At 50.5% G+C, this 71,534-nt stretch overlaps 1 protein-coding gene across 3 annotated transcripts; it reads right to left on the bottom strand.

Annotated features, from left to right (window-relative positions):
• Positions 1-14,832: 14,832 nt before the first annotated feature.
• On the bottom strand, positions 14,833-68,029 carry ELFN2 (extracellular leucine rich repeat and fibronectin type III domain containing 2). 3 transcript variants are annotated; one of them, XM_075742875.1, is made up of 3 exons: positions 67,538-68,029; positions 50,575-50,755; positions 14,833-18,015 (listed from the first exon to the last, which is right to left on the bottom strand). In XM_075742875.1, exon 3 carries the CDS (start codon positions 17,377-17,379, stop codon positions 14,953-14,955), a length of 2,427 nt encoding a protein of 808 aa, XP_075598990.1. In that variant the 5' UTR covers positions 17,380-18,015; positions 50,575-50,755; positions 67,538-68,029; the 3' UTR covers positions 14,833-14,952. The 3 variants fall into 3 exon arrangements, with proteins under 3 accessions (XP_075598990.1, XP_075598991.1, XP_075598992.1); XM_075742876.1 differs by lacking the exon at positions 67,538-68,029 and adding an exon at positions 67,298-67,385; XM_075742877.1 differs by lacking the exon at positions 67,538-68,029 and adding an exon at positions 51,953-52,033.
• Between the last annotated feature and the right edge of the window lie 3,505 nt (positions 68,030-71,534).

The following is a 71,534-nucleotide window of genomic DNA, read 5'->3' as shown; positions in this document are numbered from 1 at the left end:
AACCCTGACATCATGGCTTTCTGAGGGGAATGTTTCTGGCAAGAGCCTCCCGGATGTGCGCTGTCCAAGGAACTTTGGTGCAGATCTAAGGAATCTCTTCTGTCCAGATTGTTCCAGGTGGTGTCAGCAGAAACTAGGAGAAGGACCTGACCCATAAGGCAAATCCTTTCCTGCCCACCAACCCACTTCATTTATAACAACAGGTGGGGAGCACATGCTCCCCATCAGACACCAGAGCAACCCTGCTGCAGCTGCAGAGCCTGATCATGGTAGGATCTGACTCCAGAACATCACAAGTTGGCAGCACAGCCACAGCCTCTACATTACTTGGAGGTCTATGTCCCAGACCGTACCACTCAGCTCAGGCTGTGATATCCTGGTAAAGGAGCGAGATCTGGTGCCCTACAGAGCAGGACCACAGACTCACAAGGGCGCTGCTAGAAGGTATGCTCCATTGCTACGACTCTGCCATCATCCTTTCCCCAATCTCCTGTCTGTATGCAGCCTCAGTTTGCTCCAAGGCCCAACACAGCCCCATCACCACCACATGAAGCACTGCATCAAGCACTGACAAAGCAGCTGCCTGCCTCTCCACCCTCTCTTCAGCTTGATGGATCCCAACAGAGGCACACTGATTTATCTGAAGACCCAGCTGTAGAACAGCTCGTTCAGCCACATCCCAAGACATTTTTCTTTTACCTGGACACCTTGTGTCTCTCTCTGCTGCACTCAGAGACCTTGATTTTCACCTGAGATCTTTCTATTTACTAGGAATCTTTGGAGTCTGGCTTCAGGGCTCCTGCAAGTGAAGCAAGAAAAAGTCCCGGTTACCCTATCCATGAACAAGGTGCTAAAAATACTGGAATCATGTGGGATTAAGCCTGTGCTTGCTGTACACAGAGATATGGTTTGTTTAATAGATCACTGCAACACAAAGGACTGAGGGATTCATTGAGGTTTTCTTTCTCTGCCTACCAAAGCTACTCTCTGATTGAGCTATTATGTGGTGAGTTAAATTCTTATTTGTCTTGCTTAGAACCTATAGTGGTGCTGGGTCTGTCCCTTGCTTGTAAAAACAACATGTCACTTTCTCTGCTTCAATCATTTCTGAGGTGATGCCCTTGCCCAAATCTTCCTTTGTACTATGGTCTTTGTTAAGAAGTTCCGGCCTGTGGGTGATGCCCAGACACTGCAGTAGGTCATCTCTGGGATCAAGGTGTGGGAGAAGTTGGTTACAGTTAGAAGATTCAATAAGGAGAGACTTGGGGACCTGACAGAACTGTCTGCAGGGGAAAGTGCCTGATCCCTCAGGGAAGCACTTTTCAGGGATGCTTTGAATGTTCACCAGGTTCCTAATTCAGATGGTATGGCACTGGAATAACATTGGTCTACCCCTGCCCTCCCTACCCCATAATTAAGGCCATTTCTGGAAGAGTCACAACTAGACTAATTTGAGCAGAGGCATCACCTCAGAAGTGACTGAAGCAAAGAATGTCCAACTGCTTGGTGGGCTGCATTTCCCTTTTCCTTTTCTAATTTGGAAGGATTGCACCTTCACTTTATTTGAGACCCTGCTTAATATAAGTGCAACGTTCAGTGTCCGCTAGGCTCCATATTTTTTGCCTAAAAGTAAATTTACTTCCTGACTCAGCCTAGAAAGACAAAGCTGTAGGACTGGGGAGGAGGGGTGTGGGTGTGCGGGTGTGTCCGTGCATGTGTGTGTGTGTGTGAAAGAGACATCCTAAGTTTGTTTCACACACTAAGCGTATCTCAGCTGCAGCCCAGATTCCACCTTCTGTCAACCCCAGTGCAGTCTAGGTTGGCCTCAGTACAGTGCGTGACTGGCTGAGAATCTTATCGGGACTTTCAGTGACACACTGATGCAGAAACACTCAAAAGCCAGTACTGCACACTTGCTCAGACAAGTTTTGCCTTTCTTCATCCCTTTCTAAGCAATGAGGTGGCATTTTTTTTGCCTAGTTTGTTGGGTTTTTTCCACCCCATATGGCAAATATTTAATTTTTGGTGAACAAAGATATTTTTTACATTCTGTTTCCCTGCAGAAAACCACTTCCTTGCAGGTTTGGATGACTCAAGATGTGAGGATTTATATTAGATATTATATGAGAGAGGAAAATATGTGGACAGGGCAAGAGACAGAAGGGGTTTGAATGGAGGGAAAGAAATGGAGAAAGGGAAAAAGGTAACAGATGGAAGGTGGTGTGTGAAAGCATCAGTGCCCTGGTTTCAGCTGAGAGTTAATTTTTTTTTTCTAGTAGCTGGTATAATTCTGTGTTTTGGATTTAGGATGAGAATAATATTGATAACACACTGATGCTTTTAGTTGTTGCTAGGTAGTTGTAGTGTCTACATGAAGTCAAGGACTTTTCAGCTTCTCATGACCTGCCAGGTACACAAGAAGCTGGGAGAGCACAGCCAGGACAGCTGACCCAGTCTGGCCAAATGGATATTCCATACCATATAGCGTTATGTTCCGTATATAACTGCGGAAGCTAGCCAGGAGGCAGATTTGCTGCTCAGAAACAGAGTGGGCATTGGGGTGGGTTTTTTTTTTCCTTCTGCATGTGGTGAGAAATTGCATTTGTGCATCACTGGTTTGATGATGATGATGATGATGGTGGTGGTGGTTGTTGTTGTTATTGTTATTATTGTTATAATTATTATCATCATCATAATCATAATCATCATCTTCCTTTGTTATCCTATCAAACTGTCTTTATCTCAATCTATGAGGGCTTTTTCATTCTCCTCCCCGTCCCCTTGCAGAGGGGAGGCATAAGCGAGCAGCTGCATGGTGCTTAACTGCCAGCTGGGGCAAAACCACAACCATTAAAGTGAAGGAGCAGAATGATGGAGGAAGTCACAATTCCCTAAGGAACAGAGAGGTGAGGGACAGTGAAGGAGGGCAGAGAACAGAGAAAACAGAAACAGAAAAAAAAGTGACATGTGAAGGAAGTAGTGGGTGGGAATTGTGAGGAAAACACAGTATGCAGGAAAGGAGGAGAGGGGTGATGGCCTAGAAGATAAAGTGGAAGACAGAGAACCTGTGTCCTGTTCTGACAGGGCTTCAGATGACTGGCTGCTTCTCACAGGTAAGCAGCCAGGCAGAAGAGGACCAGAGGCCTGGTTGCCATCATGTGTTGCCTCCTTCCATCTGCCACACCAATTAGACTTGGGACCTCGTGATGTGGAAAGAAAGTGAGGGAGACAAATCTCACCCATTTCCCAAAGACACTTCATGAAATCTATCTGGGGATTAAGGGATGTGACTTTCCAAGAGACCCAGAAAAGTCCAGCCCTCTCCCCAGAGCCAGAAGGGAGGTCTTCAGTTTCTTCAGACCCAGAAGGTCTATAACAGTGTAAATTCAGAAATGTAGCAACCTTGAAGTTTATACTCTTTTGTGGAAAGACCCCATAATATGCTGGAGCGATCACTCCAAGGCCTTCTAGCAACAAGTTTTTTATTCCTCTGAGAGGATACGGGGGTATAAAGAGGCTGTGCTGCCAAAGGCTACCTCTTCAGAGCATCCCTACATAGAAAAAATTGCAAGTAGGAAGGAGAGCTGTCATCTAAACCTCCTTCATAGGCTGGCTAACCTGCCTCAGGCAGTTTCACCTTCAGGCACACTGACCGCACAACAGGGCTGGAAAAATTAGTTGCCCCTTCTCCATTATGGATCTGAGTGGGGTTTAAGGGAGCAGTGTCTCCTCATCATCCCCAGAGTCAAACATCCCAGCACTGACAGAGCAGAAACAGGTGCAGACAGTGCAGCTCTGGGATGATGAGGACAGCAAAACCTGGAGAATCAGCTCTGTCCCTCCCACCCTCCACCACTGAACTGGTGCCCTACTCCTCTGCACACTCAGTCACAGGCAGACTGATCTTCTCAGAGAAGCAGGAAGGGCCCATGATGCCTTCTTACCCAAGCAGGCTATGCATGTCAGAGCGGAGTTATCACCTGGTAGTTGTGGGTGGCTGAGTGCCTTTCAGAGCCTTGCAGAGATCACTCAAGCCTTGGTTTCTTTCGACATTGCCCTAACAAGTTCTGCCTTCCAGCTCCTCAGCTCCCTGCAGCAGTGGAGGGAGGAATGAGGACCAGTGAGCGACCTATCACCCAGCTCCCCTTCCAACATCATACCACAACTCCACAGGAGTTTAAAAACCCTCCACCACATCAGGAACTACACATCAGGACCAGCTTAGGCTGACCTGCCTCCTCAGGGTGTCTTTTTACCTGCTGGGTTTTAGATACTCACTGCTTTTGCTGCAGCAAAAGCCAAACTCCCATCAGCTGGTGCTGAGAACTGTCTCTCTCCCTTCAGTTGCACTTTCTCCACCATCATGTCCCCCCACTGCCCCACTCCAGTCTGTGTCCAACATTGCTTCTCGCTCTTCTGAGCTGTTTGCTCCACCCTAGCCCCTCCAATGCCACGTAGAAGCTGGAACACCCTTTTCCTGGCCACCACCCTCAATTCCACTGACACCTCCTCACTCCTCTCTTCTGCCCCAAAGGCACCATTCCCTACAATGGCCCTGAAAGGAAGGCACTGTCCTCATGGAGTATGGTAACATAGCCCTGGAAAGCCTCTAATTAACCCTAATTATCTAATTCACTGCTTCATCCTGGCAGCTCCTGCCACAAAGTGTTCAACAAACAGTGTCAAAAATACCAATTATCTCCCTGGCTGCCACTTGAGAAGCAGAGAGAAAGAGAAACGGGTGTCATGGGCAGGAAGCCAGGTGGATGATGGTGACACAAGACAGAGACAGAAAATGTATGGCAAGAAAACAGAGGCAACAGCCCTCTCCCCACCTTACCAGGAGGGATGAGAAGCTGGGATCTCATGTGTCTTCTGGCCCAATGCCCAATCTGAGCAAACTCCAGAATGAAACCCCTTTTCGTCCAGACAAGCAGGTATCATGACACTAAGCAGCCACTTTGCTTCAATTGAAGGCATTCATAAACAACAGGTACAGCCACTTCATCCTTTACAGCTTTAACCTGCTAGGCCTAGCACCTCCTTGCCCTGATGAATCTGCCCTGTGACACAGTTTTCCTTGGGTTTGCTGTTTTTGCCAGCTGCATTACTGTGCTGCAGCTCAGGACCTTGGTCCAACAGCGCACAGGCCATTTTTGGCTGTTAGGAATCCCCAGTCATCCCCACCCTTAAACTCACCCCTGGATAAACTCCAGATGTTCAAGCAGGGACAGAACAGAGCAGAAGGAAATCCCCAGGCCTGTGTGAGCAGGTAACAGCAGGCAGCTGGGGCAGGCTTGTGCCTATTTCCTCACAAATCTGTGGGCAAGCCTGGCTCTTCATCATGCTCCCTGCCTGGCCGTGCTTCTCCTTCCTTCAGCCACTTCATGCCAGAGGTCCTCAGCTCTCCCCCGCCCTTTCTTCAAGCTCCATCTTTTTATTCCAGTCCCGTTTGTCCCTTGATACTCATGGCAGAGCCTCCACTGTCTTTGGAGCTGGAGCAAGACAAGCGGGACAAGGCACTGGGCCGGAAAATTGGGTGCAGAAGTTGCAATGAATTCTTAATGATGCCCTTTCTGGCGACATATACAGAGAGATGGAGCTGAATGCTTTTCTTTTTTAAAGTGTTTCTTATTTAAAAAGTGATGAGGCTTTTGATTCATTTTTCACAGTAGCATTGGCTGGACCCCTGCTTACTTCTGCCTTGCTTAGCAGGAGTCACCAATTCAGCTCCTCAGACTCACTTTCGATGCCATTCCCTCCTCCTTCAAGGATGTGTGTTAACTATCAGTCCCTGAGTAGTCTGCAATCCCACTGCAAGAGGTATCATATGACCATGTTGTCCAGGGAGGCTGACGAGGGAAGGGAAGACACAGATCCCTGTTGGATACCTGGGACGCCAAGGAATGGAGCAGTTCTGCATCCTGCCATAGACCCACCAAGCCTGGGGCAGAACCTTGAGTTTAGCTGTATAATGCAGCACCAGTGATAGTAATCCATCCATCATCTTAACTATGCATGTGAACCTGTTCCTTGTGTATTTGAGTCCTCCTTCCATCACTCTCATCCTTTTATTCCTAAATCTTTCGCTCCCAGGCTGTTCAGGTTTGCCTTCTCTCACTTTGTGTTTCCTCCAAGGATGAGAAGGGAGATATATGGGTTGTTCAGTGACATCCTGCTAAGGATGGCCACACATGGCCAGTGCACTTACACTGCCAAATCCTCCTGGATTCTGTGTAGATCTCAGCCTGTCCTCCAGCTCTGCATGACACACACTTTTGTGTTTTAATTGAGAGTGCATCCAAGACCCGGGGAAAGATGTTGGCCTGACCATTCTCTAGCCTGGGACAGCCCTTGGGACAAATGTCAGCAGTATGATCCTCACACCCTCATCCACTTGTTCACTGCCCTTCAGAGCTGTTGGTTACTGGTTCCATTGGAGCCAACTTTATCTGGAGGGGAGAGATTCCTCACTCTGCTCTCTTAGGCTTGGCCTGTCCCTGAGGAGTCATGATTGCTCAGGGACCCCATGAACTGGAGCTCCAGAGATCAGTGGTATCCCCTAATCTGACCTGGATATTGTAAAAGTCACCAGGATTTGGATAGGGAACCAAGGCTCAGAAAGGATGTTACCTTTGCAGTGGAAACAGGATTCATCTGCCAGGCCGCAATTCCACCAGAGATGCTCTTCCAGTCCTGATAGTCAGTCCAGAAGAGGGCAATGTTGCCCACTTGCCTGTCCATTTCACAACAAATACGTACATGCACACGTGCACACATACACAAAGAGATCTCAACTGTCCCATACGACTTCCACCAAAAGGCTCTGTGGCAAAGTCAGTCCTTCCTGTGCTGTAGCAAATGATGGCTTGAATAAGTTACTGAACTTCATGGGGGCGAAAAAAAACCACGTCAGCATGAACCAACCACAAGACAACACAAAATGATCTTCCTAAGTCTGCAGCCAGCCTAAAACATGAGATTATATAAAGCTGCACTGTTCTTCTCAAAGATGGGTTTGCTTAGCAGGCCAGCTCATGCCAGCCACCCGGGTGACTCCCTCCCTCACACCGTCCACTGCAGCCACTGCACTGTTCGCAACACAGTGCTGGGCCTTTCTCCCACTCCGTAATGCAGCCGTCATGGTCCACCAAGCAGGTTCTGGAGGTAGAGGTCAGTGTGCTTTGCTGCAGGGACTGCATCAGTTGGACACAGTCATATTCAGAGGCACTTGAGAGAACAACACAGACTCTCAGGTGCAGCTCACACCTCAACCCTGCCCTGGACACAACTCACACAATCCTGTGCAGAGCAGAGGACTCTCAAGGTCTCTAACTGGATTCAGCCAAAGGCTGCTTAAATATAAGCACCGCTTAACTCTTTCATCACAGATCATTTTGGCCCAGAGGGCTGACCTCAGTGCCTCCACTTCCCCCCAGCCCAACAGTCCCCACCTGACTTCAGGACATTGATGATTACTTTAGCCCTGACAGTCTTCCCTTCCCAAGGCTTCCTGCTCCCCCTAGACAGCATTTGCAAATACATTGTGTCCTTTCTCATTGCTGTGGCAGAGCAACCAGATGAAATGCAGGGACTGTGGAGACAGAATTGAATTTAGCAACAAAATAAACAGCATGGGGGCACTCTACTGATTAGATTATGCCTCTTCATAATTTATGCATTAATTCATCCCAAGGTTTAAGATTCCCTGTCTCAGAAGGTCCATACCCCTGCACTGCAGAGATGCAGATGCCAGACACACCACCTTGACCCAAAGATCCAGCTTTCCGCCAGGCACATGAAGCTCTGATTAACCCCAGCAGAGCTCCTCTTTGTTATGCACCATTGTCCATCCCCCAGAGATGCACAGCCCAGCACCATTCCTTCCCACACTCCATCATTCTTCCCAAGTCCTAGGAAGAACACATCAGACTGTGAAGCATCTGCCTGTAGTAGCATTTGCCCCCAAGGCTGCTCTAAAATCAATTCAAGCATTAATAAGAGTCGTTAGCTACTGCAGCTTATATATGCAGGAGCTGAAAGTCACTGTTGTGTCCATATTCACAACCTCCTAGAACTGTTTATTCCTGCCCCTCCCTATACTAAGAGCAGAGGCTGTGAACTCAGCGCACCCAAGAAAGAAACTCAGAAGTCACGGTTAGACCTGCCTGATCAAAGCTGGATATGGAAGGGCAAAAGAAGAAACCCTCTGAGCCAAGCAGCAGTACCAGTCATGGAGAAACTAGAAATGAGACAAAACAGGAGGTGGAGAAGAGACAAGACATGCAAGGGAATGGCTGCTATGTCACCATGCACAAATTGGCCTAATTATGTGTATAAATGCACCAATAGCCACGGATTTGCTGGCTGTATTCTTGACTTTAAATATTGATGCTTAGGAAGAGCTGAGATCAGGATATCTGCTGGTGGATTAGGCTACAGATTGCTCAGTCATTACCCACGGCCAAATCAACTCAGCTTGGACTGCATCCCTCCAGAGAGCTCTGGAGCTTGGGCAGAGGATGCCTTTCACTGCCTGCTCAGGATTTGTTGTGTAGATGATGGGCGAGGAAGTGCTGCCCTGCACCCAGGCGGTGCTGCATGCATCCCCAGAATGGGGCATGAAGCGGGTGCTGATTGGTGCATGAGGGGACCGGTGTTATGGCAGAACTGAGGACTCAGTAAAAATGAGGATGTGCCCAAACAAGGCGATATCCAAGGGCAGAGAAACAGTGTGTTTCAGGGGAGCAGATGATCACCTGGGAGAATCCACAATCCTTCTCCCAAGGCCTGTCCCAGCTTTCTCAGTTTCTCCCTTTCCCGGTTCCCTCCCATCCCATCCCACTTCCTCTACAAGACAAGGCTGAGACAAATGGAGTCAGAAGCCGCTTTTCATATTTTTTGTTTGTTGGTTTTTTTGGGTTTTTTTGTTGTTTTTTTTTTAAATAAGAAATTTATTGCAAATATAGAAATTGATTTTCTCCATACAGGAATCTCCAAGTTGAGGAAAAATGATTTCGTGCCATTCAGTTTTAAAACAGGAAAAGAAAAGAAGGAAGAAAAAAAAAGAAAGAAAAGAGAAAAATAAAAATCTAAAAGAAGAAGAAGAAAGGGGGAAAAAAAAAAAAAAGAAGAACGTAACTCCAACTCAAATTTGTCCATACACAACCAGGGGGTCACAGGGTTGTTACAGAAGGAGGAACACCAAAGAGGCCACAAGGAGCCAGTCCCAGCAGCTGCCTCCCAGGCCCTTCCTTACATTCAAGGGCTGATACCCCCAGCTCTGTGCCCGGCAGCTGCCCGCCCCTTCCCACCCCCTCGCCCCAGGTGCTGTGCTTGTGGATGGACCAGCCAAACCAGCCCCGGAGGGTCTGGCCTGACCCAGCCAGCCTCTTCCTCTTCCCCCCAGGGAAGGTAGAGGGCAGGCGGTGGGGGCAGGCCACCCAAGAGCAAGGCCTCACAGTGGCGGTGGTAGTTACGGGGGATGGCAAAGGCCAAGCCGAAAGCACGAGGATGGGGCAGATGGAGGGGGGACTGTAAGGGGGAGAAGGGGTGATTTATCTCCCGGCAGGGCAAGGAGGAGAGGAGGTGCCCACCCAGTGGGAGAAGGAGAAGCCGGGCAAAGATTGCCCTCTCTTCACCCGGGGACAGGGGGGTGGATTGGGGCAGCCCTGTGGAGAGCTGCCCCGGTGGGACTGCACACGGAGAGGCATAGAGAGATCTCCCTAAGGCGCGCAGCAGGGGAAGTCGAGGGGAGGCAGACCAAGAACGCCCCTCACAGTACAAGGCCAAAGCGGCTGGAGGGACGGGGTGCGGGAGTGCGTGCGTGTGTAGGAGGGAGGCAACAGAGGCTCCCCTCTGCCCCTTCTTCAGGGAAAGACCCAAAAACACCTGCCTCAGCCAGGGTGGGCAGGGGGCAGCTGAGGTGCAGCAGGCTCTACCAGCTCTACAAAAGACCCCCGTAGCCCAGTGGAGGGTGGCACTCAGTGTCCGTCCCACACAGAGCCACCCTGAAGATGCTCCCTCCTGCTCAGATGGTGAGACAGCAGCCAGCTGGCTCCAGCAAGAGGATGCGGCTCCATGAGGCTCTTCTTGCATGCGGCTTGTGCTGAAGGAGGTGGTGGCGGTGGAAGGGGCGTTCTCCAGGCTCCCGGAGGCTTGTGTCCTTCCAGATGCAGCTGAGCTTTCCAGTCAGCAAGAAGCATGGCAAATGTGCTTTCGGGGCCCTGGGTCCGGCTTCTGCCCATGTGGCAGCTGCCCGCCCTGTAGCACTGAGCTCTGCCCTACAGAGAGGGGCCACAGCTCATCATGATGTCTGCCCAGCTGTTTTCTTCAGGCACTGCTGGCTCACTCCCCACCTCCTCTCAGAAAGCCTCCACCCCTGCGCTCAATCCTCTCACTGGTCCCTTTCTCCCTTTACCATCCCATTCTTTCCAGTGCGGCCATCTCTTCCTCTGGTCTTTCCAGCCTGTCTCTCTTCTGCGTGCTCTCCATCTCCCTCTACCTGTCCCCTCCTTGCCTCCCCATTCCTTGGTTCCACCACACCTTCCTCACCCCTGCTGCATCTGCCCCTCCTCTCTTCCTCAGCTCCTTTTCCCCCTTCCCTCCTGCATCTCCCCCTCCTTCCCCCAAGCCTGCCTGGCAGAGCCTCCTCCAGGAAGGCAGGCTGATTAGCATTGCAAACACACAGAGGCCTCCTCAGCCCGACATAAATCTTCATTTGTCAGTCATGAATATTTCACACCTGCCTCGGGAGGGATTTATTCAGCATGGAAGAGTGGAGTGGGGGAGAGGGGAACATGGCTCCCCAGCATAAGCTGGGGCAGCACTGGCACAGATGGAGAAGAGCTCTGCCCCACAGGAACATCATGCCTAGGGTCTCTCACGTTCACTCTTCTGGGACCAGGAACCCAGCCCAGGCTTTCCCCTGAGCCTGTTCCTGGGGGAAGAGGGCAGGTCAGCACCCAACCTCATTCCTCACCCTCCATGCTTTACAGTGAAATGAACTAAACCCCTGTTTTCCTTGCCAAGAGTCACCAACCCAGAAAAAAAGTGTGAAAGGGACTGGTCCTGGCTCTGCCCCATGGATCCACATTACCCTGGGAAAAGGCAGGGGTGAGGGACTCTTGCCAAAGCCAAGCCATAGAGGGCTTAGAAACTTCAGGCAGTCTCTCCACACTTTTTTTCACCACAGAGGCCTTAAAGGTTTCATCATGCCCTGCCCTCTGCCAGGGCCACCCATGGGAGAGGAGGGGTAGGACAGACCTAGTCCAGAGCTCCCTGCAATCAGTGAGAGGAAGGTGGTGGAGGATCTTCTAAGTGATTGCAACCAGCTCCACATCAAGCTTTCATTGTATCAGAGGTTTCCCTGCAGCTGAAGCACTCCTTGTTCCCCCAAGAATAGCCTTGCTTGTAGATTTGGGGAAAGACCAATGAGGGCATGGGGATGGTAGTGACCATTTCTCCTACGAGATCTGTCTTGATGGCCTGACTCCTGTTTCTAATTAGGAGAAATGATGACCACTAGAAAGAGCAGGCTTTTGGTACATAACACATCCTCCTTCACGCACACAACCCTGAAAAGCAGCTGAGAGACCACATTTGGGGCAAGGGGAGGGGGACACTGAAAAGAAGAAGGAATGTTTTTTATGGGGCTGATTGGGTTGGGTTCTCTTTGGGGTGTGTTCCCTCCCAAACTCGTAGGAGTCTCTCATAAAATCACATCAGGGATGAATGAAAGGAGCAGGGAAAACAGGGACAAGGACAGGAGAGACTTTGGGGGAGGAGGTTAAATTCCAACAAACTGGCACATACACAACAGGTGTTTTCTCAGAAAAATACACTAAAATCGTCATGCAAATAGAACGTTAAATCTGCTTTCCTCCGACAGGGCTGGTGGCACTTTGCGAGCCCTCATCCCTGGGGAGGGAGCAGGACAAGGAAAAAGGGAGGAGGAAGGAAGGTGAGACACTTTGTTCCCCTTCCTTGCCCTCTTCCTCCCACAGAACAGTCCATCTTGTGCAAACTTCACCCACTGGTTTGGAGTGGGGGGCTACAGTTGGGAGAGAAATGGCTTGTCCCTCCTACCCAGCCTTATCCCCACCACAGGCAAAAGAAGGGCCTGATGATAGCTGTATCCCTGGCCTTTCTTTTCTGACTCATTAGGGTGATGGGGGGAGGGAGCAGAAATCATTACAGGTTAACACTCCCCCTAAAAATATAGACTGAGCGGAACTGACTACAAGACCATAGAGCAGAGAAGCACAGGGAGGGAAGAGGTGGGGAGAGGAAAAGAACTCCATCCCCCCGTGCCTGTCATCCCCCTTTTCCTGTCCAGTTCTGTGCCCCAGCCATTAGTCTTTCCTGCTTGGATGGTCGCCATGCTATAAGACCACTGGGCTTGCCCCATGTGGTAGCTGGAGAGGTCTCTGCTGTGCCTAAGCATGTCTCACAGCATTTACCTGTCTTGATTTGCTGCATTGTCCCAACATGGAGGGACACCTGGCAGCAGTGATGTGACTTCCCTTCATCCTCCTGCACATACACACATGCACACACACGTGTGCACACAGCCCTCTTCCTCTGGGTTGGACTGGCTCTTACAGTGTGGAGTTAGTCCCATGAATACCTCTGGACTTGAGGCAAAATGATGCTTAGACTGTGGGGAAGCAGGCAGATAGTGAAGGAGACTGAAGCAATGAGATCAGGACCTGGCTTAGGATTGTTACCATTAGCATTCTTACAAGGAAGGAACCCCATGGATCTTCACAGGTTTAGACCTTGGGGATCCTCCCTCTGGTTTTCGCACACCAGGCTCTGCCTACTGCTGCTCATCACTTACAGAAGATGAAGTCATGTCACATGTGGCATAGAAACCAGCTCCCACAGCTGGCAGTGCTACTACCTGACAGGTAACGGGAAGGTTCTCTGCAGGCAGCATGTAAATCCGTCCCAAAAGAGCTCCTACACCCTCATCCTTCTCCCAGGGCCCCCAAAAACACTAGGGCTTCTGAGGAGTGCCTCAGAAAGGAAATAGCCACTTAGGAAAGGCCAACACAACACAGGCCCTCACCCTCATCCTGATAGAGGTGAACGATTGTCAAGAATTGGGGTGTGCAGCTCATGGAGAGGAGGCCCACTGTGCTGCATAAAGATGCACTTAGCAGGCAGCACCCCTGCCTGACAAGAGAACTTTTGGGGAGATGGTGCCAAGATTGTGCTTTGTTGGGCTGCTTAGAAATGGGACAAAGTGGAGAGGGCGGTAGGCTCATTTCCAACTCTGTGGCAGATCTTCTATCCAAGGGACAGAGTTTGGGACAGAGCAAGTGAAATTGTGTTTTTGCCAAGACATGAAAGGATCCCTAAGAAAAGCTTACTAACTCACAGCTAACTGTGAGGAGATGGAGGATTTAGGAGGTGATATGTTGCTCTGCCTCTCATGAGGGCCTCTAAGTAAAAGGTACGCTGCCAACCAGAGGCTGGTATCCCCTTCTACCCCAGCACACACAAAGGGAGCTTCTTCCGGAGCCATCCCTCTTGGGCTACTCCCAGGTCCCACTCTCACATCCGTTTTGGTTCCTGTTCTCCTGCCTTCATTCTAGGCTGTCTCCTATCCATGCCAGAATGTCCATGGCCTATTCAAGAGGAAGTCACTTTGTTGCTTTTCTGTCAAGTCACTGAGGTGAGCAACTGAAATCCTATTCTTCACATCCATCTGCAAGCGAGGAGGTTGGGCGATGCTATTCTCACACACATCCACCTACCCCACACCCCATGGTGCAAGTCAGTTGAGAAGAGCTGCAGAAGCTTTGTGTAGAACTTGTTCTGCTGAGCTCCTCTTCAGGTCTCTTTCTCATAGTAAGGGAGACATGAACAGAGAGTATCCATCCTACTGCACAAGGGCAGCCTGAGCATAGGTGTGTATGGTGTGGAGGACCTCTGACCTGTGACACTCGTGGAGAGATGGGAATCCCTTACACCTCTGAGAGACGAGACCTTCCTGCCTTTTCCTCCAGCACTCTTTGAGGACCTGGCTTGCTATGCCAAAGAGCGCATTCATACCCCCCCATAAACTGGCAGAAAACTGGCTCTGAGCAGGCCTGGAGAATGCCCGTCACTTCAGAATTGCTGGTGTTCATCAGCAACAACATGGCGGGAGAAGGGAAGGAGGGAGGAAGAGCAGCAAGGGCACAGAGCCTGTTGCATGGCAGGTCCTACCTCCCTTGGTTCTTCACCCCTCCTCTCCTTCCTCTGAAGAGGATGGAGGTTCGTGAAGTATCTAGACAGAAAGTGTGAGTCTAGAGACCCCTAAGAGAAAAGAGTAGGGAAGGGCAAAGGAAAAGAAGCGAGAGAACTTCTTCCAGCAAATCCCACCTATCTTGGAAGGGGATAGGAGAGAGAGAAAAGCCTCCACTGCCAAAGGAAATGAGGAAAAAATTAGTGATGGAAGATTTGGAAAAGTAGGTATATCAGGTAGGCAGAGAAGCTTTCTAAACCAAAGTCCTCCCCTCCCACCCAAAAGAAAAATCAGCCCTCCACAGGAACAGAAAGAGCAATAGTTCACAGCTGAGTTTCATGCCCAGTGAGTGTCCATCCCCGCCCTTCCCCTGCCACCACTGCCACCCCCGCCCCGGGCCATTCCCACCCACTCACACTCCAGTGTTGTTAACACAGTGTCAGAGCAGCATGCTCCTCCCAACCATCTGCAGGCAGAACTATGGTCCCCATAACACAGTAGAGACAATTCAGCGTGTGTGTGTGTCTGTGTGTGTCTGTGTGTGAGAGTTTGCTGTTGTTGTTGTAAACTTTAAGAAACAATTTTGTCAGTTTTGTATTTGTCGGGAGTATTTTGTTGTTGGTTTATTTTTCACAGTCAAGTGGCATATTTTTTTTTCTGGTTGTTGGGAGGGGTGTCTTGTTTTGTATTGTTTCCTTGGTAAGAGCGAGGGGGAGTCACAGCTTCTGCTGAGCAGAGACTCCTTTCCAGTAATCCAGGATGTCATGCAGATCCTCGTCCTTGGCAAACTGAACTTTCTTCCGCAGGGCATGCCCAGCTGCCATGTAAACCTCCTCCCTGTGGTGCTTCTTGTAAGGCCGGAATCGCTCCCAGATCTTATGGGTGCTCTCTGATGAGTACTCAGGGCTGGAGGAGTAGCCCGAGAAGTAGTGTCTGGGAGAGAGCTGGGAGTACGTGGAGTCTCGCTTGGACCGGGAGAGTGGCTTGAGGAATGACACCCGCTGGCTCAAGGTGTCAGCACTTTCCTCATAGTACAGGGCCGGGAAGGAGTGACGGTGCTCACTGCAATGGTAAGAAGGCTTGACCTCCAAGTGGTGGATGGCGCCCGGGGACACCAAGGGAAGACGATCCAAAGGGCTGTTGAGTGGGCTGCCCTTCTCAATATATTTGGAGTCAGACTTGCTGAGTGGTGGGTGGTCAGGCACATCCAAGCTGAAGACCTTGGCGCTCTTGATGGAGCCACTAGAGGAGACACTGCAGGTCTTTCTGGCCACAGCAGCATCAGCACTGAGCTGGCGCTGCAACGGGTGGTGGGAGCTTTCCTTGTAGGGTGGGGAGAGAAAGCTGGGCCGCTCTAGCCCACCCGAGGAACTGGCTGGGATGGACTGGCACTCAAAGGCCATGTCTGAGTCAACACCAGTCCCACCACCCAAGAAGGAGGCTGTGTCCAGCTTGAGGGCATCAATGCAGTTGTTGATGATCTGGTTGACCTTGTCTACCTCCTTGGCTATAGTAGAGATCTCAGCAGCTGAGCCTTGCCCATTGTCAAGCTCCCTCAGGTCCTCATCCCGCTGGGTTCGCTCCAGCCCATCCCCCCCACCAGTCCGCACCTCAATGTAGTTACCTTTAGTGGTGACTTTAGGAGTCTCCATTCCAGCCTCCATTGACTTTGATGGGGGCAACTTCTCCCCGATCATGGAAGGTATGGAGGACATCCGTGAGACAGGGATGACTGGTGGCTCACCCAGCTTCTGTGAAGGATGGACCATGGTACTGGTATCAATATCTGATCCATAACGCATTTCCAGAATGGTCTTTTTGACATTGAGGGACTTCTGTTTCTCCTCCTGCATCCTCCGCTTCCGCAGGCAGTAGTACACCACCCCCAGGACAATGACCATCCCAAAAAGGCAACCTAGGGTGGTCATGATATAGTGTGTGGTGGTGGAAGTACTGGAAATAGGGTCCTCCCTGCCTTTGCTCCGGGTTGCAAAGGTCAGGCAAGTGTGATTGTAGCGCCTGTTGTTGCGGATGGAGGCCACACAAAAAGTATAATCAGTGTGGGCCTTCAACTTGTTGACAGTGACATATTCCTTTTTGCTCTTCAGTGTTGCTATGTCAGAAACGTAGCTGTTATTGTATTGGACCAGCACATACATCTTACTGTAGGGCATGGGGATGGTTACCATCAGGATGGCTGAGGTAATGGTGACATCATGGAGCTTGATGCTGGGGCTGAAGGAGGAGTCAGTGGTGGAGGAGGCTGGAGGCTTGACTGAGAGGAAGTCCCCAGGGCTGATGGCTGAGCCCTCATCCAGGTCTCGCTGGGAGTCAGGGGTATAAGGGGTGGGGTTGACCCTGGACAGGGAGGGGATGGTGCCACCTCTGCACATGGACTGGAAGATGGTGATAGCATTGCGGTTGTGGTGAGGCCGAGGTACCAGGAGCGGGTACCCAGCGAACTCCCGTGGAGTCTCACATTGGAGCCGGTCATAGTTCTTGGTGACATTGTTGAAGAGCGCCAGCCAGTTAAGAAAGCTGTAGAGGCTACAGTCACAGTTGAAAGGGTTGCCAGCCAGCTCGCACACCATCAGATTGCTCAGGCTGGTGAAAGTGTTGCCCTCCAGGCGGCTGAGACGGTTAGATGACAGGTCGATGCTAATCAAGCTGGGGCACTCCGAGAAGGCAGTAGGGGTGACCAGCTCAATTAGGTTGTGCTGCACAAAGAGGAACTGGAGACGGGCCATGCCCCGCAACATGCCCTCTGTCAGGTTGGTGAGTTTGTTGTAGCCCAGCTGTAAGACCTGGAGGTTTGACTGGCCCATGAAAGCTCCATCCTCGATATAGGAGATCTCATTCTTGGTCAGGTTCAAATCAGTCAGGTTGCCGAAGCGGTTGAGGGAGGAGTACAGCACCACTTTGAGCTTATTCTCATTCAGACGCAAGTCGTGCACCGTGCTGTTGATATGCTGGGGGATGGTCTCATACGGGGGCTGGTTCTGGCTGCAGATGGCCAGCCACACATAACCTTTGTCCCCCTCAATCAACCAGCAGTCACCTCGCACGGTGCCAGGGGAAAACAAGCAGAGCAGGGCAGCTGCCCACAACACCAGGCACATCATGGTCTGTAGTGGTGCCCTCATCAGGATGGGCAAAAAAACCAACAAAAACCCACCCCAAATCTCAGGATCTAAGCAAAAGGAAACTAAGGGGCAGAGGGAAGAGAAAGGGGCAGTAACTGGGGTTTAGCAATGGAAGAGCATGAGCACCCCAGTCCTATTGGGTGTCATCAGCATTATTTCTTCTTGCCCTCTGGGTCAAGCCAGGAGCATGGAGCAGGGGGAATACGTGCAATCTGCTTCCAGCACATCCAAAAGCTATAACCGTGGATGATTGGTCTGGAAGTACCTTGTGCTTCTTTTCTAAACAAAAATTCAGACCGAGGATAATGAATCTTCTTTGATGCTCATGAGCGACTTGCCCACTGTTTCCACTTTTCTCCCTCCCACCCACCCCCCACCCACACCAAACCCACCCCAAAACAAACCCAAGTCCTCCCCCGTCTAGTCTTCCCCCGCCCCTCCACGGTGTGATTTGGAAGAACAAGGCAGGGCTGCCTCTTCTGTCGCTCACGCTCCCTCGGTTCCTCCTCCTTCTCTTCCTTCTCTCCCAGGTTTCCTCTGAGAAGCTTCAGAGCTTCAGATCAAACATGTCGAAAACAAAAATACAGAGAAGCAAAGTGCAAGTGCGGATGAGAGAGATCCATCTGTCACTGGAATCTGGAAAAGAAAGCACACAGGAGACAAGAAGAGGCATCAATTGGAGGGGTCTTTGAGATAAGAGTATAGACAGCTAGGTTTCATGAGAAGAGGGAGATGGGGAAGAGACAGCATTATGGGGGGTGCAAGCAAGAGAGGAGCAGTACTGTCTGCCATACTGATAAGCCTTTTAGAAGGGAACCCTCACGACGTATAATCTTGTATCAGCAGTATGCAGAAGGGTACCTGTGCTCCCTTCAGTAACGTGATCAGCCAGGGACCTGGGGGAAGGTAGCAGCATGGGGGTAGAAGGGGAAGGGGAGGGAAGGTGGGAAACATAAGGCTGTTATTGCAGGCAGCTCAAAACCTCCTAGTGTAAACAAAGGCAAGCCCCAAGCATAGCCAAAGCCACAGATTTTCAGCTGCCTGAAAATGATGTACACAATGCATGAAGCAGGGAAAATGCAGACAAGTCTCTCCCTGAAAAAAAAAAAACCAACAACCCACACTTTTTTGTTTGTTTCCTTCTTTCCTTGATGCAAGAGGGATAAATAATTCAAGCCACGTGTAACTACTTGTGCTCTAAAAATTTTTCCTGCCTCTTGGTGCAGGGACAAGGCTGTTGAGGTGAGCCAGCCTGGCTTGAGCATGCTGGGGGGGGCAGGGTGTAGGCGGTGTGTTAAATAGCAGCCTCCAGTCTCTCACCCAGCAATGCCAGCAGTCCTGAGCACGTCACCCACCTACCCCCCACCAAACAGAGGTGCAGAGCTTCCACTTTCCTACTTTGCCACCTCTCCTTGGGGGCTACGAACACCCTCCCTTTGTGGGAAAGGATACCTTGCAGGAATCAGGGACAAAGTGACATTTGCTTCAATGTATTTCTGGGCTCTGGGCAAGCTCCTGGTCCTGGCTGAGAAGGGCAGCCTGGAGCACCCTTCCCTCCTGCTACAGCTTCAACCCTTCTCACTGAGACAGGAGTCTGGCATGGGTGTCCTCAGGCAGCGCAGAGGAAATAATTTTATACAGCTGAAAAAACCATGTGGGCACTGCACTTTTTTTTTTTTTTAAATTTTGAGGAGAAATAAAACAATAAAAAACAGAGAAAAAGATTCTTAGTTAATGAAAATAAGAATCTCCTCTTGCCCCTTTTATTTTTGGGAAAGGCTGCTCACTAAAGATACTGCCGAAGCTTTTGCTGCAAAAGCTGAACCAATTTCTAGTAGAGACAGAAAGGGCAGAAATAAAATGAAGGAAGATAAATGGAGGAGGAGTGAACTCTTGAGGAACAAGGCTTACGTCTGTGGAGAAATCTGAGCTGATTTGGGTCTGTGGAATTACCAGGCCAGCTGGATTAAGGGATAAGAGATAGTGTCACAGAGAAACACTTAAGTATTCAATAATCCAAAAAGTAAAGCCAAGATGGAGAAGGGGAGGGGGAGAAGAGCTAGACCAATGGAAAAGACAGAGAGAAAGCCTCTGTTCCCCACAGCTCATCATCTGAGGCCATCAAATTCATGTCATTTATGGTTGTCATATGATGGCCTCCAGCTGCTGCCTCATCTTTACATCAGTCAGCACTGAAGCAGAAGGCAGAGGTTTTTACAGTCTGTTTCTTTGTTTCTCAGCCTTATAATCCAATGAGAAATAATTTCCTGACACTGCCTACCCAGATGCATCAGATAGGAGGCACATCTGGCTCTCCAGTCCCCTGCCTTGTCCCACCTCTTCCAGAGGTGGCTCCATGCAGCAATACAGCCAATCCCCCACATCATCTCTGTCCCTTTACCTTCCTCTCTAATGCTCCTTCACTTTGCCCAGTCTCTTCCACTGAACAAGAGTGGCAGATATTATGCTTTTCGCACATTGATGCCCAAAGTATGTCCACTCTAGGAGAGGCTGGGGCAGCCCCTAAGCCAGCAGTGAAAAGTTTAGCCCTTATTTCCCTAGCCAGCATCTTTCTAACCAGCATCTTCTCGTTATGCTTTGGCCTTTCTCCTCTCACCAAATACTCTGCACAATATCCAATTCCATACAGGAACATCCCGGCCCCCTTTCTTTGACCCCTTCTGGTAGTACAGGCTGTCCAAATGCTGTACTGAAGTCATCATTGCCTGCTGTAGCTTATTGATGGTGCACAGAGAGAAACTCTGAGGCCACAACCACATTCCTCTGCAGCATCACAGCAATTGCTGAGAGCCACCTCCATCCCAACTCAGGGTGCTCTTCTCAGGCAGCACAGAGAAAGCTTGGAAGGGGAGATGTCCTAGCAGCCTGGAAAGGAAAGAGGTGGCTGGGTTAGGGGGAGGATGGAAATGAAGGTGGTGTTTATCGTTGCTATGTGTCAAAAAAGAAGGGGATCATGCAGGGAAGACCTACTTTCTGTCCATCTCCCACCTTGGCTGTGCAACCTTGCCTCAGCCACAGGCCAAAGGAAGGCACAAACCATTCTTCGAGCCAGACTCATTGGTCCCCAAAGTGACTGTGTACAAAAAATACACAGACCCTGTCATTCTTCTCCTAACAGCTCCTGTCTTCTCACTATCACGCTGGTTTTAAGGGCCCCAAGGGCAGTCTTAATTAGCCCTACCCAGCCCAATGCGGGGCCTCTCCACCCCTGCCCATGGCCCAAGACCCCATTTCATCTCAGCCCAGTGCCATCAATCCATGATGCAGCAACTTGGTAGGAGTGCTGGTCTCCATCCCCACTGCAGCCCTGACCTGCCCTTTAGGGAGCAGCTGGCCTTCACTGCTCCCTGACACTGGCAGTCACATGTAAGGGGAGGCCAGGAATGGGAGTCAGCACCATGCCCTCTCTCAAATGTCCAGAGGCAAATGAACATAAATCAGACAGCACTGGAGTCCAACAACACAAGGAAGCAAAACTCTTGTCCTTTCTGCTGCCCCAAAAGGTGCTGACAGTGCAGTTGGCTGTTTCCCTCCCTTGCTTCTCAGACGACAGAGCAAGAAGGCACAGAGATGGAGCAGGGACAAGCAACTCCACCCCAGAGGAGAGCCGAGGGGGAAGCATGAGTTACGGAGAACCTGTTTTGGAGGGAGGCTGTGGTTACAGGTGAGGGGAAGACATGGGACATGGGATCTATTTTATAGGTCAGCTGCAAGGTCACCATCCCCATGTGCTGAGCCCACACAGCTGTAGGGTTCCAACACTCTTCAGTGTAATCCAAGACGGCTCTGACAACGTGCCCTTGGCTCTTGGCCATCCTCACGTATGCGAGAGCATCAAGGAACAGTAGTGGCATTGTGCCCATGAATGGCTGTACCCTCCTTGGCTGGCACAAAGTCAACCCATCAGCTCTGAGCTCCCAAGGATTTCCCTCTGGTTTATTCCCTGCTAATGGATGTCTCAATGTTATTGGCATTTCCTTGCACCAGAGTGTTTAGAGAAAGCAGAAGGCCACAGAGATGGTTCCCCTGTTCAGAGGAGAGAGCAGGGAGGGCAAAATGGAGGGAGGAGAGTCCCAAATCTGAGTCAGAAGCTGGATGTCCTGGTAGTCACAGACAACCCTTTGGCTCAGGGATCAAGGTGGCGCAGGAGGTGACACAGGTGTACGGTCACTAGTTAGATGGCCGGGTATGAGGGCAGGTTAAAATACAACTGCTGAAAGTGTGGACAGGCATGATATGAGGGACAGAGACAAGCCAGGGGCTAAGGCAGTGGAAGGACCACAACAGTGGGAGGATACAAGGTCTAGGGGGCATGGTGTGGAAAGGCAACCAGAAAAGCCTCATACAGCAGTAATTTGGGCCTGAAATCCTGACCTTGTCAACGTTGTCCTCCTGGGGCCCAGTGCACTGGAAAAGCCAGCACTTAATTCTACCATTGCTTAAACGGTGCTAAGAGCCTCCCATTAGAAATGCATGCATTAAAAAACTGCCAAGCACTCTTGGCTCCTCTGGGGACACCCCGAAACCAGGCCAAAGCTCCTGCTGCTTTCTTACGCTTTGTGCTGCAGCTGGGCATCAGCCCTCTTCCCAGCTCAGCACGCTGCCTGCTCCTGGCAGGCCTCAGGGCACAAACAGCCCCTCCAAGGGGCTCTGCCTCCCCCTCTTGGCTTCAACATCCTTGCAAGATTTCTCTAACCACTTTCCAAAGAAAGGGGTGCTGCCTTTCTCAGGGCCGCTTGGTACTGGGAGCTGGTGCCTTACTTGAAGGGACTCTTCACACCTGCTGGACAGTTTCTGTAACACACACCGGTCTGTTGGTCTCACTGCAGCTCCTTCAAATCAGCACCCAGAGATGGTCCTTGCTTTTGCCCCTGGCCATAGCGAAAGGACAGTGCCGTGGGAGGAGCTTGCAGCACCACTGTGGCACTTACACAACAGCAGCCCCTTCCCTCTCAGCCTCGCTGCTTCCAGGGATGCTTCCATTTATTGCAGGACTTACCATCAAGTCATGCAACAAAGAACCTGTGGCTGTGCCCAGAGGTGCTCCAAAAGCCCTAAGAAGTTTTGGACCAAGAGAAGAGGGAACAGGAAGCCTGATGACCTGTGGATTTGTGACATGGAAAACATTTGTGTGCATGTGCATGTGTGAGAGAGAGAGATAATGTCTTCTACTGCAGCTTCTCTGATGTCCACCAAGGGCTGAGCTTAAGTAGCACTTTTTCCTTTAATGGGGCTCTGTGAAGGTTTCTCTCTTGCTTTCTCTCTTCTCTAATTTATCCCCCTATTTTCATAACACATATAAGACCTCAGCATCTCTGAGATCCATCCCAACGTTACATTTGTTTGAAATTGGCCCTGTAGCTTCAAAAATCTACAGGACCGAGGAGCTGGCTTAAGCAGAAAATTAAAAAGAAAAAGAAAAAAAAAAAAAAGCTGTAGAGCCACCCTAGAAAATCATGCAACAAAAGGTGTTTTCATGTCACGTCACTGACTAGACAAAGCCTTCATCCCTTACAGGGGTTGAACTGGTATCAACAGGTCCTGCTGAAGGGTGGCCACTCAATATCAGAGGCTCTGTGAGTTTTGGCAGAGTGCTACCACAAGAGAAATCTCCTGGTTCAACTCTGGCAGGTTCATTTCACCATATACAAATCCACAGTGCCTGCTGGGAGAAGAATCATCCCTCTGAAAGCTGGACTGACCCTACCATGAGTGAGGAGGAAGCTCGCAGCTCCCGAACTCCAGCTGTCCGTGACATGAGGAAGCCCAAAGCACTAGGATCCCAGCAGGTCGCTGCCGTGAAGAAGCCCACAAAACCACACAGGACCTGAGCTACTTCTCAAAGGACACCGCTGCAAGGATGCTGACAACATTCAACTTCCAGCCAGTAACGATGGGGCCCTACACAGAGGAAGGGCAGAGGGCTGAGACACAGGCTGCCCCAAGGACATGCTGCTCTGCAGTTCTGCCCTTTGGCCAGTTCGGGGCATGGTAAGAGTTCAGGTGTTTTAACCTGAAGTTACCGTCTGCCATACATGTGCACCCAGGCATGAGCAAGTGCACAGCCATTGACCCCAAACCTTCGCTGAGCCAAACAGCTTAAAGACTAACCATGAAAAAAACCCAACACGATGCTGTATATAAAACCACTGCTCTCCCATCGCGCCTCCCCAACAGCGATTAGATGCCTAATTTGTTAGGCAGCAAGAAAGAGAGAATAGGAAAGCTCAGGGGAGAAAAATGAAGCAGCTCAGAAGCATGAAAGAAAAGAGAAAGCTTTAGAAGCGTAAATCTTATTTTAGAGTGATAAATACTGGCAGAAAGGTCTTTCATATGCCAGTGGTTCCGTGGCAGGCCAGAGATCCACCTTTGTTTTCCAAAGTGAAATGGTTACCTTTTATATTAATATGATTATTGAAGATTAAGGGGGATTTGCATCAAGCCAGCTCCACCCAGACAGCCTGTGGCGGCAGCCCACAGGAGTGTGTGCATGGGGGTAGACTTGGGGAACAGCCTTCTCCAAGCAGAAGAGGATGTCAAGAGATTACAGGTTCCATAAAAAATATTAGCAGCAATAAAGCCGCCTTCATCGCCCTCCCTCTGGGGGAGAGGGGGACTGAGAAACATCACTGCCCTTGGTGTCATCCCATGAGCCCAGACATGAAGCAGTGGAAAGGCTTAGAAATAATTCCTGTTGGCAATGGGGAGGGAGTGTGGGCTCCGTGTGACTGACTGTAGGGACCTGCCATAGGGATCGCAGCAGCAAGACTGGCTCTGCCTGGGCACGTGCATGGGTGTGCATGGACGTGAGTCACTGGAGAGAAAGGGGTGGCAGTGTCGGCTCCGGGGGTACGAGGCGGAGGGGGAGTATATGTGGAGCAGTTGCTATAGGTGATGGGGTGGATGTACGGGCTGGGTGTATATGTGAGTTAATCACTCTGTGAAGCAGAGAATGAGTGCTGATTCCTGGGGGGAGGAATTGCCATGGGGAACCAGGCAAAGCCTGGATGTGAGGGAGTGTGTGTGTGTGTGTGCGTGTATATGAGTGTGTGTGTGCATGTGTTTGCGTGTGTGCATGTGTGTTTGCATGAAGCAGTCACCGTGGAGAAAGGGGTGGGAGTGTTGGCTGTCTTTGAGGCGCTGTAGGAAACGGGGTGGGAGCGTGGGCTGCACGTGGGTGTGCATGGATCACGGGAGACGACTGTGGTTGTGCGAGTGTGTGTATGGGAGAAGGGCTGTAGGAAAAGGGGTGGCAGCACTGCTTCTGTGTGTCCCCTTACATGAATCACTGTGGGGAGCAGGGTGTGAGGGCTGGCTCTGTGCATGTGTGCATGCGAGGGACTTGCTCAAGGGGACAGGGAATGACCTCTGCTCTCTGCAAGCTGTTTGGGGGAAGAGGACAGGAGCAGCAGCTCTGCAGGAGAGTGCATGTGAGCTGCTGCAGGTAACAGGCCAGGAGTGGGGGCTCCAGGTGCATGGGAGGGAGACACTGTAGGGAGCAGGGTGGGAGCACTGGCTCTGCTTGTGGGGGGGGCATTGCTGCAGGGGAGGAGAGAATGGCCTGCATGAGGTCAGGAGAAACTCTTGGGCTGCATGTGATGTCACTGTGAAGACCCCCATCAGGGTCACTGTGATGCCTCTGCTGTCCTGTGCTAGCCTTGCTGCCCTATTTCATACAACAGCAGCTCCTGTCACCAAGCTGGCTGTGAATGGCAGGGCCACAAGCTATTTGAGAGATGCTCTTGCTCAAACCAAGCATACCTCCAGTATTTCCGGATGCTAAATACGTCCCTAGCAACACAGTGGTGCCAGTTTGGAGTGCCCCCAAACATGCTACCCTGCAGGTGGGACAGGGAAGGGGCATGGAGGGGGTTAGTCCTTGCATTACAGCTCACTATTGTCTCTTGCTGGGGAGGACTCAGAGACCAAGGAATCACATAGGTCCTGGACTAGCTGAGGACAACAATCACTTCACAGATATACTGGCAGCCAGTCATCCTCTGGAGGATACCTCCAGGCCTGCAGACTCCCGTGGGGCACAGCATCCTTCGACGTGCTCTCAGTTTCCAGCCAACCTTCCTCTGGACAGCCATCTGAGAGCTCCCTCCACCTAGGACAAGTAGCCACGCCGCTACAACTCCAGCAAGAAAACTCCAGAGATCACGCCACCATTCCAGTGAGAGGAAGGGGCTTCCCTTGCGTGGCCTTCTCAGCCAGGGTGTCTCTGACAGTCATGTGTCATTCCCCCAAGTCATTAGTCTGCAAGATGTCAAAAGACGGGGCAGCCCCTGTGCTCAGGTTTCCCGCAAATGGAGTCAACCAGAAGCAGAAGCATTTACAGGTAGTGGTTCAAATATGGCAGATGCAGTCCTTATCTAGTGTAGGGTAGAAGCAGAGGAAAGGTATGGGGTGGGTGTGGTGGGACATGGAGAAACTCTTTCAGATGATCCAAGAGTGAAATTCTGTGGCAGCACCAGCTAATGGGGACACTTCAGCCCCTCAAAGCTCTTCCTCTGGTCAATGCATGCCTGGATTCAGCAAGCCCCACACTGGACATGACATGTTTCCACATGGCTGCTTCCACCTTCCCTCCATCCTCCACCCCCAGGCAATGGCACAGCTCAGCCCCGCTGGGGAGGGACCCTCCTCCCGGCCAGCTCGCCCACCTATGTTTAAAGCTAACATCTGACATGCATTTTGACACAGCCGTGCCTCCCCTCTCTTTTCCCCACTACCTTGCCTTGTTTAGAGCCTGTTTTTTTCTTCCATTGCCAAAACACAATGACTGTTATAATTAACAGATTATCTCAGTGCGACAGCTGCAGTCCTTTGAAAATTAGGTTGAATAACAGGATCCTGCCGTATGGTAATTTCTTTTCATCTCTCAAATATTTTCTCTCACACACTCTCGTTTCTACCTCATTTCTTTTTTTCTTTTTTTCTTTTCTCTCTCCCCCCTCCTTCCTTTCACCAGCTCCCTGACTGCATGAGTGATATCTTTGGGGTGAGACAGGCTGAAGGGCTCTCTCTACCTTCATCAGCTGTTTTCATTCCTCTCCTTTTACTACCACCCCTCACAGAGAGGCAACGTTTGCAAGTAGGATCATAAACATGTCAGGAAAAAATGTGCTTTGCTTTGGCCCACCAGAGGCCACGGTGAGAGGCTCGGGGAATTGCACGGGCAGGGAAGATACAGGGGATGCAGTAGCCTGAACCACTGCCTGCAAGTTTCCCACGGGGAACCAAGTGCAACGGTGTGGCTGAGTGGTTTGTACTGAGCTAGCCAGGGTGCCCTACCCATCCACCTACCCATCCGCCTTCTTGCTGACTCAGTATCTGCCCCTGACTCACCACTTGCTCACTGAATGGGGACTGGCAGTACTTATACGGCATCCTTCCCTCTCGCTAAGGCAATAGCTCTGCCACTTACCACCCCCTCTCCCCATTAGCCACCTACATCTGTCTCTCTACCGACTCAATCAACCCAAGCCAGCCAAAAAAGCAGCTTTCTGGAAATTTGGGGGTTCAAAACCAAAATAAGAACTGGTGCTGCTTTCAGCTGGACCCAGACTGAAGGCTCTGGAAATCTCCTCCTCCAGGACTGGAGATTCCCTGGCCCCTGCTTCAAACTGAACTGGTCCATTCACTGAAGCGGCTGGACTCCTCGGCCTCTGCTTGGGCAGACATGCTAGTGCACAGCGTTTCAGATTGCGAGGATGAGCAGTCAGACATGTGGAATGGGTTTGTTGGGATGGTGTCCTGGGTTTGGCAAGGAAAAGGTTTCAAGTTAAACATGTTCTGGACTCAAGGAATCTGCAACTTTGTTGAATGTATCAAGCATTAGTCGATTATTCTCTATGCCTGGCTTGAACTCGTGCAAAATGCCTTCATCCTGCACTGCTCATTTCAACCATGTCCGTAATCTATACACCACCGTCTGTTACAATTAAACACTGCTTTTTCCTCTTGAAAGACAGGGCAGTATTTCTCCACACCACTCATTCATCGCAGCCTAACCCACCTCTGTAGAAGCTAGCTCCAGCTGAGTCCTGGGCCTCCTCCTGCCTCCTCAGCACAGCCATTTCCTCTCCTCCCGTGAAGTTCCACCTCATTTATTTCCTTAATCCCGACTCAGTAGAACAGAAACATTTTGTCACCATTATTCTGCCAAAAGCCAAGTAGAGTCTTTTAACAAACACTCATCCGTTCCATTGTATTTCAGCAGTCTCCAGTAATGCTCCTCCTCGTCGTCCATGATCTCTCTCTTTTCATCGTTGCCACCCTCACCCTGCGTTCTGCTTTTGCTTTCACTCCAGATCCTGTGTTGGCTCCTGGCACTTACAGCAAATCTCCTCATTCATTCACTGTCACTTATCTAAATGCTACCTTCGCTTATTAATTCTCCTTTTTTCTAGTAGCATCCCTCCTCTGAGTGCTTTGTACAGTCCTACTTACGTATCCAATAATAGTATTTTCCCAATGAGTGAGTCATATACCCCTTTGCTGACATTTAGAATTCTCCTTGTTCTTTGAAACACGTTTATTCATTCCCCCTCTCTACAATTATATATGTCTACTCATGGTGTTGCATTTCCTACAGCAGCCGTGCAACAAACAGATGATCCATGCAAATAACCCAACAAAATAATTGTCTCTGCTGGTACCTTGTCATCCTCCATTTTAATTATGTAGGCCAAAGCTAAATCAAGCTATGAAGCAATCAAAAATAGAGGACAACTCAATTTAAAAAACACCTCACCCTTTCCTTTGTTCTTGCTTGGTCCAGATTTCAATCTTTTTTTTTTTGCACCTATTCACTGCTTTGCCCCTTTCAATGCTGTTAGTAGCAAAGTACATGGAGACTGCAGTTGATATTGGGCCTCTGGTTTCCTAGGTGCTGTAAATATGATCAGTGAGAAACAAACTTTGCTCCAGACCGTTTCCAAGGTGAAAGGACAGAAAAAAAGGACTACCACACAGCTAATAGGGGCACGTCAATGTCTTACCGACTAACCCAGGTAATATACACTCCGTGACCAGGGATTGATGCCACATCCCCCTAAATCTCTCTCCACAGGCTTCATCAGGTAGTCCTAGCAAGTAATTCATCTGGCAGTCCCTCCATATTCCTCACCGTAGCCCTTATTCCTTCCCCAACACTGTTCTTTTCTTCTTTTCCAGTCCTTAGTCACCCTTGCATATGCCATATTTTATTTATTCCTTACTACTCCTCTTAATCTGCATAGGCCAAACCCTAAGCTCTGTAGTCACCCTGACTCATTTCCTACCCAGGAAAAGCAATGATTTAAATCAGTGGGAAAGCCTATGATGTCAATCTGGACAGAGACTGATACTGCACGGGGACTCCCGCACAACTATTTCTTGTTCTCTTCTCACTCATTCAGGTCTCCATTTAGCAACATACTTAAGCATGCACCCAACTGTAAACCTATGCAAGTCCCATTCAGCTTCTCAATTGCTTTCTTCTGCAACATCTGTGTTGATGGTTCCCACATCTTCCAAACACAACAGATTCTCCTTCTGTGCTTCCTCTTCCTAGCCTCTTTGTTACCCACCCACCAACATCCTTTCTCTCACTTTGAGAAATTTAGACTTTTCCTTTTTTTTCCATTTGCTTGTTTGGATTTTCTTATTTTCACTGCTGCCCAGGGACTGCAGCTTGTAATTTCACCTCCCTTTTCCCAAGATTGCTATGTTAAATAAAACACTGACTTCCCCCTCTGCTCTCCAGTATTCTGAAATACCGAATTGGGCCACTGAGGAGAAAAGCTATTGGCCAGGACTGCTGTCTCTAATACTGAAACAGAGCTGGCAGTAATATTTACAGGCTACTTTGAAAGCTCCAGGGATGGCTTGTGGCCAAAAATGATGATATCCACCCCCTCTTTTTTTTAATGATGTCTTCCTATGACTCAGTCTGGTCCATAAGTCAAAATGAGATTTTTTTAATTTTTTTTTTTTTTTTAACTGTGCTGTCTTTAAGCAATGAGAACAAGAGCCTAAGAACAGAATGCTGTAGCATCACGGACAGGACGAGTTACGTCATGAATAGTGCAACTTAGGGTGTCCTTGGTGGCTTTAAAAGAAGCAGAACAAAAGGCACATGTCCTCTTTCCGGAGAAATGAGTTTTGGCAGAGCTAAAGTGGCAATTGCTTGAGTTTTCTAAACTTAGTTTTATCCGTAAGCAAAGCAAGAAACACGCGGGAAGCAGAGACACCGTGACCTCAGGGGCTCATGACTTCCTGGGCTCAGCAAGGAGCTACGGTGCCCTTTATTATCCACCATTGTACAGAAGCAGAGTCTTGAATAAAGGGGACGGTGTAAGGGGAACTGTGACAGCTGTTTCAAAGTGGGACTGTGGCGTACCAACGCAGCCTGCCCACACACTCTTACCTCTGCCTCCAGCTATACAGTCTGCAGCAACAAACAGCCATTCAAATGGTTGATAAACGAGCAGTTCAGCCAGAGACCACTTAATTTGCTCCTTGCCTTCTTTGTCTGCCAGTGGCAAGGAAAAATGCATGTTTGGAAATTGGCAGTGTTGTGTATAGCATTACCAGGCTGGAGTTATACTGACTGCTACAGGAAAGAAAAAAAAAAAAAACAACAAAAACAGGAGAAGAGGGAAGAAGGCTGAGAGCTGGGAAGAAGAAGGGTGGGGGGGGGGAGTGGGGGGAGGGCCAGGCAAGGAAAAAGGGAGAGAAATGAGATGGTATTGTATCCAAGACTAGATACTATGATGATGGGGACATTAAGAACATGATAGATAGGCAGGAAAAGAAGGCAAACAGACAGAGGCAGGCACAGAGAAAGAGACAGAGACGAAGGAGGGAGGGAGAAGACAGAGAGCTAGAATTAATTTAGGAGGAATATACTGAAAACATAATCTTCTCAACGGAGAAAAAAAAGAGAGAGAGAGAGAATTAAACAAACAGCGACAGGAAACTGAGAAAGAATAACTTTTTTTTTTATGAGCTTGTTAACATTTGTGAAGTTAAGTAACCCTAAATTTATGCCATTAATTTGCATGTATTACGGGTTTTTTTCTCTGCTGCCAGTTTATAGTCTCTGTGAAACCTTTAAAAAGTGGCTTTTTTTCCTCCTTTTCCCTTTGCTTGTGTTAATTAAGGCTTGTGATATATGTATATTTTTACACTGCCACTGTGGTCTAGCATTTAATCATCAAATGGCTCTTTTTGCCTTGTCTTTGGGCCGCTCCTGCCTCTTCCCCTCCCCTCCACAGAAACACCCATCCGCACTGATCTGCAAGCGTGCCCAGAGCCAGGCTGGGCTTGTCAAACAAGGCGGCTCTCACAACAGGGCGACATGGGGAGGATCTTCAGCTGTGGAAGAGTTAACAGCTCCAATCCACTCGGGCAATCACATTGCCATGCTGAAGCACACTGTATTTACACATTAGCAATCACTGGGGAGCCTTAAAATCGGATTCCCAGGGGAAATCCAGCCAAAGAACACAGTGAGATTCCTAATGAAAGTACGCATGGCCAGAGCTGGGGGAGGCACAAGTGATGGATACACTATAATCGCCTGCTGGCAGCAAAGGGGATGCAGGTCATCCTCCAGGGCTTTAGTAGCACCTAGAAATCTCCAGGCTAGGACATGCATAGAAAGAGCTGCTGTAGACAATGCTAATCCAGCTTCTTCCCTCCATCCAGAGGACTGCCCCACACCCATTCCAGGGTCAGCAGTCCCTCCTCTCCTCCCAAGGACTCTTATTTCTGGGCAGACAAATCTCTCTCCTAAGCACATCACCGACTTTGGAAGTGCCCAGGGCCAACACAAAGCGTAGCTGGTAGAGCCCTTTTGGCAGCTGTCCCAGCGAGCATATTTCTGAGCTCAGCTGGACAGGAGTCTTGGTCCTAAATGTGCTTTGATTGCTTTGCTCCTCTCTAAAGGCTCTGTATCTCCCAGCTGTAAGCAGAGTTTGCTGAAGCAAGAAGCAGGTTGCTAAGCCTGGTTTGGATGCTGTTTGGTCTCTAGTGGAGCTGACGGGACTCATCTTGTTAAAAGCCAGCTGAGCTGAGACCATGAACACTGAACACTGATTCAGACCTAAACACCTGCCACGGGAGACACAGCAACCGGAGCAGGAAATAAGGGTGATTGCTGGTCACAGCGAAGATGGTGTTCCCTCATTCCCTATGGAGGAGGCTTGTGATCTCCTTGGGGCTCTGACAGGCATATGACAGGTCTCTGGAGGGTCTTTGCTGAACTGGAGTTGGGAAGGAAAGGTAAGGGAGACAGACCAGGCTTTCCACACTGTCACTATTATTTTGCCATATGGGGGTGTTGAGCACCAGAGAGGATATTCTGATTTACTCTCTGGCTTACTGTTGCTGTGGCAACAGGAGAAATACAGGCCAAACCAGGCTGCATCTGCAATGTTGTGGTAATAGGGAGTTTGGGTTCCCATGTGTTTGTTTGTTTGTTTGTTCGGCTGTTTGCAGGAGCCACATGGTAAAAAAGCACTGTCGCGATGAAAAGGGAACGGGGCCCAAATTGTACCCAAATACACCCTCCTCTCATGCAGCAGCAAAACAGTCGTGCATGCAGTCATATTCACAGCACACAGCCTGAGGAACACCAGCACATACACATGTCCTCTCTTCCCACCACACGTACATCTCTCAAGCTGGGGTTCCCCTGGCTACTCTCCCACTGCCCCAAGAAGCTGAACTTCTCCTTGTTTCATCGATACAAAGTCCCTGTGCTACGCATAATTTCTAGCAGCGCCCTGAAGCACAACTAAGAGTCTAGGGCGCATCAGCTTGTGTCAGCAAGAGGATCTCCTCTGCCACTGGGTCCACATATCCCAGTTAGCCATAATGCTAAGGGGTCACAACCCCTCCATTGGCTTCTGGGCAAATATTCCTCCCTGCAAATACTCCTTCAGCACGTCATAGAGACTAGTTCTTACCCCTCGAGGTGATCAACAAAACAAACTCAGCCCTGTCTCAACAGTCATGTCCGCAGTTGGGAGAGACAGCCTCCATTCCCAACACCATAGTGAGCCCTCAGGTCACATAAACTGGCCTACTGCAGATGCCACCCTCCAACTGTGACAACACACCTTGGTGTTCCTGGAAATCAGACTCCTAATCAGCTTTGGGAGTCCTGTGTTGCAACTTTTGCAATGGAGAGGCAAAGTCCATGGTGGAGATAGACTGAATTTCCTCAGTCTGGCAGGACAAGGCCCTGCGCGGTGGGATGCCTCTGTGGGGATGGTGCACATGGGGTCTGAGACACTGCCAAGAGAAGGGGTGGCACTGAAAGGGTGGTGATGCCCATAACCTGCTGGCTGCTGCTGGTAGTGGCTTGAAGACAGGTCAAAAAAAAAAAAGGGGTGAGCTGGGAGAGATGAGGTGATGGAGATGAGAGGCTCTGCAGACATGAAAAGCTTCTCCAGAACACTAGGCAGAGAGAAGGCCAGCTCAGTCCCAACAAGGACAAGACAGCTGTGGGGCATGTGTGGTGTCTGCATGTGTGCCACAGGAATGCTGTGAGTTTCCAGAGCGCCTGGCCACCCAGGGCCCTGTGCGTGCAGGAGAGGTGAGATGAGGTGTAGACTCCCCTCCTTTCACTCCTGGCTGCCTTCTCTCCCATCATTCCTCAGACTCCATCTGGCTCCACTATTTTTACACACATACACAAAAAAGAAGAGAAAATAAACACTTAATTTCTAACCTAATCAGCCCTTCTCTCACTAATTAGCACCCTCTGAGCACATCCACAGGCTGTGAGAGATACTCTGGGGCTGATAATGACCCCCAACCTGCAGTTACATATGCTGAAGGGTCAGCAGAGCCAAGAGCAAGCCAGGGGGAAGCAGGGAGCAGAGTCACTTTTGCCATTTGGTTTTTTTCCCTCAAATCGGGGATACTGGAAGGGGGATGTCTCTTTTTTTTGGCAGGATCGCTTGTGTGTATGTGTTTTTCTGTGAGAGAGAGTGTGTGTGTGTGTGCGCGCGCATGCATGTGTGCTGAGGAGGGGAGAAGCTGAAGAGGTTTGGAGGGAGGGGACTGGAACAAAATTCTGGCGCTCAGCCCAAACCTGAAACACATGCCAATTTGTGCCTCTTGCTGGTGGTAATGAAGGGCTCCGTTCAGGGCACGCGGGACATTAATTAAGGGGCTTCAAAGGCGGCTTTCTGCAGAGTGCTCTCTAAAGGGGGGCTGAGGGGAGGAAGAAGCACAAGAGGGGGGTGTTCTCCACTCAATGGAAGACTTCTGGCTCCAAGTGCTGCTGGGGAAGGCACTTCTTTCTCCCTGTCTCCCATAGCAACTCCTACCCATGAGAGCTAAGAAGGTGCAAGCATCTGGCAGCTCTGGGCAAGCCCTGAACAGATAGCATGCAAGGCAGGCTCCAGTACGGAGGGAGTGTGTGTTGCTGTGGGGAGGGGAAAGCTCGCAGTGGAAGTGGAGGGACACCAAGCTGCAAAAAAGCAAAGGTGGACACGCGGCACAGCAGAAAGAGAGAAAAGAAGAGAAAGAGCTGAAAGGGGAGAAGCAAGGACTCAGTGTGATTGGTTTGCAAAGGTAGCACCTATAGGAACTTAGTCTCCAGGGTCTTGCAGAAAATAAAGCTCTGGATCACCACAGATCAGAACTCCATGGCTGAGTCTTGTCAACTGCATCCCATGAGGTTATTTCTCATGAAAGGCTGGATGGGAAAAACTTTGTGACTAGGACACTGGGCAGGGCAGAGAATGTGCCTCCAATGTGTCAGTCTGGGCATGAGGTTCTGGGCTTAGTTGGGTACCAACGACAAACAAGCATTGCATGGGCACCCAAAGAGCTCTAGCCCATTTCCAGGAGCTTCACAGACCTTGGCCCTACAACCTCTAAGCATTGAGGATTCACCCATAGCAGCAGCATTCCCATGACAAAGGGAAGGAGCCAAGCCACTCAGCCATGGCCACCAAAGAGAATCTTCACTCAGCTCTCCTGTTTCCTACCTGGTACCTTAACCAGACACCTGCTCACCCTCCTGCCATGGGAGTAAGCATGAAACAGCAGCTCTGGTGGAGTACAGGCCTGTGCTAAGATTGATTAAACGGGGACAGAGTGTGGGAGGAAAGAGAAGAATAAATTGGCAGAGAGAGCAACAGAGCGTTAGTGAGAGACAGGAAGAAAGGATGAGTGAGAAAGATGGTGAGGAAGAGAAAAGAGAGAATAGAGGGTTGTCTATGGATTATATGCACTGGGCCATGCATCAAGCACAGAGAGAAAGTGGGGGAAAGAAAAGAGAGGTGATATGAGCACATGAGAGGGAGAAGTGAGAAGATACTCACAAAGAGCAACAGAAGCAGACAGCTTGAGAGAGAAGCAGTGCTTCACTGATCCTGCATGACAGCATGCTCCCTGCCATCACTCACCACCCCACAAGCTTCAGAGAGAGCTGCCTTCTCTATGCCGGGCTGTCTCAGCATCACACAGGGGGCACCTGGACACAGCTATTTGGGAGTCAGGACCAGTCCTGCCATGGTGAGCTGTGGGTACACAGTATTTAACCAAGATGAAGCAAAAGGCTAGCTGAACTCACCTTTCAGTAGTCCTCTAATGCTCCTCCACAGTTGTCCAGATCTGCAGTTTTACTGACCTTCCTGCCCTCTCCTGTTCACTGTCCTCCTATGCACCAACCCACACTTCACCATTTATTCCAGATGACCTGCTCCATGTCTCCCGTGTTCAGCATCACCCAGCCAAAAGCACGGCCACCTGCAGCCCAGAGCGGTTCAGCAGGGCTGTGACTATTGCTGGAGACAGAGAGGAGGCTCACCCTGGGAGAAGCACCTGGGATGAGACTGGCTGAGAGGTGACTCAGGCCAGTGACTGCTCAGGGCAAGGTAATTCTTAACAGCAGCTCTTGGGCAAAAGTCTTCACATGCATATTTGGCAATTCCCTGTCTACTTTCTTACTACTGCCTAACCGTGAATCTTACTGCCCAGTCCAAGCGGTTTCTGAGAAGGGGCAGTCAGATTCCTAGGCAGAGAGAGTCAAAAAAGGTTTTGAGGCAGAAACATGTTAAGGTGCTGGAATCGGCCTCAGAGCAGGTCCTGCAGCTGCCTGGGCTGTGGAACATCCTGTAGTCTGCTAGGATCTGCAGAGGAAAGAGATCAGCCTGGAGGAGGTGCAAACACAATCTCAGATGCAATTGTAAGACACAGCCTTGGAAGGACTTAGCTCTGTCACTGACTCTTGTCTCATGCAAGTGTAACGACCTCAGCACAGTCCAGACAAGTCCGGGGACTTCCATCCCACAGACCACCAAACACTTCCCATTGGCTGCTAACAGCTGCCGAACCTTTACTAAGAAAGCCACAAAAGGTCTAAATCAAATCGTAGAACAGAGCTGATCACCAGCCTTTTCTGACCATGGGGGAAATAGCAGCCAGGATTTTCAGGTTCACGGAAAGATACCAGCCTTTGTTTCCATGGAGAGAGGAAACAGGGAGGCTCTCCGGCCTCCCCTTTCCTCTCTCAGTTCTTCCTTCTCCCCTCCATCCTTCTGCCCTGTGCAATCCAAATTGGACACCATGCCAAAGATAGATAAACAGGCAACTAGTGAATCAGTCTTATTATTAATTTTGAACTGATTATTAAAAAAAAAAATCAAAAGAGAGGGAGAGAAAATCAAAGCTGGGATTACAGGCTTAGCAAGCATGAGTGCATATTCAGCCTACACTGTTCTCTTTGTGACTCTGTCACACCGGTAGACTGCTAAGAGAGTTATACCATTACTAACATGACAGCATTGTCCTACCCAGCCTGGATTAGAAATCCCAGTGGCTGTGTGGAGGGAAGAAGTCCCTTGGCAGTGGCAGGCACTTGGCCTCATGATGCCTTCCACTCACAGCATGCTGGCCAGGCAGGGAGAAGTATTCAATTATCAGACAGGCTCTGCCTTTTCCTAGGCCAGCTTTCTCTTATTGTCTGACTGCTTTCTCCCTGGCCAGTGATGCTTGAGAAGTCTGTCACGCAAGAGAAACTCAAGATGGTCCGGGCAATTCCTGAATCAGGCAGACTTCTCACAGCTGACCCCCTCCTCCTCCTTGTGAATACACGGTCTCCACCGAGTACAGATAGGCTGCTCAGTCCCCAGGCAGTGAGTATCTCCTTCACAAACAGTGGGCCTCCAACAACTGCCTGAAAACTGGATCTCCGTTCCCTGCTGGGCTGGAAGCATCAGCCGGTTGTGATTCCTTAGTGCTTCTCTGGTCTAAAATCATCCTACAGTTACAGAGCTGAGACTGATCGCTTTCATTACTTTCACTTCTTAAGGAGGACTCTACCAGGTTTTAAACACATTAAAATGTCTGTGTTGCCCTAATGCAATTCTCCTTTGTTTCAAATAACTCCTCCATAAATGCTACTCAAAACATCATGGCAATCAGATCATCAGCCACATTGATAGACTGCTCACTCCCCTGTGATGTCCCTGGGGACTGTGATCCCTCACTGGGACAGTGCTGTTATGGTGTGAGCTGGCACAGATTGGCAAAAAAAGGCAATAAACGCATCACCCCAGCCAGGATGCAGAAAGAGGAAGGGACATTGAGTAACATGCTCTCTTGTTGCCCTGGCAGCAGCCAGCATCTCTGCTGATGTGGCCACCAAGGATTTGGGGGACCGGCTTTGATACCACTGAGAGAAAATGAAATGGATGTTGTGTGAATTGGCTGTGTCTGTCCCTGCATCTTCAGAGAGGGAAGGAGTAGTTGGACTTGGAGTGAGAGAGGCAATGAGCTGAGAGGAGGAGAGAACTGGGTATGTAGTGCCTGGAGGGTGAGGGTCAGGACCAAGAGCAGCAGAAGGAGCTGCCTAGGACAGCTGCTCACCCAGATGGTCTCCAGTCTGCAGCCTTCAGATCCTGCCTTAGCTCCAGCCCCATGGCTGGTGCTTGTGGCTTCATCTCCCCACATCCCTGTTCTGCAGCCAGTAAAGCCACTGGTGGGGCATGCTCTGTACTACTGCAGGAATTGGGGCAGGGCCCATTCCTCATTCATTGTACCCCAGTACTACTTCATCTGTCTCAACCCAAAGAGATAGGGGAATAAACGCATTTTTTCTTTCCAGAGCTACCCCAGGGCTAGGCTGCAATATTTTATGGCCCAGTTCTTAGCCTATTTGCATTTTGTATTTTTACTTCAACTGCTGTTTGTTTCCAGGCATTTGGGATGCCTAATGATTTTCAAAGCACTGTTTATTTTAATCCCTCTAATTTATTAATACATTGGTTGGCCTCGAAGTGCTTGGGAAAGAAGAGTAAGGAAGTTGTAACCAGTGCTTTGAATAACGCATCAAACTGTCATATGATCACATCAAAGCAACAGCAAGCAGCTCACTTTGTTGGCTACATCATGATACAGTCTCATGGGTCCTCCAGCTTGGTGTCAGATTTCCTCATACATGTCACCCTGCAACGCTACCAGGCTCACCAGCTCCAAGGATGAAGTAAAAAATAGCAATGCCCAGAAGCATCTCCCCATGAAAAGTCTGCCCCTTCTCACCCGCCCATGTGTTGTGAGAATGTAACATGCCACCATGGTGCAGAATAATATAAACCACGCTGACATCCATGTGAATTTGCAGGCAATATTGTAATCTTCCAATAAATCAAAAGGTGAACTTGGCCTCCACTCTCCACTACACTCTCTTCAGCCCAGTGCTCTGCGGTGAGGATACAGTTTCACACACAGGGCAGCCCCTGAAAAAACAGTGAGCATAAACACTGCTAATCATGCAAATGAGAGGGCTTTGAATCTCTGCTAGTCAGTCCCAACAGGAAAATGTCAGATTTCCTCAGCACCAGAAAGCAAGTGCCAGGTCCTGAAAATCCTAGGGGCTACCCTCAAATAACTTTTCCCATCTCCAGGAAAGCAGTCAGTGCACACCATCGTGTGTTCATGAGCCTGTCCTCATCAAGGTCATGGCCAGAGGACCACAGTCTTTTGCAGTTGACAGCATCATGGCATCCTTACAGTTGAAAAGCCCGTATACTCTCAATGGTCCTACTGAGCCGAAGAACTCCCTTCTCCCATCTCAGGCCTGCTAAGAAAGCTCACAGCAGCACAAGTTGCCTTACCCATTGCTACTGCTACAGCTCTGATAGCTGCCCTGTCAGCAATGAACACGCTAGCCACGGACCAGCACTTGCCAGGGACGCACCACTTGCAGAAAGCAGAAGCCTTTTTCTGTAGCGGCAGGGCTTCCTGCAAGTGTACATCTTGTGCTAAAGGGCTGAGGTGATTCCACAAACAGCTCTGTGAAAGCAGCCTGAAGTTGTTGTTGGTTGTCATGACGAGTTAGTTGTGCTAGATGTCCTCCAGAAGCATGGTTCTGCCTGGGAATAGACAATGACTACTGTTTACAGAGGGTGAACACATCCTGCCTGAATGAGCTTATTACAACAGCCAGCATGGCTGTCTGGTAAGGGGGAGGCACCTGCTCCAATCTTCTCTTTGCACTGGTGGACAGACTGACAAAAACAGAGGTGCCTTGAGAAAGATGATGGTAGGATAGGATGCAGGAAGGACAAAAAAGTTTTTGCAGCGGCAGTTGCAAAGCCGTTTCTGGAGTGGCTCCCCTTGCTGAGATACACAGGTTCTGTCAGTGCCGATACAACCTGCGCAGAAGTGTGCCCCAAGCTGGCCGTGTACCCATCCAAAGGCAGGCGCCTGCATGCCCAGCAGCTCAGATGCAATACATTTGAAGGACAAGCATATCCTCAGCAGTGCCAGGTCAGACACCTTCCTGGGATAAGTGGTCACAACAATAGATTTACTCCCTTCCCCAATGCAGATTAGGCCTGCACCTCCAGGGGTAGCTCCAGTTCCTGCCCAGACATCACTGCTGATCACTCACCACGCTTTGCCATGTCCCTAATCACTACATTCATATTTTTGCTTCTAGATCCTGTGCTTTACCCAGCTGACGAATGGGAGCCCAGGGACAAGGGCTGTCTGCCACAGTGCCCGCTCGCTCCCTGCCACTCTGCAGGGTGCCAGCCTGCCAGTAGACCATCCTCCCTCCCCACCTTCCCTCTCCGACTCCCCACACTCCCACCACCTCCTGCCAGCACAAGAGGGGCCCCCTGGGGAGGCACTGAGACAGCGCACCCTCCTTCCTCTCTCCCATCTCCTCCTCCTCCTGTGTGGACCCCCGATGGCATCTACCCACTCACTGGGAGGGACATCAGAGACATAGTGCCTGCCCTGCTTCTGGTATTCAATACCAGTTACCTTGTTTTGAGGGCACTGTCAACCACACCGGCAGCCTTCCCCTCCCACCCAGCCCGCCCAGAGCCAACAGGAAGAAAAGGGATGTCATGAATCCCAGCTCTCTGCTGTATGCTGTGGACAGGACATTATCTTCACCCTACAAAGCAATGGTAACTGTTGGTGTGCTGGGAGAGGTGGTGCTTGTGAGCACTTACGTGGTAAAGTCAGGCTATTATCTCCCTGCCCCAGCAAAGCACCTTGCTCTCCCTCCTGCCCATCTCCCCTGGGGCAGGGAGCTCCCTGCTTTAGCAAAGCCTGATCTCTCAGCCAGCTCTCCTAGGCTGCAGAGGAGATAAAGATCTTTGAAGCAGGATTTGAACTGAGTCCTCAGCTTGATGATGTCCCACTTAAGGAGAAAGACAGGGTGAATTAACCCTGATCTCTGCTCTCAACAAGATGCACCAACAAGTGATGAGGACTTTGGAGAGAAATAACAAGAGGGACAGCAGACAAATCGGCTCTCAGCCTTCCTGAGAGGAGCATAACCAGCTCATGCACTTAAGGCCAAAGCCCTTCTCACTCTCCCTGTAGGTTTCTTGGTGTCTTTTCTTCTTCTGCCTCTATGATCCCTCAGCAAAGATCACAGCCTCAGCCACCCAGCCCCAGCAGGGAAGTCCAAGAAAGGCCAAACCCTCCAGGATCATGCCTTTCTTACCTAAGAGCACAGGCAATGGCCATTTGGCCCCAGGATGCTTTCTCCAGCACTGAGGCCTTGGAAAAAGGAGCAGAACCTGGCCAACATATAGCGATGGCTCCCCAGGTTACTCTCCAGACAAGTTGAAGCCAGTGGATTTCATGAATTGGACGTCATCTCTACGAATTTACTAAATCTCAAAAAATTCCTCCATAAGGATCTTGCCCAACCTCCCCTTTAACTGCACTTTATAGTTACACTTCATAGCTATGTATCAGGTGTGTTTCTGGTGGGAAGAAAGGGGACAGTAAAAGGTCCATCCATGAAGGAAGTGACTGTTTTGCAGCACTTCCACTGTGGGATCGCGGGTCTTCCTTCTCCACACTTCTCTGTAGGAGTGAATGGTAACGAACACGCCAGGAAAGGCCAGTAGCACTTGGGTGAGGCATGTGGGTCTTTGAGTGACAGCATGCCGGCTGAAATGGAGAGACCATCACTGCATTTGCTCACATTCAATGTGCCTGTAAAACTGGCTAGTGCAAACATCCCATTGTGGCAGTTCATGTGTGACGCAACTCACAGTGGGCCCTAGGATGTGTCCCCAGACCGTGAGCATGCGAGCCGACCTCGCAGGGTGTGCACGTGTGTTCTGCCTGGCTGACAGGGTGCCTGCCCACTGGGGAACTTTCCATCTAAACCGGCTGACAGCTGCTCTCCTGAGTTTCCTGGACACCAATAATGTTTTCCCTTTTCTAATCTCCCTGATGTAAATCCATTCACAACGAGTGCCTAGAGACTTTTAATTCCATCGGCATTAAACTCACTAAAACCTCTATTACCAAAAGCTTTTAGGATTTTCCCCAGAATCTACAAGTCAAGTTCGTAACATGACAGAACTCCACCTCTCTAGGGTGTCTGAGAAATTAATTTGTGCTTTCTAAATGCCAAGATCACTGACCAGACATTCAAAGTATCCCCCTTCCTGTCTGTAAGTTCCAGTTGCTGATACGACACGGCCATTCCCAGGTACTGAGTTGTCTTCTGAAACATCCATAACGGTGTAAGAAGAGCCCCCACGCTGTAACAGGCAAGAGCAGATCACCTGCCACAGCAGAGCAGTACCAGAGGTTCGCAGATGCTGTATTAAGAGTGGAAACGGTCTATTGCAGTGGTCCTTACCGCACTCGTAGAGCAAAGGGCTAGCAAATGCATCACACCACTGATATTCCTTAAGAAGTGAAAAAGTAGCGTGGTCTCATCTCAGCGCTGCACACAGCCAGATGATGTAAAAGCACAGGGATTATCCAGCTACACCTCAGCAGAGAAGGTGGCTGGATGCTGAGACAAGTTGATGGTGGTGGTGGAGGGGGGAAAACAGCTGTGAGTCAGTGAGCGAGGTTTCTAAACGCTATAATACTCCAGAGATGGTGCATTTATCCTTTGGCCCCGGAGGTTCATTGGTTGCTGTAATAGAGCAGAGAGATGCAATCATCTTCTGATCCCAGAGGTCTTTTTAGGTGCTATAATAGTGGTGATCAAGCCGTCTCCTAAGCCTTGGGGTTGCTGGCATGCAGCAGGGGTGACGTCAGCGTCTCTCAGCCCCCGCAGTCCCCAGCTCCTGGATTCCAGGAGAGGTGCTGGAGATGTTTCCACCCCAGAGGTTCACAGGGGCTGTGATGATGTCAGCTTTGAAACACTGCCAAAGTTCCCTCTGGCCGTACAGAAGCTTTTAACCCCGTGAAAAGGTGTGATGCTGACCGCGGGTCTCTCGGCACTGGGATGTGAGCCTGGCTGTTCCCACTCTATCCACATCAGCTGCAGTGGGTGTAGCTCCGAGCTACCCACCAAAACACATCACAGCTCTAAGAACACAAGAGAGCTCAGAGATCCAGCAAAGAGCGGCATGCGGAGACAATTCTCAGTGTTTGTTTTCCTGGCTTAAAAACATTTCCCTGCGCAAGGAGTCACTCCACTCACACCTCGTGGGCTGCCCAGGAAGGAGACATACTTACAAAGAGTCTGAGATTTGTGTGTGCTACACACCAATAGCTAGAAATCAGATCCTGTGAACAGGCTCAGTTAGCCAAGCTGTTAATGACTTCAGCACCCTGTATCATGTATTCAGTAAAAAAACCCAAAGAACTGGGTCTGTGCTCCTGGGTAGGGAACGCTGGAGGACAGAGAGGGGTGTTTATAGACTCAGCTCCTTAGACTGAAGAGAGGAGGAAATAATCAGATAAGGTTTCAGAGTTTCTATAGGCTCGAGGATTTCTCTTCTCCCTTCAGCCCCAGCAAATTTTTAATTCTGGGCTCCTGCTTGGCCTGGCAAACGGAAAGGCTGCAATACCCTGTAATCCTGGCGCTGATTCCCACATCCATAGCTCAGGCGGGAGGTGGAAGCATGGGCAGTCTCCCAGGAATGTCTGGGAACTTTCCAGGTTAGGTTTCTATCTCAGGCAATTTCAAGAGTTTAGGTGGTTTTGCATTTTTTGTATGTGTGTGTGTGTGTTGTTTGGTTTTCACCAGAACTGAGTTCAAACTCAGAGGCTGAAAACTGTGCTTCTTACTATTGACTTCAAGATGATTATGGCAGTTTTTGTTAGGAGACAATCTGACCCCATTCTTCCCTGAGCTTGAGGATGCTCCTGCACACATGTGATGCTAGGAAGAGTTGGGACATGAACAGAATTCCACTGCTCGTGTCCCAGCAGGTGTTATTAAGGTAAGGTTCATGCTGGGGAACAACCATTCCAGATCAGAGAGATATCCACACTGACTCTGATGAAAGACATCACCAGATTTTTTGGGGGGAAAAGGGGGGAAAACCTCAGAGCAGACAGATGAGGAAAAATGTGCTCCTATCTTCATTTTCTTATTGGCCACTATGAGTTGCAGTTTAATATAGGCTCTGAAGACTGAACCTGAAGGTTCAGGTTCCAAAATTGGGTTCATCCTTAGTTAAAGCTCATTTGTGTATTCTCGCTCTCCAGAAAAATACACAAGCCCACTATGAACCTTTCTAAATTCTTGGTCCTGACAAAAATCACATCACTTAAGAGCTCCACAGTCCAACCTTGTGAATCTGAAGCCCATGCATTTTAATTTCACTGTGCATTCCCTCACTCCTGTGTGATGAGGAAAGGAAGGACAGATGTCCTCATAAGTCTCATAATTTTATTTCCCTCCAACATCCACTCCCAGTCCACTGTGTAACACCAGCAACTCCTGTCTCCTCCATCTCTTCACTTGGGAGTGTTCTGGCTTTTTGTCTCACCTCAGAGCCCCTTCAATTCTCCAGCACCCCTTCCAAAACAGACTCATCCTGGTTTGGCATGCAAGGGCAGCACCGCAGGAGTACCGAGAGCCTCACAGCTCTTCCAGAGCACTCTCTACCCACTGCCTCTGCAGCCAAACAGCTACTTTGCCTGCTTGAGGGCAGCATAACACGGGACAGAGCTCTGCAAAGAGCTCCCTGACATCCACCCACACTTTCATTTGGCTGATACCCTTCATTCAGGACCTTTGGGGGTATCTGAAGAGCTGTGAGTCTGCCCTGCAACATACATTACTTTGAACGTATCAATGCTGAGTTTCATGCCAGAGCGCAGAGCATTCATTTAACTTAGCTCTCTTTCTCCAGCATTTCTCACAGCCCTTTCTGGCCACAGCCAACTTAATAACTTTGTCTCATCTGCAAATTTTCATAAGGCATATCTCTCCTCCCACCTTTCCAAGTCATTAAACAATGCAGTAAATCACACGGGATTTAGAGGAGAACCTGGAGGCCACATTAACCTTTTGCCATGGTAAAACTTGGCTGTTTAATCCCCTCATTCTTTCAGTCTCCTACTCAGTTTTTGATCTATGTCAATATTTTGTCTCTCGCTGACTACTTAGCTTCTTTAGTAGCTCTTGTGTAGGATCTTTCAAAAGCCTTTTGGAAGTCTAAATACATTATATCAATTGGTTCTCCTTTATCCACTGCTTTATTGACACATTCAAAGGGTTGTAGGAGATTAGCAAAATGCAGTTTTCCTCTGCCAAACTTGTGCTGGTTAGGCCCTATCAGACCACAATCTTCCAGATGTCTTCAAGCATCACTTTTTAATTATCATTCCCACCAGTTTCCCAGATACAGATGCAAAGCTTACTGATCTTTAATTCCCCAGATCATCACTGGAGCCTTTTTTTAAATATAGGTACAACATTTGGTCTTCTCCAATTCCCCAAATCAGTAGCTTTTTTTTCACAAGAGATTGCATATTTTTGTTAGCAGCTCAATCACTTAAGCTCCTTCCAAACTCTCGGATTTAACCATCTGGACTTGATAACTTATTGTTCGGGGAAAGGGGGAGGAGGTTTTGTGGTTTTTTCGGTAGGTTTTAGGGTTTTTTATGATTGGCTTTGTCCCAGCACCCATTATTCTGCCAGCATGGTTTCCAACCGTTCCTCATCTAAGCAATCTAAGCAGATATGGGAAAGAATCTCACAAACACCATTGGTAGGGACAGCTGATATAAGATAAACCATAAGAAAATTCAGCTCCCCAGCAACATCCTAAAAATGGAGATACTGAGTCACTTTAAACACAGGAGGTGACTGGAATTGATCAGTGCGAGTTTTCTTGGATAACTTCCACCCTGTTCTGACCGACCAGGCTAGTTTTGCTCATTTGTTTGGGTGTCTTGCTGAATAGTGATTTCCATCTTGACCCCAGAAGATTCAGGGCAGGAACGGAGCCAGCTTGATTATATACAGCCTAAGGTGGAATAAAAAGAAAGTGACCTCAGTGCTGGGGGACGCATGAACCTGGGAGGAGATGAAACCCAGCGAGGATGAAAAGAAGTAAATCAGAAGGTGAGCAGAACAATGCTGGGCTGTTAGCTCCATTGATTGCCTTTCAGCTGAATCAGCCCCAAGACATGAAACGCAATGGGGAATGCTGGGGAACTCAAATAAGTAGCCCCATTATATGAGTGTTTCTCTCTTTGTGCAGGGCTGGTTCTGAATAGCTCTCACCCCGCTGGCTGGCTTTAAAAGGCATGGCAGTTCAGATCAGGGCACAGCCAGATGGCCCTGACATGCCACTGACTTCAAGCCACATGGCCCATTGCTCCTACAACTGGGGGACAGGGAAGAAGCTCAAGATGGGCAAGAAGCACCCAGAGGTTTGTGTCACAGGTGCACCACAGTGACTGCATGATTGGCTGTGGGTACATGGATGTTCACCTGCAAACCTGTCTGTAAGCCAACACTGGCATTCGAGCTTCTGGAAACCTTCTCCAAATTGCGACACTCCCATCAAAAATGACACTCAGAACATCTGTATGAAATCCACCTACCTTATGACAGACTTGGCACACCTACCTTACCTGATGGATACGTACTCAAGTATATTTCATAAAAGGGGAAGAGAAACTTCCATAAATCCCTCTTATATGATTGCTGCTATTCAGTTCTTACGGGACATGTTGATGGGACAACTGTAGAGAAAATTCTGCCTTGTGCTTATGTAGCGTGTTGAATTCATTCCCTGCAGACGTTGCCTATGTGAGGTAATGTGGCCATAAGTATTTCTGGGGGCCAGTCTAGAGGCAAGTCTGGCTCCCTCTAAGACCTCACCAATATCCCTCCAGTACAGAGCAAGGCAATTCCCAGCAGTGCTGGGCAGCACACTCACCTCCTCTGGCTCCACAGGGCCAGGGCCAGGAGGACAGAGGACACGGGAGGGGGTTTCTCAGCCATGCTCTCTCCTCCATATCATGAGCAGAGGGACATGCATGGGAAAGACAGCTCAGAGCAGGAAAAGGGAATTGGGTTGGTTATTCCCTGGGTTAAGGGGTTGGATGGAAGATGAACAGTCCCCTGTGCAGAGCTGGTCTTCCTGCGACAGCCTTTCAGACCACATCAATGCCCAGTACAAAAATGGTCAGGTCAAACTCTAGCCTGTAATCTTTTTAAGAGACTTCCACACCACACTGTCACTGCAGGGACATGCTGCTCTTTTCCTGCCTCCCTCTCCACCCCTTTCTTCCTTTGCTGCTTCTACTCTTTTTCTCTCAGGTCCTCCCTCTTTCTTAGTGTCTCTATCCCCTCCATACCCCTATGTGTTTCGCAATCCCCTTTCCCTCTGTGACAGCTCCCTCCATGGCCTGCAGTTGTCCACCTCAAAGAATCGAGCCAGGGCTCTCACCTGAAGAAGTACGGCAGGGATGAGACATGGGAGGAGCTCAGGGGAGGAAGAGGTCTTCTTCATCCCCTGAGTTAGCCCAACACGACTCCCTAACCTGCTACCTGGCCCCACTCGCCAGGCACAACCCTACTGAAGGTGCCTGCTTGGGCTGAGATGAAGCAGCATGGACACCTGCACAGATGCTGTGCAACCACCTGCAGGCTAAGCCAGGCAGGGAGGTAGCACGAATCCCATCCAGCTGCTCTTCTAGTGAGGCTTTTACTCCTCTCTCTCGTCACACGCATGGGTCTGTCGTGCGTGCGCATCTCGGGGCTGTCCTTGGCCGCTCAGCAGTGGCTGTGCAGAGGGTGCGAGGGGAGGTGAAGTGACGAGGGCCAAGGATGGCTGGCTGCCAGTCATGGCCTGTACCAGGGTCCCCTGTGCTCCCCTGACACACACACAGACACGCAGCGTGGCTGCTCGGGGAGGCCCAGCCAAGAAGCCTGCTCTCCGCTGCTGAATCCCCACTCTGTTTCCCAAGTGACAAGCCACAAACTCCCTTTCTCTTCTCAAACAAACAGAGGCTTGAGTGAATCACTGCCTCGGCCCTGGCACACAGCACCCCGGTCATTACGGATTCTCCTCCAGCATCCAGCCCCCTGCGAAGGTCAGCAGGCAGCCGTGCCAGCAGTCTGCAGGCTGCACCTCCCTTTCCCCACAGCATCCCTCTGTGCAGCCTGAAGCACCATGCAATCAGCAAGCATGCCTTCACATCCCTCCTCCCCATCCACCTCCTCTCCCACAGTGTTTGTGGCTACAGCCTGCCCCACGTAAAGGTAGGGGAAACTGAGGCACAGCATGATGACCAGTGAGAGACCTCGCCAGGATGAGGATTCAGGAGTCCTTAGCAATAAGATTTTGTAGGCAGTGTCATCTCTTGGCTTCAACTCCCAAAAGCTGATTTTGCTGGGCTTTAAAATCAAGCTGGCTTCAAACTGCAAATCCTGGTCAGCAAATGCTCCTCCTTATCACCAGAGACATGTGATGTCCACATGCAAGCATAAGGCAAACCACCCCCACCACCTTCCTGACCTTTTCCCTCCCACTCCCCAAACAAAACTACCTCCCTCAGCAACACAAGAACCTGAGCGACAGATCTGGAAAAAGTCCCTGCAGCATAACAGTAAGGGTTTGCGCTCATACTCTGTCCCACGTGAGCACCTGCCTTCGATGGGGCTGTCTCAGCTCCCGCTCACAGTGCAACTCCGTTTCATGCCAACATGATCCTATGAGGAATGATAACATCTCTCCCAGGCCCCGTGCACTGACCGTGGGTCTGTGGGGTGGTCATGGCTGGAGAGCAACATCCTTCTGCTGGACAATGCTTCCCTCCCCTTCCTCTTCGGTGTGATGCCTGCCCTCCTACCAGCTAGCATCATCCTTTTGTCCCCACGCACACGCTCTCCAGGGCAGTGGGCAGCATGGGAGACACTGCTCAAAAGCCCTTGGGGAGAGCCAGGCAGAGATGTGGCCACCAGCCAGAGGACATACTTGTTTCTCTAGGATCTCCCTGGACCTGGGGTGGTGCTAGGAGAGATGGAGCTAGAGAGAGCTGGGTTTCTGCCTCGCCATGCATCACTTCTCAAGGCACGCAGGAGACAAGGGCTGTTGTAACTCCTGAAAGGAGAGGGCAGCTGCCTGGTGTGGACATGGCTTGCTCCCTGCTAAGACTGTAATTCAACCCTCTTTCAAACCGGCTTGCCTGACAGGAGGGACTGAACCAGGCTGGGGCGTGCAATTGCATCTGTCAAATTAGCCAGAGCACACACGATCTGGAGTGCGAGCCAGATGTGGAAGGACAAACAACACTCGAGCCAGCATCAAGCTAGAGTGGTGCAGATAGATAATACCCGACGCAACATAAACCTTGCCAGTACAGAGTTAAGCCAACATTGTTTTCTAAACACATCTGAAGCAGCAGAGTGAGTTCATACTGGATCAGCATTTTCTACCATGTAGCCGCAGCAGTTTTGACCCAGTACCAAGCTCCCTAGAGCTGGATTTATTGTCTTGTCCACCCTAAGCCAGTGCCAAAGCCATGTCCTGAGAGGGCTGAGGAATTTAACCAATGCCAAATGGCTTCGGAGGCTCCATCCAAGAAGAGCTTGCTTTCTGCAAACTCCCCAGTAACGAAACTGAGTGCAACTGCATGGTCACACTCCCTGCCGGGCCCCGGCCAAGAGGAAGACTGACACATCAAGAACACTACAGTCACTCCATCACCTGCAACATGCACACATGCGCACGCACACTGAAGAGTGTGAACTACAGGGGAAAAGATCACTTCACAGTATTGTCAGCTGGTAGCAGCATCCAGAAACGATCCTGCCAGAGAACATCAGCCCTTCCTGAGGCTGCCCAAAGCTGCTACTGCCCAGCAGGGCGTGCAACGAGGGGTCGTAAGGGATGGGAAGCGCTGGAGAGGGAGTGAGGAAGGGACGCTGCTGAAAGAGGGAAAACCAGGGCCTGGGATACACCAAAAGAGGAAGAAAAACAGCTGGTGCCACCAGGCAGAAGTTGAAGGCAACAGTTTGGGTGGAGAGGCAGCTGGAGAGGGGGACAGCGCGGAGGGCTGACAGCAGGGAGATACACTGGAAGATGCACCCTCTGTGCCGGCATCACCAGGCAGGACCCGGGCAGGAGGGGAGCAACCCATCACCTCCTTCAGGGGACACCACACCGGCACCACTGCCAGGGCTGTGCTGCAGCACAGGCCCTCTCGGCCCCTTCCCCTTGGAGAAACGCAGCAGCCCCAAAATCTGACTCAGAAAAACACAGCATCTGTCAGAGTCTGTGCAGAGTCTGAAACCATGGCCTGGCAGGTGCAAACCCTCAAACCTCCTCTCCAAAATCTGCTCCCTTGAGGATGCCCTCTTCCTGCTGCCTTGCCAGCAGCTCCTTGCTTTAGGGTCTTATTCGGGGAGAAGGCACCTCCAGGCACGTCCGTGCTCCTCGAGGGCCGGCAGCGTGGCTGGGCCTGCCCAGGCGATGGGAGAAGCAGCTGCTCCCTGCTCCCCTCCCGTCCCCACACCGCAGCAGCTCCAGCAGCACAGAGACATGGTATGGAAATAGTGCAGCTGATCTTCCTGCCTTTCCCGCAGAGGAGCTGGGCAAAGGGGCACCGAGGGCAGCCCCAGGCAGCGGGAGGCCCTTTCAGGTGCTCCCAAGAGCTTTGCGCCCCGAAATGGGTCAGGCTCGGCACAGGGCCCCTTCAGTGCCTGTGCAGGGCACACGGCGTTCCCAGCTTATGAAACACACTGTCTCTGGCAGGAAAACATCCCTTCCAGCTGGGCAGGAGCACCAGGGGACAGCAGATAAGCAGTGACAAAGAGCATGCCCATCACCCCAAAAGCTGCACCGGGCTGGGTATTCAGAGGAGGTACCTGGCTAGGAAATGGAGGCCAGCACCCTCCTCAGGGAATCAGGATACCCAAAATGTCCATGAGACGAGGAGAGAGGAGGAACTCCCCCGTGCGTGCCCCGCTCCCGGCAGCGTGATGCCCACTCCTGCTCTGCTGCAAGCTGCATCCCCGAGGGGACCCAGGCCGCAGAGCCCAGCCGCGCTGCTGGCCAAACCAGCCTGCTGCTCTGCTGCAGCAGCATCGGCCCGGCTGCCCCTTCTCCCAAGAAACAGAGGAAGGGGAGGAAAATGCTGTAGGGAGAAGAGCAGACAGGTGTGTGCCAAGGGAGGGGTGGGGAAGGAGGGGAACACATTCCGGACTGCGTGCGGGGGACCCGCAGCGCTTCCCCCTGCTGCTCTGCGAACAACCCCTGCCCGCACACGCACGCAGAGCTGCAAGGAAAGGGGGTCGGAGGGGAGGGAGCAGCTCTCCATGATGGGGGGGCCTAATGAAAGCCTAGGTATTTTTCACAGCGTAGCAGAAACCCCTGCCTTTCCCTTCCCTCGCACCTCTGGGGAACAAGCAACGGGAGGGAGGAAGGGATGGAGAGAGGTGCACGGAGCTCGGTGCCGAGGCTGGCTTACCTCGCGGTGCCTGTGCTGGGGGTGCCCAGCTGCGCGGGAGGTAAATCCAGGGCTCTGCTCTCCTCGGCGAGTGCTGGGAAAGGCCTCTCTTCAGTCACATCAAGGAGTGGCCTGTGAGTAGGTGCTCCAGCTCACCGCTCGATCGAAGCTGCCATGGATTCATTGCGAACGACTTCGCCTTCTGTGAGGAGAGAAGGAAAGGGGAGGGAGAAAAAAAAAAAAAAAAGGAAAAAAAAAACCACCAGCTTAAGACTTGGAGGGTAGATTCACTTCTTTCTTAGGTTTCCAATGGCAACTGAATATACCACAGATGAAGATCCAGAGTGTGTGTGTGTGTGTGAATGTGTGTGTGTGTGTGGGAGGGACGGAGAGATGCACAGCTGCTGAGTCCACAGGCAGTGTGGGGTGTGAGCTAGTCAGGGCGTATCGGTGATTATGGGAACAGACAACTGGATATGGGCATCAGAGGAGACAGACAGACGGATGGAAAGAGATTTAAAGGATGGAAAGAGGATGGCCCGTATCCTAAGAGCCTAGCTGTCCCACTGCATGCAAAAAGGAGACAGCACCTGGCCCAGTGCAGGGCAAGGTGCTGACGGAGCCGCGCCGGGAGAAGGTGAAGTGTGCCTACACATGCGGTCGCACGCACACAGACACGCCGCCTCCCAGCCCTGCTCACATCACCCGGGCACACACCCCTGCAAGCACACAGTTCACACTCAGACTGCTACACACATGCTGTATACACACACACTGTACACACACACTCTCACCCACCGGCCTTTTCATACCCCCACGCATCATCTCGCATACATCCCCTAAAAATTCAGAGTACCTCCAAAGGGTGAGATGCTTCTCCACATACATCCTGCACCTGCAAGGTTGCACAGCTGTATTAACATGCGCACGTGATATTTCAGACAACCATCACACAGCCACATCAACTCCACCCAGGCTGTTCCACCACTCGTATCAGTACACAGCAAAAACATTTATGTACAGCACAGCAAATACTGACCACTGCACACATGCATGCTGAATGTCTGAACATATCTACCACACACAAACTTCTGACCACTTACATGTAACTGTCACTGCACAAATGCGCATCATTTAATAAACCCACCTCCATATCAAAGACCAGAAAAACTGCCACGTACACACACACACACAGACACAAACATCTACATCAGTGCAAACAGCACAGCAGCATATCACAATGCACACATCTATAAGAAAAAAAAACACATAAAACATCCTCACGCACTTAGGAACATAAGTCAAGCAAGCACAACCGGCTGTATATCACACACAAATATATAATGCTTACGAGTTGCCTGCAGCATACAAACTGATCACACCAGATACTGTTACCTACCTAACTCAGCCCACACAGCGGCATACCATCCTTCTGGATCCTAAACGCTAGCCCCAGCATCATCAAACACCAGCCATATTCTGTCACATGGAAAACACAAATACTCATCAACATCCAACACAGGCAGACAAACACAAACTATACATGAAATGCAGACAGCCAGCATCACTCACCCAAAAAAATGACATTCTTGAAAGTTATGAAGCTGGAACTCACTTTGGAGACAGCTGTATTATTCTGTGTACCTGCACGGGTGCACATGCAGACACACATACCACTGCCACACCAAGTCTGCTTAAACTGCCTCTGTCTGTGAGATCTTCCCTTTGTTTTGCACTTTCTCTAGTTCTGCCCATTCTACCATCTCCTAGCAAAGCCCACGTATCTGTCCACTGACACGTGTTGCAGCTCCTGGAGGCAAAATCTCTGGAGCAGAAAGCCTATAAAAGCATACACTCTCATCCCTTCTTTCCCCCTTTCTCCTGGTGTTAGATGTGCATAATTTGCATGCAAAGAAGGGTGCAAGGTCCCACCAACCCCGAGTGCTCTGAAATTGGCTGATAGTGCCATCGGAGGACATGACTGCAAAACCTAAGCCTGGTGAAGAAGTACATAAACCCTTATGGGAAGCAGGGATTTGGGCAGGAAGATGCCAGCTTCCCCCAGGCGAGACAAGGAGGTGCATGAGGTGGGTAAGAAGGGGCGAGGAAAGGAGGGGACCAGGGACGGCACGGCGAGCACTCTGCCAGGCTTGTTTAACAAGCTTGGTAATGTCACAGCGTGATCCTGCGAGTGGATGGCGGGGAGCGATCAGGGTTCAGCATCAGGGCAAGCACCTGTACCTGTGTGCCCCCAGGAAATGGGAGAGGTACAGGAAAGCATGGAGGTTTGGCAGGGGAAAAGCACCTGGATGCAGGTGCAACTGCAGGCATGTGGTGCAGGGCTCTGTGGCTGTATTGGGGGCACTGGAGCAGTGGGTACTGGCACAGTGACAAAACGAAGGGGTTGGCATAGGGGTGGCATGGACACAGGTAACACAGGGGTTGCAGTGGGGTCTGGTTCCAGCCAGACTTACAGCCTTTCCCAGCCCTTCTCTGGACAAATCCTGAGCAAGCGGATTATCCCCATCAGGATGAAAGGAAGGAGTCCACAAGCCATTGTCCTGTGCTGTTGGACGGCCATGGGCTCCAAGCATGTACAGACACACCTCGGTGTAAGTCAGTGAAGCGTACATTGCAATAGCCTCTTCCAGGATCTCCCTGCCCTCCCACGCATCGTGTGCCTGAGCACCCTGCTTCCACAGCTCTTCACCAAACACCCCCCAGCCCCCTTCCCAGCGCATGCAAGTACACCTTGCCCACCGTTACTCAGGAATGCAAACTCTCTGCTCCCCAAAGCCACCTACCTCACACCTTCCCCCAGAGCACTCCCACCTTCCCACGCCTGCATCACATGCATGTTCGTGCGGCAGCACGAGAGGAGCAGGAAGAAACATGTGGGGAAGCCCCCACCACCACCTCAACCCCTCCAAACCACCCCCTCTTCCCCTCTACCTCCACCACCCTCACCACTCACTTTTCAGAAGTGCTTTGAAGGAGTAAAAATCTCCTCTGTCTCAGCTGAACTTGGCCTGTGCGCCCCAGCAATTTCACCTTGCTGGGAGCGTCTGTTCCTCAGCACTATGCTCAATTGTACCTGCATACCTCTTCCCACAAACACTCGTTGTGCATTACAGGAGATGAATAATGCAGGCTGAAAGGGGACAAGTGAGGGAGCCTTTTGGGCCTCAGCAAGGCACGTGTACAGAGCGGAGTGGAGATGGAGTTGCCTCGTTTGGTCAAAGCTAACAGATGCTGCTGAACCTGGAAAAGCCACCATGGCCTGAAGTGCTACTTGGGTTAAAGTACGGTCATGAGGGCAATTGAAAGAGGCTTTTGGACTCAGGATTTCTAATAGGTGCTGAGAGGTAACACAGAGGTGTCATGTGTGGGTAGGCAAGGAGGATCTTCATCTCCGAGACACTTAGCCCTGAGCTAAGCAGCTGAAGAGAGCCACTAATGGAAAAGGGAACCATCATCCTAAACTGACCTCCAAACCATCTGCTTCTGCGCTTTGGGGACATGGAAGAAGCACCATGACTGACTAAACAAAGGACAAGGGAGAGTGAAAGCAAGGCAAACAGGAGCCAAGGGGGGATGCGTATGTGTGTTTGCACATGTACGTCTGTGCGGTGTTCATCTTGTTCATCTCAAACGGATGTGTTTGGCCTCACCTTCACATGCCTGTTTTGTGCTGGCAAGCAAGGAGACCTGGAAGACACAAAAACACATGTGTCTGTCAGCATTGCCATGAGTCCATCTGCGTGGGATAATGCTGAAAGGGGGCAATGTGGACAACGTGGTGTCATGTGTGCACATGGGTGTGCAGGAATGTGTGACCTCTGGTGAGCATCTGTGTGTTAGTGTTGTGCATGTGCCTGGGCAGTGGACTCCATGTATCAATATATGGAACATGTATGTGTACATGTGTGCATCCAAGTGCTATACTATAGGGTGAACTGTGCATATGTGTGCAAAACTGTTGTTTGCTGAAAACATCGGTGCATTTGTGAGGTGTCACAGGGAACAATGTGTCCTCTGTGGGCTGTCTTGTGTTTGTGTGGCAGCATTTACTCCTCCGTGCGACACCAATGTGTTACTGCACATCTGCAGAGTGAGCATCCTTTTGCTTGTGAAAGCAATGATATGAGTACAACAGAAAACTATGGTGAGTGTGCACGTGCTGCGTGCACCCCTGGTGTGTACAGGTTTGCAGGGACAGGATCCCTCTCTGGGTGGAACAGTCCATCTGGCTCCTGCACTGCCTCTCCTCCTGGTCTCTGCTTTTCCTTTCTTGTCTTCCCTCAGTTCCCCTCGCTCACTGGCAGCAGCGTTCTCTGCCCTGGGAACCAACTCCCACACACCAACACATAGCAAGGGAACTCCTTTCCTTGCATTTCCCTGGTATCTTCCTGTACCAAGAGCCAGAAAGCGAAGAAAAACCTCACTGGGCAACCTGAGCTGGTCCTATTCCCTTTCCATGTCCTTGTCACCCATTTCCAACCCCCAGGAACTGCATCACAAACTCACAAACTTTCACCCAAACCCACAAACTTCCACCCTTAAACCCTGAGCACCTCAAACCAGACTCATGGCTCACATCCAAAATGTGGGGCCATCTAAAGTTGACACAGCTCAGGTAAGGCAGCTCAAGGTAACAGAGTTAGGAGACAGCGGTCCCTATAGCTGGGAATATAGAAAGCTTCCTGCAGCTACAGTGATACCTGTTTGACTGTCAATTTCCCAGCCAGAATCAGCCACAGCTGGATTTGCGGTAAGAAACCTTTTGCACAAATTGTAGTCAGCACAGCTCAAATTCACGCCTCTGGAGCCAAAGCAACATGTCTTAGCTGCTCTGTCATTGCTCCCACATCAGAAGGCTAAACCTTTGGCCAGATCCCACGAGTAAACTCCAGGCTAGGATCCAAAGCATGGAGCCTGCCCACATGGAGCACCTCCTGGGGCAGTGGGACTTGAGCAAGAAGAAAACCCCAAAGCCATTTCTTTATTCCTTTAACCAATTCTGCAGATCACTACCTTCATCCCAAACACCTCTACATGTTTGTTCTGGGGTTGATCTAAATTACTCAACTCCCCAAATTGAAATGCAAACAACTGGCCTCCATTTCAGGCTTTGTTTTTGCCCTATATCCCAGTCTGCACCTATTCCCTCTGGAGGGCAAAACTAGCACACCGGAGCCAGATATGAAAATATGCACACCTTCCTTGGAAGGCTTCATGGGCTCCCAGCAAGACCCAGTTTCATCCAGGTACAGGATCTCACTGTTTTGCCTTGAAAATGAAGCCTAATGCTTAAGCTGCATCTCTTTTGCCTTGAGTGCAGTCCCAAATCTGTGACATCCCCAAACATCACCCAACCCTATAAACTGAAAGCCTATAGCCTCTAAACTCAATTTTGTCTCCTTCAATTTGACCCCAGGTTTCTTTTGAACGGAGATCCAGCCTTTCACCTTGTTGCTTACCGGCAAGGCAATGTACTATTTACACATAAGAGTGCTCAGTGCCAGATCCCTTCCACAATGTTTTACCCCACACTGTACAAGACAGGCTGTGAAAGTCCAGCCCTCTGATCCGGCGGGCAGCGGCAGCCATGACCCACGGTCCAGGTCTCCAGGAGTCAGGCCAGGATATTCCCAGGGTTTTTTTTTTTTCCCCAGAGAGGAGCCCTGCTCACAGCTAACATAGTTTAGGTGACCTTTTCACTGCTGGCAATCACAACCGGGAAAAACAGCATTCTGTGTTAATATTTAAACGCCCACTACAAAAAGCACAGGGACAGCCTCAGCACCTATTTGGGACTCCCCCTGCGCAGCACCACCAGCATCACTACTCGCTCACCCCGACTCTTCCTTCACCTCGGGCTCTCCCCCCACCCAGCTCTGCACCCTTCTCTCCCCTGCTCGGCTTCATGAGCAGCTCCTGCCGATGCCTTTCCCGTGTCCTGCCCTGCAGCCTCACCAGCTTTCCCGGCTCTGCTGGGCGTGCAGAGAGCGAGCCCCTGATTACCATTCAGGCTGGATTCTCATTAGGCAGAAATGCCCCTCCAGGAGATCCATTAACAGTCCATAAGGTTAACTTAATCCAGCCAGTCTTGTGTGGTCTCTGCCCAAATTCCCTATTACATTAACAATCTTGAGCCTTAATTAGCATGTGAGGCAGAGGTGGCATTATTAATGGAGATAATACGGAGTATTAAGAATAAACAGGCCAGGCTGCCTCTCCTCCACCACGCATGCAAATCCTCTTCTGTGCGGGAACGGTGTGAGCTTCCCCCACGGGCAGCACACGCTGAGGAGCTGGGGTGCCCCAGACCAAAAACAAGCCCAGGGACGTGTGGCCAGGCTGGTGCAGGAGAGCAGTAGGGAGAAAACAGGATCCCAGAGAGACCCTTGATCTGCTCAGGAGAAGAAGGGCTGCTAATGAGAGGACGGTGTGGCAAGTCCTGTGAGAGAAATCCTTGCACTGGGGAGGAGCAGCCATGTCCCTGGCTAATGCAGCCATCCCATCTTTCTGAGAGGCTTGGGAAAGCAAGGCCAAGGTTGTGCGATTCTCCATTCCCTTAAACGCTCAATTCACACTGCTATATGTGTGCACATAGGATAATATGATGGGTGTATGCCCTTGAACACGATGTGCAAGGAGGGGTGTCTGCCTGATGGGGAATGGGCTGTAGTAGCTGGTTGCAGCCAAGGAACATGGTCCTCATGAGCCTCCTTTCTGATGACAGAGCCCCAGTGCAATGAGAACACATTATGGGATGTGGGGGGGGAACAGGTGAAGGAGGGAAGCAGTCACCAGTGGGATCAGAGAACAGAGAGACTGGGGCTCCTGCTCGGCACAGCGGGGAAGGGATGGGCCCCTCTTGGGACAGGCTGGTGGCTGGGTGCACAGTGGCCGGTCAAAACAGCTTGGTCACCACAAGTAAATGATCAGCGTGGTGCAGACCCTCTCCCACCCCACGCAGAGCCATTCACTTCCCAGGGAGGAAACACCACCCCCTGCCCCCCCCGGGCTGAGAGGAGGGGAGAACTGGTGCTGCCAGCAGCAGCAAGGCGCTGGGGGAACAAAAGTCACAAACCAGTCGGGGCTGCACAGTGTGCCAGCCAGGCTGTGCAAGGAGAGCTTTGCGTATGGCCTGCTGCCCTCCTGTCATCCCGCAAGCCTGACACTTTCTTCTAAAACATGCACTTGCAAAAGCATAAGACAAAACAGGGGAGGAGTGAAGCAGAAGCAGCCAAGGCAAGGTAGCAGAGCCTAATGACAGTGCCTCTGGACTGCTAATTCACACCTCCAGCAGCACCCAGCAGGCTGCAGGGGGAGCGGGAAGCTCGTCACAGGGACCTGCACCTGCAGGGAATGGCATCCTGGCTTGTTCCTGAGGCCTGAGCCATGCTATTCCAGCTGCACATAGCTCCATTGTGATCAGCGTGTCCCTCTGGGCTTTGCAGAGAGGCTTTGTGCTGGGGGCACTGATCCCTGAAGCACAGAGCAATATCCCCTATGTCTTGGCCCTAGAGCACTGGCCGGCGCTAACCCTTGCTTAGCAAAGAGCGGTGCTGCAGGCTGAGGCTGCTCTCTCCCAGGGCAGCGTCAGGACGGTGCTCAGCATCAGCCCAGCTGCCCTCACATGCCCAGAGGTGCAGTGGGAAGCAGGCAACGATGGGGGTCCTGAGCAGAGCCCAGCTCTCCCACTTTCCAGCACAGCAAGCTCCCATTCCCCCAGGCCCACCAGCCAGCCCCTGCCAAATCCATTTGTCCAATCTTGCGCTTTCTACTAATCCTGTTGAGCCATCCTTTAAGTTGCTCTGAGGCAGAGATAGAAAATACAACCGATGCCTTAAGAAGCTTCCCCTGACCTTGCTAAATTCAAGATAAAGGGCTTTGATTTAAAAAATTGCAGTGGGGGGTCTGTCACTGATCCATCGCATGGATTAAAGGAAAACAAACAGAGACACAGGATGCAGCTGGTGTTAGGTGAGCAGACAGGGAAGGGAAGAAAGGTTACAACCAGCATGGGGGAGGAGACAGAAAAAAGGAAAGGACAGAAAGTGAGAGGGGAAGCAGAAAAAATACCTTCCTCCATGCCATCTCCACACTTGACTACAGGTAGAAAAGCTCTATACACGCATGGGGTCGTACAACATGTCCCACCACCTTTCTTGGTCTGTAAGGAAGAGCAAGGCAGCTGCACTGTCCCATGGTGTGACCAGGCTGGGAACAGGCTGCTGGGACTGGAGAAGAGCTCGTCGGCCCACGAGAGGTACCCAGTGAGGAGCAGAGACTGAAATCTCAAGGCATAAATGGCTGCTACAGAGATCTTGCCACCACTGTCTTTCCTTCTGATGCTGTTCAGGCTTTCTGCCTTTACACCTTGCCCCCTCCTTCACACCAAACCTCCCCCCTCATCTCCTCCCCTTGCTGACAGTACTGTACCTCACTCTCCCAGCTGCCTGTCCTGGCCCAGGTCACATCTCACAGCATCTAAGCAGACTTTTCACCACTCACCTCAGTCCCATACAGCCCTTAATTCAAAGGTTACTCAGAACAGTTTTCCTCTGTAGGAAATGTCATCAGGGCTATTGAGGGCACCTTCTTCTTTCCCTGTAACCTCCAATACCCCAAGGCTGTTGCACCCCACCAGGGCTTTTTTCTTCCTGGCATGAGCCTATTTCCTCACTCTGAATCTATTCTGTTTGAAGACTACTCACAAGATGGCTGATGTTTCATTTTCATTCATCTTTTCTCCATCACCTGGCTGAGGATCTCAACTAGCCAGGAAATAGGAGAAAATACTAATTTCAGCAAGGGTTTTGTTGCTGAATCTCTCAATCTGCCATAAAAGAGCCTAGTCCTGGCCTGGGAGCTGACTCGGGTATCTCTTTCAAGGGGGTCAAGATGACCCTGTGCTGTGCTTAGGCCTGAGAGCCTCCACATAGGCAGTCCATGTCCTCTTACCTTCTCCTCCCACTATTCTCCACTGCCCATCACACCAGCAGAACATCCAAGCCATATTTTCCCAAGACCCTCTTGTCTACAGACTGTCCCACCATCAATCTTCTTATCTGAACATCCTTCAGTCAGAGCCCCAGTCAGATCTCCATCAGCTCTGGCCTTCTAATTCCCTCACTTGCTCAGTATTGACCAGTCCCAACTCTTGCCTGTGCTGACCACCACAACCCACGCTCAGACAAGCTATCTCCACACCCCGAGGTCCACTTCAAAATTCCCCTTCATATTTTTCAAGCCTCCTAGGATCCTGCCCAGTCCTGTCTTGATAGCCAAGGGCACCCTCAGCTCTTTTCAGAGTTTTTGCCCAGCTTCTTCACCTCCTCCTACACCACGCCACTGCAGCTGACACAAAAATCTTCACCTGTGTGGGTCCTGGCACAGTTCATCTTTGCAATGTCACTTCCAACCTAGCAATGCTCCATGTCCTTCTATCACTACAAAGCTGCATTGCTGTAGTCAAGGAAGGGGCAGCTGATAGATGTAGAAAGATTAAAGGTGAAGGACTACTGGAAAAGAGACAATAGAGACCGTAAAATGAGACAGGTCTATAAAACCACAGATGACACAGGAAGGGTAGAGGGGATAGGTGTTAATTGTCTTTTCCCACCCAAGAATCAAGGGTCAGGAAATCAAACCAGAAAGTAACAGGTTCAAGACAAGTGACAGGAGGTCTTGTATTGCACACTGCATGTTTAGACTGCAGAACTTCCTACCATGAGATTTTATGGATGCTAAAACTTTACCTTACATCAGAAATTGGCTGGACAAATTCAGGGAAGAAACAAATCCATAGAGACCTATGAAGTGTACAACAGATCTTCTAGCACAAGGTCCTTCAGCCGCACATCACTGGAGGCTAAAAGAGTGTTCAGAGGAAGTGCTCCTACACAGCTGTCCTGTCTTTATGGTCTTCCCTCTTTCAGCCATTGTTAGAGATACTGGACTGGAAGGATCTCAGTCCTGGCTCAATAGGGACCTTCCTATATTCCTACAGCTTTCCATAGCCAGGCTGACCCAGAAGTCAAGGGCAAATAGTAGCTATGACTAACAATATCATTTTGGTGCCTTAGATCATATTGGAGATGGATGGACAAGGGAATAAACAACAGAGCCCATTCCAAGAAGGATTTTTTTTTGCTTCTGCCCTAAAGCTGGAAGGTGGTCTGAGGGCATTTAAACCAGTCATCCCAGTACAGATCCTTGCTGGGAGTAACATCTGTGCTTGAGTGCTAGCCCCCTCGATGCCTTGTTCCAGACTTTTAAAGACCAAATCCCCTTTCCCTGTTGATAAACACAGAGCCCTTTCAGCGGACCATCTGCAACAGGGCCAACCCCCTTGAATTCCCTTCCATTTCCCTGACCTGTCTATCACACTATTCACGGCAGCCTCTCCACACTAATCCTTTTATTATGATCTGACTCAATTTTCCTGGCCTGTGACTGCAATGGGGAGAAAAAGGAGGGGTGTTAATCCTTCTGACCTTGTTGTCCCAATTCTGGACCATCTGTGACTAGGAATTCAGAGGAGAGAAGTCTGATCCTTCTGACCCCACTGTCCCCATGCCAAGCCATCTTTTTCTGGAAAGAGGGAACCACTTGCTTTGGTATGCTCAGCCTGTACGCTCCTTGAAAGTTGTTGTGCCAAAGCCTTTTTTCACCTACAGGCACTTCTGACAGGATTTCTTCCTAGACTAGCTCTCCAGTCAGAGAGGACGGAAACATGGAGGGAATAATGTCCTCCACCTCCATCAGACTCTGTTTACCCATTCCTCCTGCAGCACGTCTCTGCTCCCTCAACAACGTCTGCAGGTTCTCCCCAGCCATGAGACAGGGAATCAATAAAAGGTGAAAGACAATCAAACATCTCTCGAAATTTTCCTGGCAATGCTGCATATGAAGAAGAGGCCTTGCAGATCAGTCCACCTCCATCACTGGCCAAGTCTAGCTTGTTCTCTCCACCTCTTTTCACCACCATGTGTTTCTTGCTGCAAGCAGCTGCGTCTCCATAAACCTGCCAGACTATTTCATAGTCGGTCAGAGCACTCACACCAGGAAGCTTGCATGTATCCTCAGAGCCAGCCAAATATTCTCTTTGCTCAGCCTCATCCCATACCTCTGACTTTGCCCATCTTTTGCCACCTTAAATAATCTCTTCCCTTCCTTGATGTTTACAGTCCTCAAATACTTGTAAACTGTTATCATATCATCACTTAGCCAACTCTACATATTTAGTTCTTTTAATCTCTCCTCATAGTCCCTCCAGCCCTTTCATCATTTTTGTTGCTCTTCTCTGAATTCCCTCCAATTTATCACCCTCCTTCAGCTAGCGTAGCACCCAGGTTTGAATGCCAGGTTTTCCCAACTGATCTCACTAAAGCCTTGGAAACAACATGAATTGGGACTCCCTTGTGCTTCAAGGCTTAACGTTTCTGGTTCATCAGTACACAGATGTCAGGAAAGCTAACTCACTTCACACGTGGCACCAGGTAATACAACTCAAGACTATCTCTTAAAGCACAGGACCTCTCCCCAGGGAGAGGAAGAAGTAGATTCATGAGGGGTGGGGAGAAGAAGATACACGGACAGGTAGGATGGATGTCCTCCACCTGAAGATGGCACACAACTACACTTACATACTTACCTCAAGAAGAGACGTCAAGCCCAAGAGATGGAAAAGGTGCATATACACAGACATACAGATGTGCTCACTCCACAAATAAACTCATATACAACTACCTGCATCACACACAGGCACATACACAAATGCACACAGGAACACATATACATCGATAATAGAGATGAAGCTGAGGAGGTAATGACATACATGTGCACATAGACTGTGCATGCACAGATGTAATCTGTCCATACAAGAGGACAGGACAAAGCCCAGCAGAAAATGGTTCTCCCCCTTTTCACAAAGGCATACATGTTCTCATGCATAAACCAATGTTCCCAGAGGAAGGATAGCTCATGGAGTCCTCATAGTAACCTAAAAATACACGGGCAGCTTTGACCCATCTGGTCTACAGCTTGAGCAGAGCACATGAGCCATGGAAAGAATGAATACAAACATATGACACCTTGCCTTAAGGCAACTGGTAGCCTGTACACCATCCTGAGGCACAGTCTGCACGTCTACAGCGCCTTCCATGGTGATTAGCTTATCACCCAAGTCATTCAGAAGTGAGGTGAGTGCTGAGGAGTATAGAGGGGAAGGAAGGGACTTCCCCACAGGCCAGTTGTGGCAGAGCTAGGGATCACTCCTGCTACTTTGTGACCCCCTCCCCAAGTCATGTTACTGATGATCCTTCCTCATAACAGTATCTGCTCCCTCTCTGCTCTCAGACTGACATCCACAAGAGTCAAAAGCACCCACAGTTTCTTGCAAACAGTCTTTCCTCTACAGCTTACCAAAACCAGATGGGTGTTAACCCTGTATGTGGGTGTCTCTGTCTAGGGAAGAACATGGGTTCTTGGCCCCCAAACACATCTTCTCACCTCTGTGAAACTCATGTTGCACCATCAGTTCCCCAAAGCATTATCTGGAACAAAATTCTATGCTAAAGGGCTGAAAAGCTGGAGATGTACTACCCAGCATGACTGCAGATGGGAAGGAACAGCCCCAGCACATCAGTTGGGTCAGCACAGGAGGATGGATGGGCCTCATCTTCAACAGCAGGACAGATTCTCCTACAGGGATTTGATCCTGTGCCTATCTCCATGGCATCTGGTCCTATGCTATAAGGCACCACGTAGCCACTGTGTTTACCCAAACCCGTGCTGCCTGGGAACCTTAAAGATTCCCTGCAAAAGGCAACATCTAAGGACCAAACCCATCAAGTCATTCACCTCAACTGGGCTCCTAATAGCTTGTTTCTCACCCCTTATAATGCCATGGAAAGAGTGACAACTGCCCTTCCCTCCTTCTGTACCTCAGCTGGTCAGCTGGAACTGGGTTTCCTCTTGGCTTATGAGTGTTGAGCAAATGAGGTCATTTCTCCTCAGTGACAGAAAATTATTTGGTCAGTCCTGTCCGTGCAGAAAGCAGTTCATCTCAGGCAATGGCTAGGTACTGCTGAGCTCCCAGGAGACCCAAAAAACTGCTATAATCCCTTGAAGACGAGGTCGGGGAACGGCAAAGCAAGGCACAAAACTAACACCGGCTGGGGAGCACAGGAAAGCCAAGACACAAATGCAGCTCTGCTAAAGTGAAGCTGTAACTGCTGCCAGACCATCTCACCACTGAAGCAAACACAACAGCAGTTCCACAGTCATTGTCACCTCCAAAGTGCCAAGCTTGACTCATCTGTGGCTTTAAATACAGCCTTCATCTGGTTCACGGATGCAGGAAACCCATCCTGACCCAGCAGAGAGAAAGGGCTGGAGGTGGGTCACAGCCCTTTGGTCTGCTCCCTGAGCTTTGTACTCTCCTCTTCCAGCCCAAAAAGAGGACTTCACCCAACCCTGGTGCGGGAGGTGGCTCCCATGCATTCAGCCTGCCTCCCTTCAGTGGCTCAACTCCACGTCCTCCTTCACCCCTGTTCCCACACGGAAAGGCATCAGGGGACGCTGAGCTCTGCCCCTGCAGAACCCCGAAGAGAGCTCAAGCACCCGCTGTAACTCAGCATCAGGACCAGCCCGGACATTCCCCACCAGCAGAACCCACAGTGCTACCAGGGAAGCTCCAGCTTTCCCCATACCTGCCAGCAGCCTGGGATCCATCACTGTGCAGGACCGCTCTACTCCTCTGTGGAGGAGAAAAGCAAAAGCTCCTCTGTTCCCAGAAAAGAGAATATTTTCCTGGAGCACATTTGCTCTGCACCTAAGCTGCTCCTGTCCTACTCTGGTGCCTGGGCATGAATGAGGGCTGCAAGTGTGTTTGGGGGACATCACATCCCTTTCCCAGAGCAGGATGTCTCTCATCAGTTCACAAGAGTGTGAGGACAGAGGTGTTCCCTGCATGTCCTCGCCCCTCCCTCACACTAATAAAAGAAAGAACTTAGCCCAGGTCCACGCTTACAGGGACCGAGGGAAAAAACACAATATTTGGGATGAGGGAGAGAGCAGCTGGGTCTCTCTCTCTCTCAGCAAATGTGCTGATATTTTCTGACACAGCTGCTGACAGCACTGGGAGGTTTCAACAGGCCCTGATGTGACCACTAGCTTTTTTCCCAGGTGAGCAGTGCTCTCCACCACTCTTCAACAGGGTCAGATGAGGCAGCTGCACTCTGCCTGGAGCTGCACCCGGCTTCTGACATGACCCCGGTAGGAACAAACATCACGGACATCATCACAGCTATGCTTCCCTCCCTCCTGTCTTCCCCTTCTGCCTGTGATTTTCACCTCTCTGATTTCAACCGCAAGCTGCCCCCCAGCAAAAACTACACCTCTGTATGCCCCCCTTTCCTAAACGCCCTCTCTACCCTCCAAGCAGCTTCTGCTCCACAGCTTAGCTTTGCACCGGCGCAGTGGCTCAGGCAGCATATTTCCAAATACCCACTTTGCCTGGAGCTGGGTAAAGAGAGGCAAAGGCCACGCATCCACGGTTCTTCCCTCAGTGTCGTAGTTTTTAACGGGGGAAGAGCAATGAAGGTATCTTGCTTCCTACCGACAAATCTGCATGCTTGTGGGCTGGATGCCCTGAAAGCCAAACACCTCCCAGATGAAAATAGTGGGGTGAGGAGGGTGGCAGGTGGGGAAGGGGTTTGGGAAAGGGGCAGGTGGGAAAGGAGGGAAGGTTTCTGGGCTGGGGAAATCAGTGGGATTAAAGTGGCCATTTCTCACCCCTGGCACCGCATCCGCACCCCTCCACTCCCTGCAGCTTCCTCACTGCTGCTGGTACAGTCTGCACAGAGGCGGGAGGCAAGAGGGGGGCTGTATTTAAATATATTAATAATGCATACTCCATGCAAATGAAGCTTCCTTTGAATATTACATTAGTGATGCTGCCAGGCTGCGCTTCCCAGGACCCAGGAGTGACGGTGTGTGGGGGTACCAGGCGGGGCAGGGGAAGGGGGATGCAGGTCACCAGAAATCCCCTTGTACCCTGGCACAGCCCCCTTCCTCCTCCTTCACCCCAGCTCCCCCACACCACATACACTCCCGCTCCCTCCCACCTCCTGGTGCATGACAAATTCCTTGGCTCGCAGCATGCATTGCAGCCAGGCTCCCCAGTCCCCCAGGCCCCCTCCAGGGACATGGAGCCCTCCCTCCCCTCTCCCTATATAATCTTTGCCCCCCCTGTCCAATCTCAGCAATCCTCTCTTTGCTCCATAGCTTAGTTTATAGCTCCCTACCTCCAGGGTGGGGAGAAGGGTTGTGCTCTCCAGCTTTTAGAGGAAAAGGAGGGGGAGCAGCTCCTAAGTCTGGCCTGCACATGTGCACCCACTTTGTGTGCACACACTGGCCCCAGCAGCAAACGCTTGCGTGAGCCCAGAGTGGTTGCAAATGGACCACGGGCTGAGCACGGCTGCAAGATGTACGCGCCCGCAGCGCACGAGCAATGCTCTCCTCCCCATCGCTGACACCTCCTTCCCTGGGTGCTTGCAAGGGTGTTTGCAAGCATATTGTTTGTGCACAGCCACCCCCACCTCCGCACACATACACACATGCACACATGTGTGCTCGCGTGCACGCGTGCAGAGGTAGGGGGGAGCCACACCAGCACACACACAAGAGGGCATTACGCACAGCAGCTCCCGAATATGCTGCCTGCTGCAGCAGGAGCAGATTTATGCTGCCTTTCCCCAGCCAGATCCAAGCTCTGGAATGGGAACAGCAGCAGCTGTGCACTCCTGCCTGTCCTGGGATGAGAATAGGATGCGTCTGTTCATCTTTCTCCCCCACGCCTCCTCCTTCCCCCCTCCTCTTGCTCCCATTCATTCATTCAGCTTCTCCTTCCCCCATCCCATGCCCCAAAGCAGGTGGATCTTTATGCATAAAAATGTGGGCACGCTTTCTCTGGTGGAATAAATGGGCATGCAGACACCCTGCAAGCAATGCATATACACATACGTATGCATTTGAGTAGCTGTCCTGGGCCCCTACATAAATATCCAGCTCCCACCACTACACGCACACACTCACACACCCGACAGACACCACGCAATGACTTTTCTGCAGCCAGTCAGCCTCTCAGCAGAACAGTGTAAAAGCAGAGCAGCAATTTACTCACTCCCCTGCATCCAAAACAGGCGAATGTTCACACACCACACACACACACACACACACACGCACTCTCTGCAAAGGCTCCCCGACAAAGTTTGCAAAGAGGCAGGGAGCAGGGGGTTGTTGGATGGAGAAGGCTGTCTCTTTCTCCCTCCCATAACTACATGCAATATACATATATGTCTGTGTACCCATATCTGTATATGCACATGCATGTATGTGGGGGGATATATACATATAGCTATAGCTGTAAATATATATGTATACACACACAAAGACACACATACATATACATACATGTATCCCCTCCTCTTGCAAGGTCTGAACAGAAGCAGACCAGTCAAACCCAGCTGCGTGCAGCAAGCCCTGGACCTATTCACCATCCCAATCCTAAGCAAGTGCATGCACACACACACACGCACATGCACACACACACACTGAAAGAGAGACCTGTCTCCAAGCCTCTCTCCCTCCCATCGACCCCATGTGGGCATTATCCCCCCGCCCCCCCCCCCAGCCCCGGCCGCTTCCCCATCTCCCTTGCACTCACCCCTTGCCTTCATCCTCAGATCAGAGACACCCACCCCCCAGGGAGCGCATGCACGGGTTGGAGGATAAAGGCAATCCATCCATCCTGCCCTTCTCCCCCCCTCGGTCCTCCCCCTCCAATCTCAGCCGCTTCTCCGAGAGGCGACACGGACGACAACAGGGAGCCGAGGACACGCGAGGCAGCTGCACAAGGGCTGCACACGAAAACGTGTCACACACACGCACAGACACATACACATACCTGCTTCTGGAGGGGCGATTGCTCCCAGCTTCCATACGGGGCATGACAGAAACGAAGTGGAGGCACAAAAGACCCCTGTCTTCGAGCAACTTGCAGCCCTGCAGATGGGGGGGGTGGGTATCCCCCACCTTGTGTCACCCCTTGGATCTGCGCTGTCCCCTGCCCCACAGCTGTCTCATTCCCGGCTGCACCTAGGCAGCACTCCCAGCCACGCACACACGCGAGCACGACAGGCGGGGACGGAGCAGCAGTCCAGGGAGGGCACGCACAGCCGGAGGATTTGCTGCCTTCGCCGCATCCGCATCACTGAGGGAAGAAGGCAGAAAGGGCTGTATTGGCATTTAAAACGCAAGCGATTAATTCGCCACAGGCTCGGCTGATAGGGCTCTGGGACCGGAGCCGGCACTGCTTCTCCCAGCTGGGAAGGCTGTGACAGACGAAGGTCCCTCTCCCATGGAGCCAGCTCCGAGCTCTCCTCGCCCGCACAGCCACCGCTCCGGTGCAGGCGGAAAGGGGTGGGCCTCCACCGGAGACATGAGCACACATGCAACAGCTGCTGGGGAACTGCACACACACACACACACAATTTCCTTACAACAGCTGCTGAAGAGCTACACACAACATACAACAGCTTCCCAGGAACACACACAAGCAACAGCTGCTGGGGAATCACGCACACACAGAGGCTACAGCTTCTCAGAATCAAGTCACCCACATGAAAATACAACAGCTTCTAGGAATGATACAGGTACAACCAACAGCTCCTGAGGAGCTACATATACACACGTATGCATGCAACAGCTATACACCAGCTGACACAGGTATGTACAACAGCCGTGGGAAGGTACACCTTGAAACATGCCCCTGCGGTATTTGCTAAGAAAATTGACACACAAGAATGCAACAGGAGGTGGGGGAAAACCTTTCATCCACGCACAAACGCACACATGCGACTGCTTTGGGCAGACTGTGCTTCAAACACCTCCTCAAATCACCGCACACAGAAATGCAAGAGCTCCTCAGAAATCACCCATTAACAACAAACCCTCACGTACATGCAACAGCTTATAGGAAGACCTTCCACCTCCCTATGCCCAAATCCACACATGCCATCACTGATGGAGATCTTGCCCACAATCAGAAACAAATATCCATGTGCAGCAGGTGCTGGGGAGCCAGCCACAGCTCAGCCCCCGAATACTGCACTCAGGCAGTAGCTGCTAGGAAACCACCTTACCAAACGTGGGGTAACTCTTAAGAAATTACTTCCCAGCCCCTTGACAGAAAGCACAAATATACATGACAGCTAGACACAAATAATCCCTGCACAGACATGCAGACACACAGACAGGACACGGTGCATCCCTCGCACTCACCGCAGCTGTGGAGGGACTGCCTGTCTCACTCGGACGCGTGCAGACATGCAACAGCTGCAAAGAAACTTAGGAACATAGGACATTGGATGGGAGCTGGCTTCCTGGGATGTGCAATCCAGTCTCCTGCTATTTCAGGCAACCACATCATATAATCTTGCTCAGAAATGTCTCAAGGTCTGTCCTAACACTGTGAGACTATGTGGTCCCTGCTCTGAGGCTGTTCTGGCCCCTGGCTGCTCTGATGTTAGAAATCTGCCCCAACACCTACATTTACTGATGACCAGTTCACACCCACATGCTGTGGGTGACTGTGTCACACAAGCATGCATGGAGGTTGCAACAACAAATGAAAATGCTCTGAAACTTCCACTTGCAGCTGAACAGACACCATCTGCACCCCATCCTCACACAAACATACACACACGCAACAGCTGGGTGAAGACATTTCCCTCATAAATATCAACGTGCTTGCAACAGCTTCTAAGAAAATAGACACCGATGTGCACACGGGTACAAACATACAAACACATGGAATCTCTGATGGGAAACTAATGACTTTCTTCATGCAGTCCAAGAACTGTAGAGAAATTACTCTGCTACACACACCCCACTGCAAGCAGCGCTATTATTAAATGCATTATATTGTAATGTCCAGTTGCATCTAAAGAAGCTCATCTGTGGCCTGCCTCCCCATCTTGCTAGTTATTGTATAAGTACAGAACAACGTAATTACCCCGTCTGTCTCACACCTGCAGACCTGCAGCTCATTTGACCCTCTGCACATTTTTCTCTGTTTGGAGAGAAATAATCTCATGCAAATCCAAATCTAGCAAGAACGGGACTGCCCTTAGCCTTCTCACATGCATACAACAGCCTCAAGGATGGGACACCAAACCCATAAACGCTGTTCTAGGGACAATCAGTAGCCCTAGGGCAATGAGTTGCCTCACTCAAAACACAAGCAACAAGTGCAACGGACCCATCTACACTCCTCACAATCAAATCCCAAAGATGTAGCAAAAGCAGCCCCAGGCATCACACACCACCTTGATGGCATGAAGAAACAAGCTGGTCCACCAGATACAAACACACAAGGGCATTAGCCCTGTTGAAAATGACGCTTAAGAAACTTGTTGCATTCTCTTTTACCCCAAACCTGCAAACCCAAGTGGGAAAAAAACAGAGACTCACATACAGAAACACACACTCCTCAGAGAGACAAGAGGTGAGCAGCTCTGGGGACACTTCTGGATGTTCCTGGACCGTTTGTAGATGTCCGTTCCCAGGGGATTAAATGCCAAAGCTACTAACTCCACCTGACATGAGAGGAGAAGAAAGCTTTTCTTGGCAACTACAGACTTTGATTTCCTTGTTTTTATTACTTATGGCCATGGGTTTTTTCCTCCAAGCTTTTTAAAGCTAAAAACTGAAGGAACAGGGACTTGCTTCCATCTTTTTCTACCTCCTCCAAGGACAGACACTGTCTAATCTTGGAGGGCATTGAAGCTGGAGGAAAGGTTTCCAACTCCAAATCAATGCAGGATTTGCTTCGGTTTGAGTTCCTCCAGGATCATCTTGCAGTCTGTTCGGGATCGGTCTCCTGCTGGCACAGGTCCATTCTGCCCTGAAGTGCCAGGGCAGGATCCTTGTGCTGCTGGGACCCGTGGGGGTCAAACGAACCCCACTCATACTTCCACTGACTCAGGAACAATACTTAAATCCAGCAGAATATCCCCAAGAGACAAGCAGAAGCAAGCACCACATCCCCAGCAGTGTGAGACATTTGGGTCCTTGATCTGATTGGAAGCCAGGCCCCCCGATGCTTATTCGTCCTTTTGCAGATGATCATCCAGAGGGTAGAGAAGCTCACCCCCATGTTTATTTTGCAGAGACTCTGACCTTGTCAAAAGCCCTGGAAAGACTCTGTTGTTTGTTACTTCACAAGTTTAAAAAAAAAAAAAAACCACCAAGGAAAAAAACCTCCTAAGGACGTCATAGATACTTTAAGTCAGCTGCAGAGGTGCGTCATTCTCTGTGTCCAGCACTACGAGGAATAATCACCTTCTAACTCTTTTTTGCCAATGTCTCTGAGACCACCACCATCCAGCCAGGCCTGACCTCTCTTCCCCTGTAACGGGGATGGAAACAGCCCTGAGAACCACCTTGGTTTACACCTTTCTGCTGAGCTGCTGCTCTGTTGGGCTGCTACATCCTCTAAGACTGGAGATGCTGTTAGGGGTGAACAAGGGAGCTGACCTTATTCGAGCAATTCCCTAGTGTTATTCCAACATATGCCAGGGAGCTGTTAAGTCCCGGAATAGCCCAGAATCTGAGAGTCACAAAGGTGATGATAAAACTGATTTTTTAACCCTTTGTGCCCAGACTAGGGAATACTGGCAGTAATGTTCAGCATGAACATTACTCTAGGGAGGAAGAGGTGGGAGCGCAGACAGCCATCCCCCCCTCTCCCCCATCACCTTGTGCCATTTGCCCACAGGGAAGAGCCAGGCAGGGAAGGCAGCCACGCAGTCTGCCTGCGCTGCCTTCGGTGTGTGCTGCCAGGGAAGGGAGTCTCGCTGGGAGTGTTTCCAGCTCGCAGACCCAGCGGATCAGCCCTTCTC

This window comes from Balearica regulorum, chromosome 1 (assembly GCF_011004875.1).
Source record: "Balearica regulorum gibbericeps isolate bBalReg1 chromosome 1, bBalReg1.pri, whole genome shotgun sequence".
NCBI lineage: Eukaryota > Metazoa > Chordata > Aves > Gruiformes > Gruidae > Balearica > Balearica regulorum.
Note: the sequence above shows the minus strand (reverse complement) of the source record. Positions and strands in the feature narration are given on the sequence as shown.

Coding starts and splice junctions, on each gene's coding strand:
- ELFN2 (XM_075742875.1), bottom strand. CDS start 17,379: ATGAGGGCACCACTACAGACCATGATGTGCCTGGTGTTGTGGGCAGCT.